At 36.6% G+C, this 60,916-nt stretch overlaps 3 protein-coding genes and 2 long non-coding RNA genes across 5 annotated transcripts; 1 reads left to right on the plus strand and 4 right to left on the minus strand.

Moving 5' to 3' along the window:
* Positions 1 to 658: 658 nt before the first annotated feature.
* On the minus strand, positions 659 to 18,557 carry LOC125058339 (hemolin-like). The gene is made up of 7 exons (XM_047662415.1): positions 18,500 to 18,557; positions 16,937 to 16,996; positions 15,791 to 15,914; positions 9,183 to 9,541; positions 7,784 to 8,015; positions 3,527 to 3,729; positions 659 to 1,002 (listed from the first exon to the last, which is right to left on the minus strand). Exons 1-7 carry the CDS (start codon positions 18,540 to 18,542, stop codon positions 692 to 694), a joined length of 1,332 nt encoding a protein of 443 aa, XP_047518371.1. The 5' UTR covers positions 18,543 to 18,557; the 3' UTR covers positions 659 to 691.
* Positions 18,558 to 31,085: 12,528 nt separating this feature from the next.
* On the plus strand, positions 31,086 to 33,018 carry LOC125058345 (protein ANTAGONIST OF LIKE HETEROCHROMATIN PROTEIN 1-like). The gene is made up of 2 exons (XM_047662420.1): positions 31,086 to 31,553; positions 32,147 to 33,018. The coding sequence occupies exons 1-2, from the start codon at positions 31,086 to 31,088 to the stop codon at positions 32,966 to 32,968; spliced, it is 1,290 nt and encodes a 429-aa protein (XP_047518376.1). The 3' UTR covers positions 32,969 to 33,018.
* Positions 31,549 to 33,570, minus strand: LOC125058393. The gene is made up of 2 exons (XM_047662474.1): positions 33,024 to 33,570; positions 31,549 to 32,105 (listed from the first exon to the last, which is right to left on the minus strand). The coding sequence occupies exons 1-2, from the start codon at positions 33,363 to 33,365 to the stop codon at positions 31,623 to 31,625; spliced, it is 825 nt and encodes a 274-aa protein (XP_047518430.1). The 5' UTR covers positions 33,366 to 33,570; the 3' UTR covers positions 31,549 to 31,622.
* Positions 33,571 to 50,548: 16,978 nt separating this feature from the next.
* On the minus strand, positions 50,549 to 56,277 carry LOC125058408. The gene is made up of 7 exons (XR_007118385.1): positions 53,126 to 56,277; positions 52,824 to 53,042; positions 52,584 to 52,721; positions 51,345 to 52,508; positions 51,127 to 51,204; positions 50,965 to 51,039; positions 50,549 to 50,918 (listed from the first exon to the last, which is right to left on the minus strand). It is a non-coding gene; the product is annotated as an uncharacterized LOC125058408 (long non-coding RNA).
* A 2,920-nt stretch (positions 56,278 to 59,197) lies between these two features.
* Positions 59,198 to 59,789, minus strand: LOC125058420. The gene is made up of 2 exons (XR_007118397.1): positions 59,466 to 59,789; positions 59,198 to 59,391 (listed from the first exon to the last, which is right to left on the minus strand). It is a non-coding gene; the product is annotated as an uncharacterized LOC125058420 (long non-coding RNA).
* Positions 59,790 to 60,916: the final 1,127 nt, after the last annotated feature.

A 60,916-nucleotide genomic window follows, 5' to 3' on the forward strand; every position in this document is an offset into this window, starting at 1 on the left:
AGCAATTTTTGAACTACATTTTAACATTCTACACGACTAGTGACATTCTGACGCTCACCCTAACTCACGTCTTTTCGTCCACCCCTCTCCCGTCCCGCAACAGGAGGCAGCAGAGGTCGGCGAGCCGTTAGTGCGGTGTTGCCTAGCCGTAGCGTAGTTGACGTACTGGAGGTTGGAGCTGCTGATACGCTTTGGTTACGTGCATACGTTAGGTGCTGTGACCTTTATTTTTATTAATAATATTTCAAACATTTAATCTTTAACCGTTCAGAGCGAGTGCACATTATGTGCTCGCCGTGAAAGAAAGCCGTATCAAAATCATCGTTCTCCATTTTCATGAACGTGCGTCCTTGTAAAAGCGCGCGTTCGAATGTACAACGAAATGGCTGCTCATATATCTCGAAGCAACGCGCGTGCAAATTTGATTGAAATCCGTTCGGTAGTTTAGGAGTCCATAGCGGACAAACAACGTGACACGTAATTTATATATATTAAGATGTGTCGATAAAAAGATTGGAGGAACTCGTTTCACCAGTAATCGCTATTTACATTAGTGTCTAATCTTTCAGGTTTGTATTAGATAATAAAAACAATTTCAGCTCGATATATTTATTTCTTACAATATTAGATTACGTGATTATTTATTAACACAGAATAATAAACTATATATTATGTATATTGAATGACATAATTATTGTTTTGGTGACTGACCATCAAACACATATAGGACCTCTCCGTATAGACCTCCATGCTCATTTTCAACTATACATCCGTAGTAGCCTGTGTCACTCTGCTTCAACCCGACAATTGACAGTTCAGAAGTGGTACTATTCCCGGCTGTTGAAGTTACAATCTTTATATGCTCAGATGAAGAGATGGGCTTAGAGTTGAATGTCCAAGATATTTTCGGAGCTGGAACACCCGTTGCGTTGCATGGGATGGTAACTTTTTCCCCAGTGGCTTTTACTTCCCCGGATGGAATGAGTTCAGGGTGAGGGGCAGCTGGAAACAAACATTATTAGAATCAACGTCAACGTCAAACCAAAATTCATTGATTATTACTACGGAATGTTGGTTGGATAGTTGTCTATGTATAGATCTTGGCCGAGCAGAGTTATTAAATACCAAAGATAATACATCTAAACGCATAAATACTTTTTTTAAATATATTAATGTGGAATTGTATTTCCAAAAAAGTATAAAATTATTTTTTTCAACTTAAGACTTTAATATTTTAATACTAGCTGACCTGGCTAACTTCGTTCCGCCCTACAATCTTATAATATCGTTGTTACTTTAATTTAACTTATTTTAGGATTTCATTAATGTTAAGTATTACATTAATACAACTTTTTTTGCAAATACAGAAATGTTTTATTGCTTGCCATTGCGAAAGAAGAATGGCAGTTTTACACATTAGGCATCTTCTCTCAAGCGTCAATATGGCGATACTGCATGTTAAGCACTTTCTGATATCCAACATCTTTTGATCAGGATCAAAGCATGGTTATGCATCTCCTCATTCACCTCAAGATCGGAATTTCTTGAACTGACACGAATTCGACGTAAAATGATGCGTAGTTTTGTCAACAGATGGCACCATATGGTTTTTGCATTCGTAAAATTAATTAATTAATTTATTGTTATTCGATAACTTATCCGATATTTTATTGCTTATTCTGCTATTCGGGACGGAAACAAATCCAACAAATCAAAAACCATGGCAATCGGTCCAGCCGTTCTCGAGTTATAAGTGTTGTAACAAACACGACTTTCTTTTATATATATAGATGGATAAGTAAGTGTAGTTTTAATCTTTACAAAAATATATTTAGATAGTGTGTGTAGAATTAATAACATTCGCCCGCAGCGGGCCGGGGATTTCCTGGCAAGATTTTGCGATATCGCTAACAATACTTGTACTTCAGTATATTGACATAATTTATTTATTTATTTACACTTATTTGCAGATAATAAGAGAGAGATGCAACGGGCGGCCTTATCGCTAATAAGCGATCTCTTCCAGGCAACCCTAACATTGACATAATACATTTAAACCTTCCTTGAAAATACCACTATATATTAAAACCCTTTGGTAGTTTGTAAGTATATCGCGATTATAAGACCGGGGTATTCTACGACACAAAAGGATTACAAGGTTATAAAAGAAGAAAGCTCTTTCTCCAACCTAAAGCCCCATCAGTCTAACCAGTAACTGATCCGAGATCCGTGGCTAAGGTCGAGAGGTTGTATATTCATTAGTCGGAAAAACTTTGTTAGCAAGTTTCAGGGTATGAGTTATGACGTCATAATTGAAATAATTGAAACGTACGAACTACGGAAAAAAAAAATCGGTTGTCTGTAAAGTCGGTTTACTGACGATAGCTGAACGTGACAACGTCATAAGAAAATACTGATGGAATGGTTGCATTCTTCAAAAGAAAATTTTAATTTTATTTGTTATGTATGGATAACAATATAGATATTTTGTATGGATATAGAGAAGGAAGTAAATGGAAATCACAATTGAATTGATCAAGTTACATTTATTTGTATGCATAAATACAATTATGTCAATTTTTGTGTGCAAGCGAGAACGCGGAACGAGTGCTCTCGCTTGCACTTCAAGCCTTAAATGGAACGCCTCAGAGGTAACGCCGCATGAGTCATGTTTTTTCGTGCGTGCAGCCGGCTCCATCGAATTATAAGACGTTGTCACGTCAAAAAATGTTTACCTACGAAGGCGCACAGCTGTATAATAAACTACCCACAGATATAAAAAATATTACTTCTATCAATTCATTCAAATCGAAGCTAAGTGAATATGTTAGACAGAATTACTGTTAAATTCATTTCTTATAATTACTTTTAATTCATATTTCTTTGGTTACTTTTATTTTTAAGATTATTGCATATACGGCTATACTTTATTGTGATTATTTATTAACGACTACGATGTTATATTAATCTAGAGTATTATGCAGTTAAGCTATGGAACTCACTTCCAGTCCCTATTCGCTTAGCTCCTTCTCTATCTTCCTTTAAATTTCTTCTGTACAAACATTACCTGTCCACATCGTATCCCTAACTTTAATAATACCTACTAACCGATGTGAGACTGATCTTAAATTAAATTGATTCATGTGCACTTTTTATAATTATTAGTATAATTTTTTTTTAATGTATCCTTTATTAGTTTAGTTTGCTTTTTTTTTGTTCTTGTTTAGTTTCTTTTTCTTTACAAGTATATATACATGGATTTTTGCCTACATTATATATATATATATATATATATATATATATTTAATACATTTTTTTTTCTTTTCTCACAGTGGTTGCCTGGAAGAGATCGCTCGAATGCGATAAGGCCGCCAGTTGCCTTTCCTTTACTTGTAATTTTGTTAAATTTTTATATAATAAAGCAACAAAGTGAAATAAATAAATATTATTCTCTTGTAAGTGAAATTTTTGTCTTTTTGAGAAAATAAAGTCTTTAAACCTAAATGTGATATGTCTTTTGACTTACCCACGACATTCAGTTTCATACTGTGTTCTTTCGATGCGCTAACATTGTTGTGTGATACGCAAAGATAAGTTCCGGCATCTGTTAACCATGTGTCGCGAATGAGGAGGCGTTTCCCCTTGCTTCGGTTGTATGGGGTCACGCGAGATTTAGGCATTCCATTACTATCTTCGCCGTCTTTGTAATAGTCCTGCATTGGTAGAGGGCTGAAAAATGTAAAATACTAGCAAACTCGGCGAACTCCGTTTCGCCACCAGGTGGCTTCGTTTTATGTAACATTTCGTTTGGTGAAACCGCTTTTCTGTTGAAATTTTTCCTGAATTTTCTTTGCTATAAACCTCACGGAGCCCGAGACCTTTCCAACGAATGCAAAACGAATGTTCGTGCGTTCTGGAGTTATAGCGTCAGGAAGGAAAACCCGACTTATTTTTATATAGTAGATATGAGCAGTGTTCGCTGTTAAGATTTCTCAAACTTAAACTAAATACACACACCGTACACACTACTGCATATAGACTGTATATATATATATATATATATATAGTTATATCAATCCGTCAATTGTTGATCATGCGTGCTATATCGCGAGCACTTTGTTGATCCGAAAACCTATGTTGATCCGGGTGGTTTTTGTTGATCCAATATAATATTTTTCATACAAATGTGGTTCCGACCGGATCAACGATTTACTCCGTTGAAGTTTAGGAAACGCAACCGAAATGTTGATCCAATATACAAATCCACTCCGATAGTTGTTGATCCGATTCAAATGGGCCAATCAGAAGTCAGCAAGTCCTCCTACTGGACTTACCTAAGGTATTTGGATGGTTTAATTCCTATAATTTATTGCAAGACCACCTAATCAGTAACTTTTCTTTATTTATTCAGTTTTTATGTTTATAGGTATGATATATATTTATGGTAAGGAAATTTATGACGACACGCGCTTGTCGCTTACCCGATGTTAAGCTTCGTGGCTAGCTTCATGCATGCCAGCAGCTTTATGTCATACAGAGTATGTGATATTGTATTGCACTCAGTAACCCTGAGATATAAGATCTAGAGTCTCGAAGCCCTGTTATTACTTCGCAAATAATGCCCTTCATCCCGGGACACCGTAGCGTTGTTTAGCTACCGCTTGGCCGTTGATTAACTGACAAAGGTCTGGCCTTTCCTCAGACTGGCCTTCGCAACAGTCCTACCAATACTCGATATAGTCTTATATAACTTGACGTATCACACAGAATCTTCATTAAAATATATTTACTTTTTTTATAAATATTGTTAACATACGTGTTAAGTCGCATCCATGTCCTATTTTGAAGAATAGGTTCTTTATTTAAAACTTCCATACATTTGTTTTTGCCTGGATTTATCTTTTTATTTATGTATGATTGGAAATATTTTTTGACTAATTGTATCTCTTCATCCGACCACTTTCTATGACTGTTTTTTTTTCGTTTCTGAATTGGATTATCACTATCACTATCGCTTAAACTTGGGCATTTTATTTTTGTCTTTCTGTTATTTGGTTTAATATTGATATTTTTATTTTTAGAATCTTTATGATATATATTATTTTCTTTGGCTCGTCTAGTTTTATTTCGTTTCTGAATCTGTTTATCATCATCAACATCGCTTTCACTTGTACTACTTGACCATTTTCTTTTCGTGTTGCTTCTGTTTGGCTTAATTTTGGGGTCTTTATTTTTAGGATCTTGGTTGTAATGATTGTCTTGTTTTTTATCGTTTACTTCATTATAGTCTCCAATTTCTATATCGTCCATGTTCTTATTGACTGTAGTTTCTGGTGTTTCGATAGATATTTTGGGGTTTGTAAGTAAGATGTTAGATTGGTCGCTTTCTATTGCCGAATTTTTTGAAGATGGCGTCTCTTCCTCAAAGTTTCTTGGTTTGATTGAGACCTAATCGTTTCTATTATGTTACTCTTCTTCTCCATTAATGTATTTTCATATTCTAAGAGTTGAGATCCTACAACAGCTTTTTGGAGTACCTGCATAGGCAATCTATAATTTTGTGCATGAACTGATATATTATGCCCTAGAAATCCTGCCAATTGCTCAGTATAATGATCATTTTGTTTAGAATGAATTTGGGACATTGTAGCAATATGATGTCTCATTCCGGTTGATGTAATCATCTCGGGGCGTTTCAAATTACACTGTTTTTTTATCATATCTAAATACTTACCGCCCTGAAAAGGTTCTTGTGTACCAGGTTTTGGAAATAAATATTGGTTGGAGCTTGGCATTTTTAAATCTTCACGGCAAGCTATTTTTAAATCTATGTTTTCTCGCATTATTTTTGTTAGTTTAGTTAGTTTGACCATGCCTGTTTGTTCATTAAAGCCACACATTTCTTTTATGGCACTTGCAAATGTTTCATTGTTTTCAGGATCAATTGCGTCAGTGAGATTTTCAATAGTTGTGTCTTTTTTCCGCAATAAAATTAAAAGAGTAGCTAAATCTCTCATTTTGGAGAAAATCGCTTTACGACTTCGTCGTTCTTTTTTCTTCTTCAAGAGACGAGCACCGTATGCTATGATTAATGGATCATTTTTAACTACTAATGAAATTTCATCAGAACGAAGATGCGACAGTATTTTTTTTCTTTTAGCTCAATCGAAGCGTTCGCCGTATTGGGAACGATTGTTAAGCTGTTATTAAACAATGCTTTTCTTTTAAGTGACGGAAGAACATGTTCAGAAGCTTTACAATTTCTTAAATGTCTGAAAAATGAAGATCTTTTAAATGTACCCAAGCATGTTTTACAAGTAGCGTAAGTTGACGGACTAGAGGTACCCTGGTTGCTTCGTTTTGATGGTAATAAGGTTAAATGAGCGTCCCGATCAAAGCTATTAGAATTGTGTAAAAAAATTCCCTTGTTTCTCAATTTATCTGTAATTTTTTGTCGTTTTAGCTTTTGTATTTTAGGGTCTGTATCATTAATAGCTTTATACTGAAGAACTTCGATTTCATCTGCGTGATTACGTAAAAGATGTCTAGAATAATTACGTATAGTTACAATTGCTTGACAGTAGAAACATGCATTTCTTCGGTACCACTTACGTTTTCTCGCCGTATTATTAACGCTTTTTTCAACTTTACCTCCTCCAAAATCCGGAATTCCTTCTATGAGTACACTTACGCCCTCATTAGTCGATAAGTTCTGGCTACTTTCCCCACTATTGACTTGTGTGTTTCTTTCTTGTAACTGTTTTACTTTTCTATTGCAATTTTTTTCAACTGAACGACTGGGTCGTCATTATATTCATCGTTAAAAGACTAAAAGGTCAAGGTCAAAAGCCCTCGGATCAACGTTAGTTAGTAAGATTTCGCATATAAAACGGATGCACATTTGACTCGTCGGTATAATATTTGCGACCGTTACGGATCTACAAAAACATTATGTCAATGTATTTTTTGATGGCAAGTATGTTGCAAAGCGACCGATGCAGATCCCCAAACAAGCCTTCCATTTCTAATTCGGATTAAAGTATATCAGTTATATTTGTAAAGAGCCAATTATACACTGCAAGAAGGTGGATCAACATTTCTTTTAATATCTTACTAGATCAACGTTTACATAGAACGGATATATATATATATATATATTTATATATATATACACCATCAAATAATGTGGCGACGGCGCCACGGCATGCGTCGACACGCCATAAATCGGTTTTACGTGCGGCTATTTTCACATCAAAAAACCACTTGCCCCTTCCAAAAGGTCTTTTAATATGGAAAAGAATGGGTGAGAACTTCTTACTCCTTGTATTACGAATATCCATAGCATTAAATCCTACATCATGAGCCCACCCCACACACACACTCTCACGTACATACCCTCACTTTCACACCATCGCATTACACAGCCGAATTAGGTATTACGTATTTAAATACATGTTTGCTGGGGTACCAGGTTCGATTCCCGGTTCGAGGGCAGGTTTTAATTTAAATTTGTTCTCGGCCTTTAGGAGGGTTGTGCGGTACCGGGCGAGTGCCTAAACCGTACATGGAGGACACGGTCGAATTTCTAAAGACAAGCACGAATTATAAGAAATCCTATACTTGACGCTGGCTAATGCACAAATCGAGCCAGAGCCATAAAAAAAAGAAAATATATTTATTGAGTTTTTCCTTTTGTAAATGTTTGAACCCATATATGTATAATTGTTCTATAAAATATATGTTAGCTGAAGGAATACGTAAATAAATGTGTGATTCTACTCACTTGCCGCCAAAGATGCAGTGAATAAATACACGGTCCCCGACTTTCACGGTCATATCCTTGCTAGTGTAAAGTTCAACAATTTCACTCTCGCCCTTGTTGGGTGTTACTTCCTGTATAACATATTCTGCGATAGGGACATCGTTATTCGGAGAGGCCGGCGTTCTCGCCAGACATACATACTTGAAGTTCTTGTTTGCGTCTTCCTTTTCGACACTCGTTATATATAATGTGCCTAAAATTTAAAGAATTGTATTTATTTAGTCTGGCTAATGAAAGAAGATACAGTCGACTCTCGATAATTTGACACTCGTTAATTTGAATCTCTCGATAACTTGAAATTTTTTTCCCCTTGAAAAATACTCGATAAATTGAATAAAATCAATGATAATTGGTCCCTTCGGTAATTTGAAGTTGAAAAAGTATTATCTTGCTCGCCAACATGCGATAATTTGAAATCCGGTCTTCCCTACTCTCTATATTTTGAAGCGTTTATCATGCACAGACTTGTCAATTGTTTACATAAATGAGGTTTGTGTCAAAAATTTGTGAATAATTGTTATAATAATTGTTAATACATAATAAGAATATAGAAATAATAACTAACAAATTTTGATCAAATTCTTATTTCCTTCAGTCGCCCCTCCCCCTCGTGGTTATTCAAACTCTTGTTGTTTGAACTCTTGATAATTTGAAATTTTACTCTGGTCCCTTGAGTTTTAAATTATCGAGAGTCGACTGTAATTGAATTATTTGAAAACTTTCGGATGGCAACACAGTCATTGAATTTCTTAGGTTAGTATGATTTATTGTGTTGATACTTGCAATTGCTCATTTTTATTTCTATTATATATTTTTCCCGAATAGTTAACAGGTATAATAGCCTAAACTTTGTTTTATTTGATGGAATATTTCGTTTCTTTCGCAGGATTTGATTATTCCGAATAAAGTTGTGTTTTATAATAAATATAGTTTTAGTTTTCCATGCAATGCTAGTCATTTTAAGTGTCAATAGTAAAATACTAAATACTTATAGTATTTAATTTCAAAGAAATACAGTTGTCACTATCATTGTAAAACTTTTTTTCGCTTTTTCGTTATCTTCTTTCATTAGCCAGACTAGTGAGATTAAAAAGCGCGAATGATGTCATGTCAAAATCAGGGTATCGGTTTTTTGTGACGGTGTGCGCGCGAATCGTAATTTTTTTTTCTCTCATCATTTTTCCCTAACGCGCCAAAAGAAGTATAACTTCAGAAACATTCCATAGTTTCAAAAAGCTTCTCTTTTTACTAAACTTTTCATCTCTCTATTCATCACAGCAATATCACAATTGGACAGAAAGAGACAGCACTTTAGGGTTTTTATAAGGGGGGGTATGAATCTTGGCCTTTATATACATACCTTCGGGTGCGAACGTCATCCTCACATCGGAAACCTCAGTCGAAATCAACGGATCGAAGATAGATGTAAGTCTCCAAGAGATCTCGGGCTTCGGGTAGGAGTTCGACGCGTCGCAATTCAATTTCAACGGCTTGCCCTCAACTGCTTTGACGTATTGGATAACCGGAGTTTTATTCTTAATGTATGCTTGATTCACATTTATAACTCTTGTACTGGCGGTCCCGTAAACTGTTGAAGCAAAGCATTGGTAGCGACCGGCGGTCTCTGGTGTGGGCTTCAGGAAGACTAAGCTGCCTTCGTTAGGACGCTGGACTGTGTTGACATCTTTTAATGGCTGGTCATTTTTGTGCCATTTAAATCTGATACAAATAAGCTTTATAAGTCACTAGTTGACTCGGCCAAGCGTTGCTGTGGCTAAGATTTTTGTTACATTACATAGTAGTAAACTATTCAAGAGAGGAGAACACCAATCCACCATGCTTTTTTGGTGGTTATGCCATTAAATTGTAGCTTATGTGAAACGTTGGTACTTATTTTGATAAGGATCAATACCTAGGTACGAATAAAGAGCCTTTTCTAGCGGTGGTATTTTAATATAAAAAAATAAAAGGAAAAAAATAAAAATTATATTGTGAAGTAACTATAAAAGATAGAGACATGCTGTCGCGACATTTTTTATAGATAGTGATGTGTCCTGAAAAATTGTAATACATCATTTTGTTCTATCATTAATAGGTTTCGCAGCGCACACGATTGAAGGAAGTTTTTTGTTTATTTTTTTAAACCTTGAGTTAGATTAATCAAGTTTTAGTAAGCATCCCTAATTTTTTTTTAAATGAAGCATAGCCTATGTCACTCGGGAATAGTGTAGCTTGCCAACGGTGAAAGAATGTTTGAAATCGGTCGAGTAGTTTCGGAGCCTATTCATTTCAAACAAACAAAAAATCAAACCTTTCCTCTTTATAATATTATAGTATATATAGACAAGTCAAAAGTCAAGTCGAAAATCATTTATTATGTGTTCCGTTTGACGTCCGAGGTCCATTATGAGAGTACATCGTTTCCTTTTCCGCCCAAATCGCTAGTATCCGACCTTTTCCCACCACGTGACACCGCCGCCAGCGCCCAGCGTTTGAAACTGGAACTAACTTTTTATCGCGCTAAAGCAAGCCGCCAGAATTCTTGTTCATTGTTGCGTCGTTTTTCGTCTTGCACAGTCGCTAGTGCACACTTAAAAACGAATCAGTATATTCAAAGTTATATCGACCTAAAATTTATTTTCAAAGTGGAAATAATTATTTCGTAAAATGGTTAACTCGGTTTTCACGTTAAAAATATAAAATGGCTAATGAAAGTGCTAAAATCGGTGTAAATGTGTTGGCTACGCGGTCAAACGTGCCTCACCCGCGCTTTACAAGGCCGTCTCATATCACGGGAGATATTGTCTCTGCAAGTTCTGACAAGCCGAGTTCTTCGCAAAGTTCGAGTACGAGTGAAGAGGATGAAGAACCGCCGCCACAGCAGTAATTCACGTGATTATTCTCAGGTTTGAGCAATTGTCGCAGTAATTGGTGAGTCACCTTAATAATACTTTTTTACAATTATGCTGCGTCGTCTAGCATGTTACATAAAGTGACCGAATCTAATAATGCAAACCTACACGACCCTTTTTTGAACCATGCGGCTGTAGTTAATGATATTGCTCATTTAGACGTGTCGGTTCAAGAACCTCCGAGTTATAAATTATAATATTAATTTCAATGCAGAGGTTTTTACATTTCTGATTTGAACTGTGTACGTTATATTGATATACAAAAGAAATACGTTGCTTTTCCTGCTTTTACCGATTTAAAAATGAGTTTATCAATAAAGCGTTACGTAGCGTTTTAGTGGTCTTTAGTCGAACGCGGTTCTTAATTTAAATTCTATACATAATAAATTGCAAGAATGTTTTGGTCAAACTTTAAAAACATGTTATAGAAGATTTAGATAAAATTCCCACCCCTCTTCGGAGTACATGTTTAATCCTGAAAAATTATCTAAATATTTACAAAATGTTGGTAGTATTGTCAAAATTGACAGAATTCGCGGGTACCAATCTAAAACAATACGCGTTAAATCACGCATACGTTTTTAATCGCCTGTAGCTTCAACGTCTCAGGTTAGTCAAAAGCCCTTTCTTGGTAACCGATACAACTCAAAACAAGGACAACAGAGTCACAACTTCGATGATCACGAAAATAAAAAATGTGAGCCGTCACGGGACGCCTGGCAGATGTGAAACATCGACATTATTTTGTTAAAATAACGATGACTATTTATTGAATAAACATTTATTTTCATTTAAATACAAAAATTTACGAATTTATTTCAAAACGTGACTACTTAATTCGTTTAATCAGTGACTTCGAAATACACCGTACACACTACTGCATATAGAGTGTATATATACCATCATATAGCGTGGCATCGCCACGGCATTTGTCGCCACACCAGAAATCGGTTTTACGTGCGGTTATAGATGTTTCACATCAAAAGGGGGGACGCAAATATAACAATCCAAATAAATACCAACATAAGTGACTCGATGGGCTTTTCGGGCGGATGTTTAAGGAACTATCACAAAAATTGGGTGAAATTAAAACCTCCTTTTTCCATTCTAAAATTAATAACCTCCGCTCGAATTACTTTCAATCGAAAACCGCTATTAGTACTGTCCTAAATCCTAAAAAAGTTGCAAACACCTGTTTCAACTTCGATTTCCTTGGAAATACATACCATGATTCGAGACCATATACTGGAGCCAGCACCGCTGACTCCGTCGTTCATATATATCATATCATATCGTTCATATTTCATAATAACGAAGAACGGAAAAATCGAGTCATTTTCAGCCTAAAATCTTTAAATCGGTTCATGAAACCAGAACCTTTTCATCTGTTTCATCACCACCAAATGCCAAATTTCCTACAAAAAGGCGATTGGATGGTGAAGCTGGATCACAGGCAATCCTACTATCATGTACCGATTTCCCTCGAACATCGATGCTTTCTGCGTATCAGTTACGAGGGAAGGCTCCTTCAAATGACTTGTCTACCTATTGGGTTGGCCATAGCTCCGAAAATGTTTGCTTCGGTGACAAATTGGACAGCCGAGCTATAACGCCGTCAGGGCTTAAGAGTGATCGTTTTCTTGAACGATTACTTACTGGTCCACCAGGACAGAACAATTCTTAACTCCCAGGTTCTCGTAGCCATGACCTTTTTGAAGAACCTGGGCTGGACCATAAATCGAGAGAAGTCGATATGCACTCCAACGAGGTCGATCGATTTTCTGGGTATCACGTGGGACACACTTTCAAATGCAAAGTCCTTACCCGTAAAAAGTTATCAAAATTCGTCAGTGCCTGATAACACGCTTGTCAGCCGGCAAATTGGACCCTCAAGCAGGCCCAACGCCTCTTAGGGTATCTCAATTTTGCGACCTTCATCACCCACCGGGGAAGGTTGCGTTGCCGAACGCTGCAGCGACACAGCAATGCATTTAGGAGAGCTCCTCTTTGCCCGAGTTCTCTTGCAGAGGTGAATCAGGACGTGGTATGGTGTTTGCACAACCTCAGTCACAAAACACCGATTCACTTCAAAACAAGGTATGTGAATTACATTGTCACCGATGCCTCAGATCTACAATGGGGAGCGCTAATCAACAACAAACCCCTGAATGGTTCTTGGACTCAAAGTCAGATTGAGTGGCATTGCAATTTAAAGGAGATGCACGCTGTGGTAGCAGCAATCTCTTTGACATCCGAAGTCCTAAAGAACTCGATGGTAATCTTGCAAAGCGACAGCAAAACTGTTGTATCGTACATAAAAAACGAAGGAGGAACAAGGTCCCAAATGCTGTTAAAATTGACAAAAGATCTTCTGGCACTGACGGACAGTTTGAATATTGTACTTATCCCTCACTTCCTTGCCGGGAATGTACAACGTGGAAGCCGATTACCTCTCGCGCAATCGCAGGGGCACCGAATGGCATCTCTTGAAAGAGGCAACCACGGACATATTCAGACGATGGGGAACCCCCGAAATAGATCTTTTCGTGTCACGAGAGGCTCTTGTCGTGGCAAGTTATGTGTCGCTAGACTTATTAGACTCCAACACTTGCTTCACCACGCCTTCAGTAAATGCTGGCGATACGATCTAGCGTGGATATTTCCACCGCCAGTTCCTCTACCTCGAGTGCTGCACCATCTCAACTTATCCCAAGGGAAGTTCATAATAATAGCACCCAGGTGGAGGAAGCCTTTTTGGCGCCCGGATTTGAAAGGCCGAGCACTTGCACCCTCGCTACCAATACGGAATCTAAACAAAACCCTGATAAATACCGTAACGGGTCAACCTCCTCCTCAAGGGCAGAAATTACAGTTGGAAGCGTGGCTGATTTTGGCTGCAAAACACGAGACGAAAAACAACTTATTTCGTCGTGTTTGAGAGCTTCAACAAGGAAAACATATGCCCCTATTTGGTATAAATGGGTAAATTGGTGTCAACATAGTAATATAAACTGTCGATTCCCGGCTCCTCCTGATGTAGCTAGATTCTTAGCAAACCTATTTATAAAGGATCATCTGGCATAGATATCTATATATCTAAATCTATTATCTAAATAGATCTATATCTATTTTAGTTCACAAATCTGACATAGCATCAATTTGTGAGGCTCTAAGCGATGTTAAAATTTTATCTAATAAATTAGTAAAACATATCCTTAAAGCGCTAGCTCAATCCTATCTATAGCTAGACCAATCGCGCAGTAATTGCCAGTATGGGAAGCGGGGAAAGTTATAAATTATTTGAAAAGCCTAAAACTAGATGAGCAAAATTTATTTCATAGCTCGAAACACACACCCACAATAATTTTATTGGCTTCTGGGCATAGAGTTCATGATTTGACTCTCTTGCTTTTTCGAGCCTCAGCATTTTATTGATAACAGTGATACCATCACTTTGCATCCGGGTTTCGGTTTTAAAACAGTTACAGGAACGTATAGACAGTCAAGTTGGATGTTTTTATCGTGCCCGGAGAAGCATCTAAATCCCTTATTTTGGCTTAGGACACTCATAACTGTCTCTAATAATAGATGAGGCTCCTTGACAAATTTGTTTATTACAACCAGATATCCTGTAAGACCAGCTACGCCCACAATTTTTGGGGGCTGGGTCAAGAAACCCCTTTTGGAATCAGGTATCGAAGCATCTCGTGGTACTTGATCAGCTGTTGCTTCGCTAAATTGTTTTAGAAACATAAATGATATTCTTGGTTAGGCAAATTGGCGTCATGAAAGTACATTAAAGATATATTATTGTCGAAATCTAGATAATAATAGTCAGAATGCTGAGACTCAATCAGAAGTCTCTTTCTCAGTACTTTCGGCCGCTTAATGATTAGCCAAGTATTCTACTTCATTATAAACAATAAAAATTTTGTTATTATGTTTATTAAATGATGCTAAAGCTTAGGCTTTAATTAGCTTGTATGTTTATTTCATCATGATTCTATCGGATATAAATAATTCAAATCACATTGTTGCGTTTTTTAGTTATTAATATATAACTTTACAAGCCACCAGGAGATAACAAACACGTCTCTCATAATGGACCTCGGACGTCAAACGGAACACATAATATAGAAATTTTACCTAAAAATAAAATTTGTATTATGTTTCCTAAGACGTCCGAGGTCCAAACAAGCTCTTCCTGGTTCTCTTATTATGAGACAAACAATGAACAAGAATTCTGGCGGCTTGCTTTAGCGCGATAAAAAGTTAGTTCCAGTTTCAAACGCTGGGCGCTGGCGGCGGTGTCACGTGGTGGGAAAAGGTCGGATACTAGCGATTTGGGCGGAAAAGGAAACGATGTACTCTCATAATGGACCTTGGACGTCTTAGGAAACATAATACAAATTTTATTTTTAGGTAAAATTTCTATATTCATGTAGGTAACACAATCTACACTTATGAACATCAAAAAAGAAATTTACATTAAATGCTTCTAATTTTACAATCACTGCCAGTTCTCACGTCACTTTAATCGTCACAAATCTTACTCACTTTACCTCTTTATTAGGCGAAGATATTATTTACATTTTAAGTAAATTCGACTAATCTGTGACCGTTTTGTGTCATACTCATATTATATGTATGAATGTATTTAATATCAATGTATTTAATTCGGTCGTAGCACTATGTTCTATAGACTAAAGCTTTTCTGGGTAAGTGGATAAATGTAAAACTAATATTATAATAATCTGTCTGTAATCTGTATTAAGTACATCACTTTAGTCTTTGTCAATAGTTTCCACAGCTTACGCGATTTTTTATTGGTATTTTTACACCTTGGGTACGCTATTCTATTTAATGCAAACAATCAAATCCTTCCTCTTTATAACAATACTCTAGACTTCTATATTCTATATAGATAATACAATATTATTTACGCCTTATTTTACGCTTTTAAATATTTATACAGATAACTAATGACACTTTATTTTTCTGTCAAATAGCCTATTAAGTTCTATATTTAAATTAGATTTATATCAAAGTCACTCACGTGGTTTGTCCATCTGGGTACTGCGTAACACATTCCAATAAAAATGGTTCAGACACACGGAACAACACTTCCTCCGGTGCTGGCTTTAAGATGGGATACGCTTGATCTTCCGCTGAACCGGAACCTATGTAAAAATAATTTGAAAATGAAGCAGTAATCGGTTTTCTCGCTAAATCGAGAATGACTGGGTCTCGAAATTGTGGAAGTTTAGGAAAGGTTTGAACGGAAAACATTAATACAGTGTAATCTCACTAATCCGGCACTATTAAAAACCGGAGAGTGCCGGGTTATTGGTATGTTCGGATTACTGGATTATAGTGAAAAAAGTCATAGGTAATTAATAAAATAAATAAAATAAACAAATCTAGTGTCTTGTGTATGCGTTTCTTCGACATTTTTAACTATAACATATGCACACTTGAAAAAAACAAATACGTAAGTACGTGCACGTGATAAGTTTCGAGGTTAGACTGCTAGTCGACGATGCAGCGACCGAAGCGCACAGGTATAGAGGGGTGAGGGAGGCGTGGGCGGAAGGTGCCGGATTATAGGACGTGCCGATCTATCGAAGTGCCGGATTAGTGAGATTATACTGTAATAAGTATACTGTTCTTGGGAAATATTAGATATGCGATACTTTAAGTTTTCCATTTTGTAAAATGAGTGACGCAAACAGAAAAAAACAAATGAATGACTGTCATCGAAGCACAAATACATGAGTAAATAGCTGTACAAATTTGAATTTGGAATTCCTTACCAAAGAGGAGAACATCGTGATTAAAGTGGAAAGTACGAAATACGCCAATTTCATATGTAAGGACCTAATATTTGATAAATTTTTGGAATTAGAAAATAGTCATTTGGTTTCATAGCTGTAATAAGAAGTCCGATATTTTCGGTCTGTTTTAAAAGTTGTATCAAATATATGTAGGTAAAACAATTCTGATGACTCCTACCAAAGTGGGAATATGATTAAATCAAATGTGAGTGATTTTATTTTCGACTAATATGTGAACAAACAATTTCGCAATTTACACTCATTGAAAGACATTATAAATATACATACACGTATCCGATCTTTTACTTTATTGCGTTATAATAAATGCGTCTATTTATATACGTCACTTTAAAATAATGTTGACTTACCAAAAATGCTGCCGACAAAGCAAATTCCCAACACTGCCTTTAAACTTATCATCTTTGTATCTGAAATTATTTAAAGTTGTTTATTTCGGTAAAGCAAAAATATAAAATGATTTTTTTTTATTTCCATAAAAGATTTAAAAATAGTAGTTTATGCAACTGTCATATAATAGAGGGTATTAAAAAACAGTAGTTTTAATAAGATTACACGAGTGTTTTAATACCTAATTATATGCAGTTGCATACCTACACTACTTTATTTAATCTCTTCATTTAAAATTTAAGTGTTCATCTAAAAATGTCTTGGCTTTTTTCCCTTTATATCCTTGTGAACTTTTAATCATAGAATATTTAGACCATAAGGACGAACACTTAAAGTTATCGGATAACTCTTGAAAGTAGGCCAAAAAAACATTTTCAGAAAATGAGTTAGCCTTTTTGTTAATTTTCCGAGTCAAAAAGTCTTGGTTACATTTGTCGTACGCTTTTCTTAAATTTTTTTTGGCAAAAAACTATACGTCAGTTTCGTAGCTGTTTCTAGAATGCCAGGTGGAGTTAAATTTTCATCAGTATCGTCGGTGTTGCTTGACATTTTTGCTACTGAAGTTTTATCCAACAAAATATTACTCAAATACTCATATGTACGAAATAGCGCCAAAAAGTCTGTTATTGGTCTATTGGCTCGGAACCAGCGCGGTCACCACAGATTATGTGTACTTAAATTGAATTGAAACCTCCTTGGTTGGGACACATTGTACTTTAATAATTAAAAAATTGTTTTATAGCATTGTTTTGTTAGGAGAATAATGCTTTAATTTAATTTTTAAATTTTCTTAAAGAAGGAGTAAATAAAATATGCAAATAAAAGTCTGTACCGAATATTACCGAATGAGATTATATAAATGATTTTTTTAAATGCGAATGAGAAACGATCTTTAATATACGGACAAAATGTACACGTAACGAGGCAATCGAATAAAATAGGAGGGCATAGGTAATTTAAATTTATTTAAAAAAAATTTTCATAACTCTTGAATGCTTTAAAGTAGTAGTAATCAGCGATATTTAGATAATAATTTGCGTTTATTTTTATTAAAATAGCTGTATATAACCTAGTACTCACGTAAACAAAGACAATAAAGCAATATATTTAAAATAAGTACCCTGGTTAATGATAAACAATATTAAATTATAGTATTGTCTTTTATTGACATAACTTTCACACATTTAAAGGAAACAATTTTTTTTACCGGATTGAAGTTATAATATATTGTGATTACCGTGACCACGCACGCTGTAAAGCGAAACGTCGGTTAAATTCAAAATTACGTAAAATAATTGTAAATTTACAATAATACATAACTTCAATCCGGTACAAAAATTGTTTCCTTTAAATATTAAATTAGATTAATTATTATTACTATTTATCGAAACTTTTAAAATACAACGATCAAATTGGGAGTAATTTTAATTTAATAAATAATTTAATGAATTGAATAACTAATTCAAATATACTCTATGGACAATTTAAGAAAAAATCGAAAATAATTATAATCTGTGACTTACCGTCTCCGTATTGGCGCGAAATGTAATGAACAATTGCAAACATTAGCTGTATTTATATTTCCCGATGCATCATCTTGTGAATTACCGCGACAGGTGACACATATGTATATAAAATAAGGCTTTTATACATATTTAGTTAATATATTTTCCTGTATTGTATTTTTTAAGGTTTTTAAAATCTCACTATACTTTGATTTAAAATATTTGTTAAGTCTTTAACAATAATAATAATTTATGCTATTATACAATTTATTTGTTACCGCATCAACCCGAGTCACGCTACTCAAAAAGAGTTTCATAGAGTAGAGAGAGTCATTTCTGTAGCGCTTTTTTTTGTTTTTTTTTTTTATCTTCAAATTCCTTTGAGATATAGCGACTTAGTCAGGGCATGTAGCAAGTCTGAGACGTGCGATGGACCATAAGAAACGATACAGAGATGATGTTTGCAGGTGCATGGCAAAGATACCTGGAGATCCTTGATGCCTCCGCAAACTAATTAGAAATTAGATATCTCATTGTAATTTTTTTTCATAGGATAATCTGTATAATATTAATAATTCGGTTAGTTTAATCATGCTTCATACATATAATTTGTATTTACAATTCTTAATCGACAAAGTAATAATAAAAAAAGTTTTAATAGAATTAAGTTTAGGTACTTAACTTTGATTTAACTTCTTATGTGAGGGTAAACCGCTTCGTTACGTAACGCGTTTCGGCGCCAGTCTTCCCTTTCTCTCACACATACGGCAGCGGTAGCAGGCTCTTTCTCTCTTACACAAACCCGCAGCGCTAGCTAGCTGTTTAGTGTGCGTTAGACATTTACTTAACAGTGAGCATAATATAACCTTTTTTACCGTTTTTTACAAAACGAAAGTGATGATAAAAAATATGATGAATGAAGCAGATGAAAACATCTATACACATTTAAAGTGTAATTAAAGAACACTAATATATAGTTTTTTTATTAATTACACTCATCATTGCTTATTTTATCATATTAATATATAAAATTGAAGTATTAACCTAAGACAAGTTATCATTTCTGTCGGGGTAGCCGAGACGCACACATTTTTTAAAATTTAAAACTGCTGGCTGGCAACATTATCAGCAATGCATATGTAAATTTATTTTTTTTTTTACTTTGGTTACTATTATTTGTATATTTTTAATTTTCTTATGTTACGTAATTTTCTTTAAAGATTATTTTTATATCATTATACTTGTATTTTGTGAATTTTGTTTTTTAATTTTCTACGCTAGGTTCATACAAATGTATTTTATTCGATATGTTTACCTTACTTATAGAAAAATAGTGTATACCTACCCTTAGAGTAATCTAGTTATTGCTTATTCACATTTCTAATGATTAGGAAAATTCAATTTTGTATTTTTATTTTCCTTTGTAGTCATTTTTCCGTAAGGATGGACGTTCAACTACCAATAGTTTCCACAGCATTCGCGATTAATGCGAATAATTTTAGGTCTTTTTCATACACTGTCGTAATTTCATAAAGAACTCACTTTTTGGAAAATATTCCTATTTGCCTATTGCCTATGGTTATCAGAAAGATAACGAAGGATTCTAATAGTGAAAGAATTGTTCAAATCATCAGTAGTTATTATTATTATTTATTTATTTGTTCAGATAAAATAATCCATCATTATGTTAGTATAAACTTACGGACTAGTGTTAGTATATTATTATTAAAAAGCTAAACATTATAAAGAACTCACTTTTTGGAAAATATTCTATAGCCTATGGTTATCAGAAGGATAACGAAGGACTCTAATAGTGAAAGAATTGTTCAAATCATCAGTAGTTATTATTATTTATTTATTTGTTTAGATAAAATAATCCATCATTATGTTAGTATAAACTTACGGACTAGTGTTAGTATATTATTATTAAAAAGCTAAACATTCTATGCATACACTCGTCGATCTGAACAACAAACTCCCAAGCGAAATTAGAGTATTATCACTAAATAAATTCAAAGCCCTCGTTAAACGGAAATTAATCAATAAAGCGTTTTATAAATTTGACGAATACTTAAATGATCCTAATCCTTGGGATTGATTTGCTCCAGTTCAAACAATTTGTATGACTCAATACTTGGCGATTAAAAAGAGTGGCGGAAAGTTTCTTGCCAGTTCTTCTTACCCGCTCTACGCCCTTGACTTGCGAACTGATAGTAAATGTAAATTTACAATTAATTTGTCAATTCAAAAGTGTACTTGGTTACCCACTTGAATAAAGATATTTTGAGTTTGAGTTTGAACCGACAAGTATACGCACAAATTGCTTCATGATAGGCGTTATGAAGCCTATTCAATGCAAATAAACAATCAAATCTTACCTCTTTATAAGTGTACGCTACTGTTTCATTATTAAAAATAAAAATAATACAGTGGCGCAACAACCTTTTTAAATCTAATAGGCAAGTAGGTGATCAGGCTCCAGTGCCTGACACACGCCGTCGACTTTTTAGGTCTAAGACATGTCGGTCTTCTTCACGATGTTTTCCTTCACCGTTCGAGCAAATGTTAAATGCGCACATAGAAAGAAATTTCATTGGTGTCATTCATTTCATCAAGAAAGTGCACAGCCGGGGATCGAACCTACGACCTCAGGTATGAGAGTCGCACGCTGAAGCCACTAGGCCAACACTGCTCTATTTTTCATTATTAAAAACCAAGGAAATAATTAATAGGGTTGGATTCGCTACCGACTGTTATTCTGATGTAACTATATTACTGTAGAGTATTAATTAAATCCGAGGTTTTTTATAGAACAGGGGCAAACGTGCAGGAGGTTCCCCTGATGTGATTTCGCTGCCCATGGACACTTTCAATACCTTGCTTGCGAGTGCGTTGCCGGCCTATAATAGAAAGTAGATTATTGTTCTTATGAAGTGTGTTTATCGTAGTGTCTTGGATAGCCAAGACACTTCGAGAGTCATGATATCGGTGACTTGTTTTCCATTGAAGTACATGATAATATAAGGAAAGCGATAGTTTTCCTTAAAGTAGTCACTGCTAAGCAACAGTGATAGCATTAACCTATGACATTAATTTACAATTTATTAGATTATACCCATTCGTGTAAACATTACGAAATCAGGGTAATTAAAATTAATGACTCCCTTTTTCAATTGTTTTTTATTTATTTTTTTATGGCTCTGGCGCGGTTTGTGCATTAGCCAGCGTCAAGTATAAGATTTTTATAATTCGTGCTTGCCTCCATGCCGACCGTGTCCTCCATGTATGGTTTAAGCACTCGCCCGGTACCGCACAACCCTCCCAAAGGCCGAGAACAAATTTAAATTAAATTAAAAACTTGCACTCGAACCGGGAATCGAACCCGGTACCCCTCACCTAGCTGCCACTTAATAAGACCGCTAGGCTATGAGGCCCTTAAAAAGAAGCGCCCAACGTGGGGCACTATTTCATCTTATAAGTTGACAGTATAAGATGACAGTGACATTCGTATGTCAAAATCTAAGACATTTTTGAAAAGTGACAGAAGTCTCGTAATTAATAATTGTACTTTTGCTACACAAACTTAACCCTTGTTTAAACTTTGTTTAGATTTTAAAATTATAAATGTAAAAATAATAATTAAAAAGAAAATTAAAACCAATTCAAAAGGTATGTTCCCTGTGTACCTTTAATGCTGGCAGCATTGCCTTCCTTCCGCCGGTACAAACGCTATGACCATAATTTTTCTATTTTTCATTGCGTAATAAGACCCCTGAAGAACAGCCATACTGGTACAAATGACCCACAATACAGCTATGCTAGCATTAAAGGTAGACTGCCACAGGGACCAAATTTTAAAGGATATTGCAAATACTGTATGCTTGTGTGTTGGAAATAAATACTTCAATAATTGTTGCAAATATTTTGAATAATAAACACAATTAAATTCAAGAAGTTTGTATGTACTTCAATGGAGAAGGGAGGTCCGTTATTATAGTCATGGTAAGTCTTTGTAACGTCATAAGTGCCTATTTTAAATTCGTCTAATTTCTATTTTTCTATTTCCATTTTCTACATATACACAAAGTCAAATCATTTATTTCAATTAGACCACCTAAAATGGCACTTTTGACCGTCAAACAAAATACAAAGAAGATTCTAGTTGCTTGATTTTATTTTATTATTTTTTACATTGATACTAACTTTATTTCTATGAAATTAAATACTATAGGTACGTATTTAGTCTTTTACTATTGATACTTAAAATGACTAGCATTGCATGGAAAACTAGAACTATATTTATTATAAAACACAACTTTATTCGGAATAATCAAAATCAGAATCCAAAAAATCAATAAAACAAAGTTTAGGCTATAATACCTGTTTACTTTTCGGAAAAATATATAAAATAAATAAAAATGAGTAATTGCATGAAGTATCAAGACAATCATACTAACCGAAGAAATTCAATGACATTCAATACGTTGTGTTGCCATCCGAAAGTTTTCAAATAATTCAATTATATTCTTATATAATATAAATAGACGTTAATTTATAGATCTAGCACCATTGGTAACACAAACAACTAACGGTTTCAAACAATTTAACTAAAAACTAATTTGACTTTGATGATATAAAATAAAAATGACAATGGAAGCTTTTGCTCCAAAATTATAAATTACTTTTTATTGTAATGACTATGGAAATCAATATTATTATGGACTACTAGTAGTTGATTTGTTGAAATATATTGGCTAATCGAATAAACCACAAGTTTTATCTGTTATAAACTGATTAGGCTTTGACGTTGTTAAATTACGAGCTCTGTGACATTATAATGACAGTGGCAGCTAATAGCTGATACCAGCGTCCCGCGGCAATCGCCATTAATTAATCGATACATTTTACAAAACTCTAACCTATTCCAAAAAACGAATCAAAGAATAGTTAATACGTTCTAAGTATTGTTTTTGTAAAAGTGATAAATGTTGTTATAATAGTTTTTAGTAAGAAATATTGAGGTTTTAGCTTTGGTTTCATTATAATATTGTTTTGTACAAAGGTTTGTGTTGGAAAGAAATTGTATTCATAGGTTAATAGTTTTTCAGTCCCTATATAATGAAGGGTTTTCAATGCCACATTATATTAACTGGCATTTAAGAGTTTTTGTCCTTATTAAAGCTTCAGAATAGCCTTAATACAAAGAGAACAATAAAACATTCCTAGATGTATTCAAAGGATTTTAAGACTAAACACAGCCCAAATTCTCTATGCCATTTATTAGCCATGCTTAGAGTTACTGCTCTATATGTTATAAGAATTTGTGACTTTTTCTTCTGATCTGTCTTGATCAATTGAATCTCTAGAGAATTGTATTTGTCAAGTCTTTCCAGAATGGTAATTAAAGGCAACTGTGGTTTCAGGCTACTTTTTGAAACCTCAGAGTCCAATTTCGGCTAGGGTAATTATTATGTGATTGAGTTTGTATGATGTGAGTTTGTATCTGGATATTTTGACTATCTCAAAATACATAAATTGGGAAATTTTGTAATAAGTGAAAGGGCCCTAAGCAAAGAAGCGTTGGCCATGTTGGCTTCGTTTTGGCGTCGGGAATACAAAATGTCTGTTCTTAGATGTCCCCGCATCTGTTAGTCCATGGAGTTTGTGATATCTTAAACAGATTGCTTAGATGTATAGCTTTCTTATTGAATAGGTTTTTGTTTGTAGGTGTTTGTTTCGGGTAGATACAGAAGCCTGACAGACTTCTAAATCCATCCTTTAAAGAAATCAAATACAAATATTTATTTTTTTGTATCTTTTTAGGGTTCACAATCCTAATATAATAATAAATTTCACATTTCTCTGGTGAACTAATAATAATAGTGAAAAACTTTATTCATGACAAATAGGTTGTGACAAAATTCATCTGTCGTTAGTCTTACGCTAGGGAGCCCCCGACTGAGAAACTAGATAACTATTTTTCCGTGGTACATGGTACATGTTGAAAACAGTTTTTTGAGAAAAAGTCGTTTTCCTGTTACAACCTAATCATACAAAAGTATCCTAAGGGCCTAACGTCACCATAAGCAATTTTTGGGAAAACAGCAAAAACTTGTAACTTTAGCTGTATTAATTTTTTCCTCATTAAAATAGCTCAGCCCTAAGAATATAGTACAACTAATATTTAACAGTATTTACAATAATAAGGTATTTTTTAAATTAAATATAATTTTTTTTAAATCTGAAATAGTCCCCGTTGTTCAGGCCCTAAATTAATAGACTCTTGGTGAGACAGTTTTGAAAATAATCCCTTTTGATTCGGCTAAAGGAAAAAAGGCTCTATTGGTAATTAATAAAAATAAATAAACTATTAGTTCGCCTAAATCAGGCTCCAGGCATTCACAGTTTTCTTACCCACAATCACTGTTTGGTACCTCTGCTTTCATGTGGGCATAGAATGCATTGGCTCTGAGTTTGTGCACTCATTTTTCAGTAATAAATGTTTGTGTTGAATCTTTTTCAGATTTTATTTTATGATCCCACAAACATTGCAAGCATCAGATGCAGGTTGTTTACCCGATATTAAATTCCTTTGTGAAAATTTCATGGAACATTGTGCGAGACACTCTCAATTCCCGAGGAGATTCAATGTTATAAAAACTTCTCAGTTTCTTGCTATTAAGCTCTGAACTCAAATAAATCCTTTTTGACTTATTTCTTGAGTAGTGACATCAGATGCTGGAAATCCTTTTAGGAACTTTCTCAGATTATTCATTTTCTTCTGAGTTTTCAAAGACTTTCTGCCCACCTCTTTTTTCTTTTAGTATTTCTCCTGCTGCTATTGTTTTATTTAAGTTCTTAATTCTCTTTTGCCCTATGGAGAAGGCACTAAGAAAGAATCTCATGCATACTTGCACCATCTTTCCCCGCTTAAGGAAATATTTGCAGCTAATTTGAAGTTTTCTTCTTGTTGGTCTGGTGTTGATTGTCCCTGTTAAAGGCTCATGAGGGCTTGTACATCTCGTCAGAAATCTGTCCTGGTCAACTTTTTCATTGAATTTGTAAAGTTGTTTTCTGTTCTCAATTACATCGGCTATATTGATAGATTAGCACATAAATTTGCTCTTCTCCTGGTGAGAACAGGGCTTTCTAAAGTTGCAGCAGAGTGGATCTGTATCCTTGTAGGTCCTGAAACCAAAAAGAAAAGCGTTTCAAGTAAAAATTGTTATGAATTTGTTAACCTCAAAATAGAAAATCTAAGATCTTTTAGGACTTACTTTTTACGGTATACTGATCTGTTTTTCCTCCTTTTTTCTTGACACCTGAGTTCAAGTCTTCAACATCCATCTTTTCCAGGAAATTTGTATTTCGGTAATCTTCAAGAAGATCAGTGCACAAAATGAACGTTAGATTCTGATTCTGATGGACACAGACACAACATTAGATTCTAAAAACATTATGCGTGAATGTGTGAGTGTCTGGGTATGCGCATGTATTTGATAGTGTAGAGCTGAGAGTTGGTATAAGCGTGTGCTGTGCTAATTTTTGAAACCTCAGAGTCCCAATTTTTGCTAGGGTTATTATTAAGTCATATGCGAGTTTTTATCTGGATATTTTGACTATCTCAGAATCTATAGATTGGGAAATTTTATAATAAAGGAAAGGGCCCTAAGCCTTGGCCACGTTGGCTTTGTTTTAGCGTCGGGAATACATAATGTTCTTAAATGTGTCCGCATCTTTGAGTCCATGGAGTTTGTGATATTTTAAACAGATCGCTAAGATGTACAGCTTTCTTACTGAATAGGTTTTTGTATGTAGGTGGAGTTGAAAAATGTGGGGTATCTAAACAGGCGATAGGCAACTTAACGATTTTCTCTTTGTGCATGTTCAAACTTAATCAGTAAAGACTCAGCCGTTGACTCCCATGCAGGTAGACAGTTGGTTTCTTCTTACCTGAAACAAAAAGTAAAAAAAAATATTACTGTGATCCTTGGTGTCAACTTGTGGAAATTATAAAAAGAATATAGTTTACCTTAATTTGGTTCATCCTAAGTTTACTACTTCTTTATCAAGCATATTTATATTCTCCCTTTCATAAAATTTTATCTCGGGACATTGGCAATTTCCCGAAAGCCTATTTATGGTGTTCATCGAAAGAAAGATTCATATACGTGGGTATCACTGAAAATGTATAGCACTGGCCAGTTAGAAACATTGCTAATGAAAACTTTTTTTTGAATTTCAATTTTAGAACTCTTTGGTAACCTAATGTAGTACATGGTGGTCCAAAGAGAAATGCACTTTTGAAAATTCAAGGAAAAAAAAACTGTATACCTTAGTACAAATGTGTTTATTATAATTCAAAGATAATTAAATGAAATTTACTTTTTAAAAACTACGTTGTCCAAATGACGTCCATGACGGTTACAGCATTCTTCCAATCTTTCATAGACGACTCATTGGTCTAGTGGTTAGTACCCCTGACTGCGAATCCATGGGTCCCGGGTTCGATCCCCGGCTGAGGCGAACATCGATGTGATGAGCATTTGGTGTTGTTCTTAGGTCTTGGGTGTTTAAATATGTATTTATATGTATATCTATCTATAATATGTATGTATATCCGTTGCCTAGTACCCATAACACAAGCTTCACCAGCTTAGCATGGGACTAGGTCAATTGGTGTGAATTGTCTTTAAAAAAAAAAAAAAAACTGGCATCAAAATTTTGGAAAACTTTCGTTAGAGTTTCCCTCGAAATGGATTCCATTTCTTGCCGAATGTTCAGCTTCAATTGCTGCAGAGTTGTTGGATTATTAGAGTATTTAATTTGTTTTGAGTAATATAAGCACTTATTATTAGAACTTATTATAACTAACAGATTTTTTCCAAGTCGCGCCTGAAGTTTATTGTTATAACAGGAGATTTCTCGTTCCGGCGTAAAAAAATGCAACAGTTGCGAACCCACACGAATTTGAAGCCTTTTTTTGCAGCAAGAGCCTTCGCCTCTTTCTATTCTCTACTCTTAAGGTAGCCCCACAAAAAGAAGTCTGCTGGAGTGAGATCGGGGATTCTTGGGGGCCTTGGAATCAAAAAACTTCTCAACATAGCAGTATAGCGTTTGGAATTGACGGTTACCGCTTGGCCACGGTTGTTCTCAAAGAAAAATGGTCCGATGATTCCCCATTTGGCAATGGCGGCCCAAACTGTAACCTTTGGTGAGTGTAGTGGCTTCTGATGTTTCAACCGAGGATTTTCTGCTGCCCAATACCTACAGTTCTGTTTATTTACAAATCCATTCAGGTAAAAATGGGCTTCATCAGAGAACAGGATGTTGTTGAAATTGTTGAACTCATCCCGTATTTCATTTGCCTTTAGTTCCTGCACTAGCTGTATCTTAGCTTATCAAGCTGCAAAATTCACTGCAATGTCGATCTAGAGACTCCCAACGTCGACGAACGTTTGCGCTCCGACATTCGTGGATTAGCGCGTACAGACTCCCGAACTCGCTGAATGTTTTCATCGGTCCGTGAAACTCTTTGGCGACCGCGAGGCCGCATTTTTTGTGTCGATCCTGTTCTTTCAAATCTTTGGATCCATTGTTTAATTAAATTAGTGCTTGGACACTCACTGATGTGCCGCAATTCGAATTTAGCACGATAAAGCCGCCGAACAGTCACATAAAGCCGGGTCCAGACGAGTGTAACGTGTAATGTAAGATTACGTGTAATTTAGCATCAACAGTGTGGACGGCACACGAACTCAAAGCGAATTGTGAACGCGAAAATATTTCAAAAGCTGTTTCCACTCAGTTGCTACGAACATGCCTTTTTCTCTTCGATGTGAAGTAAGCAAACTAATCATTTTGTTTTTGCATTCTTCTACATCTCTTTCCAATGAATGAGCAATATCACTCCAAGCATCGTGTTTCAGATTTTTTTTATAGTATTGCGGGTTTTTTGGATCCCAAATAACAGGTTTTTCTTGATACAAACTAATAAGTTCAAGCGATTGTTCGTCACTCCACATCATGAACGTACATACGACACAACCGTCACGAACGCCGTCCAAACGAGCACTGCGAGCGTCTTTGTGTTCGCGAGAAAAACCGACAGCCGATGGATCAACCCGAGCGCCGCGCGAGCGTTACATGTAATGCTCGTAGTGCCGTCCACACGTAGAATTCGTGTTACATAAAGGTGGGAACTGACCAACGTTACGAGGTGTAATACATTACACGTTACACTCGTCTGGACCCGGCTTTAGATTGAGCATTCTCATAAAATGCACGGACACAAAACGCGCGCAAAATCCCTTGTAATGATTCATGGCGACTAAAATTACAAAGTCCGCGCTACGCATTGCTACCGCTCCAGCGCCCCTCTCTCATGTGGTTTAGAAATGCGCGCGAAATCAAAAGTGCATTTCTCTCTGGGCCACCCAGTAGGAGAGTGACGGTTTTGGTACATCATCGGGAGACGTACCAGACCGTTGTGCTTGTTCAATCTTTTTTTTTCTTTGTTGAAGTTGGTTCTTAAAGCATTAATTTTTTTCTTCAATAAATCTTCGGTGTAAGCAGGTTTATATACTCGAAGTGCTTTGACTATGCTTGTTAAAGCAAGCGACCTTTTGTTTTTATCCGCATACTCCTTACTTTTAATTTTCCACAATGCAGGATAATCTCTGTAGAGAGATATTAATAATAACACAAAATCACGCTCGGTAATTAGGTCGGCGCTTGCCGCCAATGCCACGTCTCGGTCCGGTTCGTCGTCCGCCATCTTCGATGTTCCGGAAATGAATAAAACTTGTCAAGTCGCATCAAGCGCATGGTGGTACAAGTGCCGTCAATCAAAATTTTTGTCAAGTATGGTCCAGCCCGTAGATACTTGACGGAACTTGTCAAGTCAACGCTGTAAACGATCAATATTCACTTCAAGCACGTAGACTTGTCAGGTGCACTTGATAGTAACTGTTTTCAAATTACATGATGGGAACACCTTTGTCTGTCAGGCATTCTTATTTGTTCATGTCCCACTCCATCGAGGATCACATCCAATGAGGGTAAAGCTTGACATGGTTTTCCTTTTCTTATTTTGGAAGGAGGCTTAGAACTTGAACTTGGACGACCCTTGGAACAGGTGTGGAGTATTTCCATAATGTGTCCGCTAGCTATGACCGGAAACTTCCTAGGTCCATAATTTCTTTTTTTGGGGTGTTTTTTCGACTGCGTACTTGTAGAGAATCCATGCGTTGATGATACTTAGATCCAAAAGATGGTTAAATATTCTCATGTACTACTCCTCCCATATGCGCATTATATTCCTTCACTAATCTATATTATTATGTTAATCATTCTTTATAATCAAACTATTCAGTATTATTCTTCTACTCAGACTCGCAATTATGGCACACATGGTTCTTATCATCGTCCACGCCATCCGCATGGGACCACATTTTACATTAGGTTTAAAGACATTTATTCTCATAACAGACTAGTCACTTACATGAGAACTTATATACTAAAGATACAATTTTTCACGTCGTGGGTCATTGAAGAGCTTCAAGGATCAATTAGCGAAGTAGAACTTGGGTGGACTTTCATTTACGCAGGTAACTGGGATCACTCAAGAGATGGTCTTTTAGTCTAAATTTAATATTGCCAGGCTGTCTGCACTTTTTATATTTTGTGGAAGTCTATTATACCGCAGCACTCCCCCACGCTCATGGTTCACATACATTCGATAATTGTATCCATTGTTCATTTGGTCGACTGTTGTTAAAAGTTTCTAAACATACTAGACAGAAGCATTCGTCGTAGTCAGATTTATTTTCCTTGTCTTTAAATGCTTTTTTGGTCTTTTTTCCTTTTCCCTTTCCTTTTGTAGATATCAATTTTCTCTTACCTTTACCAGTATCGGTTTGTAGTAGGGGGAGTCCGAGAGAGTTTACCCGCCTTCCGCGAAATGCTCATAAATGTTTATATACTTACAAATAGCAATTTTTTATAAATTATATCTTAAGCAACATTATTAAGCTACTGGCGGCGCGGATTGTTAATATATAAACTTTATACCCATTAAACTAAATAATGAATTGTTTATAATTGTGGACTGTATTTTCTTTATAATATGCTCAATATTTGGACAAATCTGAAAAAAGAATGAAAGGATGTCAGCACAGTGCCTTCAACCTCGTGGCTTCTACTCGTGGCTTCTTCATGTGGCCAGATTCCTTTCTTTTACACCAATGAACCAAACACTTTCACAAAAGTATAATCAAACAATATACAGAGAATTCTAATAAAGTTAAAAGTTTAAAAAAAGCAGTGCGAACGTGCGGCGTACAAAACGAACCATATCGCGGGTCATCAAATTGTAACTAATTAATTAATCCTTGTCTCCAAATGCAGACTTATCGTCGTGCGCGCCACCTATAGCCCGTTCCGGAACTAGTACCTTCATAGGATTGGGACATAAAATAGGTGGGTGATGAGATATGCGTCTAGGAACTATTAGGATAGGTATATTGAGCAACCATTAAGCCCCGTATTCATGGTAAACATTTGTTTAGCAACAGTTGCTAAACATTGTTGGTGAGCGGCGAGAATGTTGCTAGCAACTATGTTTAAATCAATACAGGTTGTCCACACGCCAGTCTGCGTTAAAATGTTGCCCGAGGAGGTAGTGTTGTTGTGTTCTCTGTATCAGATGTATAGAATCTCTAATAAAAAAAAGAGAAAAAGATGGTGGATTCGAAATTATCTTTTGCAAAGAGAAAATTTGATGAGTGACCTCAGAATGACAGATGGATCATTTTGTAACTTTACGAGAATGTCGAAAAGTGATTTCGAACATCTTCTAGAAATGATTGGTCCATCAATAGCCAAAAGGGAAACAAATATTCGTCAGCCAGTTTCACCTCAAACGAGGCTGGCTATTACATTACGGTATCTTGCAACTGGAGATTCATACAGTTCTCTTTCATACACATTCAGAGTATCAAAACAATTGATTAGCAAAATTATACCAGATGTATGTCAAGAACTAATTAACTCACTAGCAGGATATGTCAAGGTACAAGAACACTATTTGTGTAATCAAGTATTTTATTAATTAAAAAACACAAAAAAAAAACAGTGTATGCTATTGCGTTGATTCATCACTGAGATAGTTAACTAAGTTTAGTATAGCCGAATCTTCTGTTTCGTCTCGTAATGCATCTAGTCTATTTGTTTCGTGTCTCTCAATTTCCCTTATTTCAGTTTCCTGAACATTATTTGGTGTTGATGATGGATGAGAAGATGCCGTTTGATATCCATATGTATTATATCGTCCCATTTTTAATTCATACAGTATATTATTAATATGGTACTTTGCCTGTGTCACGGCTTGGTCATCTTTAACACTTCTTAATTCAGCAGCAATATATTCACCATATATATCAAATGGATCCTTCTTCTCCCTTTCATCCATCTTTTTTTTAGCACTTTTCAAAACCTCTAATATTTCATTTGATTCATCTGTCTTATTTCTTTTCCTCGAAGATGTAGATGTTGTAGCATTCGGCCTTGGTGATTGAGATGGCTCTGACTCCATACCACTTTCAAGTGCATTGTTTTCATCTACCTGTAAATTATTATCTTATTATATATTTATTTATTTTTTAGGTTCCAAGTTCGGAACAAGAATGGAAACAAATAAGTCGTGAATTCGAAATACGATGGAATTTTCCACATTGCATTGGGGCCATTGATGGGAAACACGTTATGATTGTGGCGCCAAATAATTCTGGAAGTGAATACTACAATTATAAAAATCAGTTCAGCATGGTACTTATGGCAATTGCAGATGGCAATTACAACTTTATTTACGCAAATTATGGAGCTAAGGGTCGGTCGTCCGACAGTGGAATATTTCAAGAAACACCGTTTTATAATGCATTGTTAGAAAACTCACTTAAACTGCCACGGCCTGAACCAATAACACAAGGCGGAACAGAAATGCCGTATGTAATTGTAGGTGACAGTGCTTTCGCGCTAACGGAGAACATCATGAAACCATATCCTGGCATTCATGAACGTGGGAACAAAAAGCGTATATTCAATTACAGACTATCAAGAGCTAGGAGGATTATAGAAAATGTTTTTGGCATTTTATGTGTGGTGTTCCGTGTATTCACTAAACCTATTCCGTTAAAACCAGCCAATTGTGAACTCGTGGTAATTGCTTGTGTATATTTACATAACTTCTTAAGACGTAACTCAGTTTCCAGATCCATATATACACCTCCACAAACTTTTGATTTTGAAGACTCTGAAGGTAACCTATTAGAAGGTTCTTGGCGAAGGGAACTAAGTTCGTTTCCTATGATTGATTTGCAAAGACGGGGCAGGCCTGCATCACAATCAGCTCTTTGTATTAGAGAACAGTTTGCCGATTACTTTATAACTCCAGAGGGAAGAGTTCCATGGCAAAATAATGTAGCGTAATTGTAATAATTTTACAGACAATAGTATAAAACAATTATATACAAAAACAACTTACTGTTTTATTCATAGTATCCGTTTCACCAGAAGTAGTTGCACCACATAACAAAAATTCCAATGGCTCGTAATAAATCCATTTACATTTTTCTATTGCGCCGCTGCCTGTAGTTTTTTTTGCCGACATCTTTTTTTTCTCTCTAGTAAATTGAGTACGCAGTACATGTATTTTAGTTTCTACGTCTTTTTTGGGTATATTTAGGACTTGAGAAATTTCTTCGAATGCATCGTTCTTTTTGTTTCTATCTTTGTATTGTTTTATAGAACAATCCCATAATAATGGTTTTGATTGAAATAATTCTATTAATTGCATTATTTTATCATTGCTCCACACTACTGCCATGTTTATAAACTGTTGCAAACTCGTCCACACACGTCAACAATTGTCGCTAAACTGATGTTTACGCTTGTCGGGCGAGAGCTTGTCAACATGATGCTGTCAACTCTGCAACACGCAGTGTTGCCAGCAACATGTTGACAGCAACTCCGCAACACGTTGATTCAACTTTGTTGCTCAACAAATGTTTCCCATGAATACGGGGCATTATTATAAAATATCCGGCGCAACCAGCTATATTTTTTTCTAAGAAAGTTTAATGCATCATTAATAGTTTACGAGTAATTTACAAATTTTACCAAAGTGACATTCGGCTAATATCTCCCGCCTGGGTGGGAGATTTGATCCCCCAAGTAGGGAGCCTTTACTCGGGTTTAAAAATAAGCAAAATAACCACTACAAATTGTGTCTATTATTTTCAAAAACCACAATGTCCATGTTGAAGTCAAGATATCCTTAATTATGTTATTGTGCGTTATATACGCCCATTATAGTCATGAATCTATGCGAAATTCATTTAGATTTGTGTAGGTGAACTAAATGCATAGTTAATATAGATATATTCGAACAAAAAATATAATAAAATCAAATAAATATAATGGACATTGCTGGCTTCGAAACACTCTGACTTTGCGATTTTTTGCGTATGGCACATGCCATTTTGTAGTTACCAAAAACCCATCTATTGCGGCCGTTTTCCAGTCCCATACTTGTACTCTTGAGGCAACATTTATGGCAGTACAATGTGCTTCTACAACATTCAAGTATTCTATCGGCTTGACTATATTTTCGACTTTCCGTAGCTCTTTTTCGAGCAAACACTATCTGGTGGAAGAAAAGAGTGACCCACTACTGGAAAGACCACTTCAACCAAACGTATGTGAGCTGGTGCATCTTTTGTGAGAGCATCATTTCAAAAGCATTGCCATCATCATAGAGTTTTTGTTCTGACCGGAACAACCGTCAGCCGTGAGTCGAACTTGATTACATTCCATTGGGAAATCCGTTTTGCAAAGCCCATGGTAAACTGCTGATACTATGAGATTAGAATCTTTTGCATATTCTTCTTCTGTCCAACAATAACTGAACACATTTTTTTCAGTTAATGAGGATTTAGAACTACCCTCCACCACAGTAAAGTTGTATAAGTAGAGTTGACGGGAGTAGTAGGTAATCTGATCTGGGATTTTCAGTAACGGCTTATTTTTCTGGCTGTCGAAACTTAAGATCTTTATTTTAGGGTTAATAACATAATTAAATCTACATTTAGAAAAATCATAATCTTTATCAGTCTTCCTTTTTTTAATTCGAGCAATTAGGACAAATTAACTTTTCCTTATCAGCTTTGGACAGTCCAACACAGATTTCATGGACATATTGGCCACAAATAGCACAAAGTCTCATGTCCATAGCTTTCTCTTCTCCACAGATGAAACAAAACCATTTATCAGTTACATCTGTCTCTTCATCCCATAAACTTTCAGAGCTATTATCATACTTGGGTTCTTCGTTAAGGTCTGTCTCACTGTCACGTAGACTTTTTCTAGGAGCAGCTTTTGGAAATGGACGAATCATTTGTGGTAAAACTATTTTTGGTTTTTTTCGTGATTCATAATCTACCGTTATCATTTCCAGATCTTGAAATGTAGAAGCTACCTCTGCCGATTTTCCTAAGATTGCAATGGCCTGCTCAGATTCTTCCTCAGTTAAAATTGCACAGCCTGAGACATGATTTTGCTAACAAATCCGGGTATATTGTAGATCGTTACAGTTCGTCCTGGGTGATCCAATTATTCGTGGTTGAGTTATATCTAGCATTCAGAGATGAATAAATGGCAACATTCAATGTCTGTAACTTATTGCTGCAGTGGGGTGGTAAAGTCAGCAAAGTTACTCCATTTAATTTTGCGTATTTGACGGCTTCAATATTGACATGGCTTTCGTGGTTGTCGAGGATTAGCAGGATTCGGTTTTGAACAGACGCTTTTGAATTCTTGACAAAATGCTCTATGAATTTTACAAAACTCTTGGTTGTCATCCATCCACTCGGATAGGAGTCACCTTGCGAGCCTGGTGGTCCACTAGCTACATAGGATTCGTTACATATTACATAGTATTCTTGTTCAATTAAGTTTTCTACGGGCGTGTCCGTTAGAATTGCAGTCTTACGTTTTTTACGACCTCTATTTGTTTTAGCCCTTGGACCCGCTTGTGGTAAAGGTCTAAGATCGTTAGGTGTGAAAAAATTAAACGGCTGAGTAGAATTTGCTCGTTGAAATAACCTTGCGTCGACACTTGCATATTTGTTTGATAATCATATTACCCAGAATCGACTTTCATTATGACATCAAATATTGCCTGGTGAACCATATTTTTTGTTGAACGTGAATAAGATTCATTGGCTCCAATAAAATTTATAAATGAATGTACTTCTTGTCACATCTTGGAATTATCGCTAAATTTTTCTGTAGTAGTCTTTAAAACTTGTAGGGCTTCAGTTACGATTTTATCATCCTTCGATTGTTTCTTTTTGGACGGCGGAGGTTCAATAAAAGACAGGTTGCTTTCAGTGTCAGTATTTATTCCATCACCTTGTACCTGTCGCTCATCCATTTTATCTTGTTCTATACCTGCTTGTTTCTGTAATAATATTTTTATATTTATATTTTTCAAAGAGACCAGATATATGGCTAGAAGTGAGTAAAGGATTCGAATATAAATGGCATTTTCCCCATTGAATTGGCGCAATAGACGGCATAAATAGTTATACAGTCACCTCCAAAAAGTGGAACTGAATATCATAATTACAAATCTACTTTTAGTATTGTTCTTGTAATGTCCAGCTTCTTGGAGTGTTTTACGGCTCACCAACACCACAACACCTGTACAGACTTTCTACACACAACCGCTCCGTTCGGGTGTCGGTTTACGACTGTTGACAGTTTGACAGTTCTGTTTGCACTTGTAGACTCATTATAAATTTATGTTTGCTGATGTTGGTTGCCAGGGGCGTATATCTGATGGAGGGATATTCAAAGATACAGAGTTTTACAAGATAATGCAAAGTGGCTACCTAAATTTACCACAAGAAAAAGCATTACCTTATAGGACTAAATTCTCCTTTTTTGTTGCTGATAGCGCTTTTGCTCTAGATAAACATGTGATGAAACCATACTCCGGTAACCACAGTAAAGGCACTCCGGAACGTGTTTTTAACTACACCTTTGTGCCGTTGATATTGCATCATCCATCTTTAGGGTACATAGAAAACCTATGATATTAAAACCAGAAGTTGTTGAAATGGTCGTTATGAGTATTATTCACTTGCATAATTATTTGAATCAGAACGCCACCGATACTTACAATACTAATTCTAATATGTGGGTCGTTCTTCTTTTAAACCTACAATTTGATAAAGCTTTAACTCAATTTTTAAAATAAAAATATAAAGCTTTCTTGTCAGTTTATATAATATATTCTGATAGCGGATTTTCTATTCTATTGGAAAAAGTGGTTTGCCGAGATGTTTACAAATTTTTGTACGATTTTCTAGGCCTGAAAGAAAAATTCGACAAAAAAATTTACTATTTCGGCACGAAATCTTTTATTTTATTCTATCGAATACTCTTTGTCAAATAACTTGTACGTTTGTAATACATTAATTAACTAAATGAGCTTTTAGAAAACATATTAATATAATACATTTGTATGTATAAAATATGTTTTATTCGTGACCTAATACGACTCCGTCACATTTTCTGCTAATATAAATGTATTTTTTGCTATAAATCAATTTTTACTATCATTTAAAAATAAATACCAATATCACAGATAGCAATATAATCAAATAATATAAATATAAATTTTAAATGTTGCACTAGTCATAACAAAATATATAAAAGGCAAAAATAATTTTCCTATCAGGAGACAACATCGTGACGGAGTTTGATATTCTAGGGGATACCAGGCTGCGTTTTGGTATAAAACAGGTTTATTGTTCTAAAATAATTTATTTTGTTATACATCTTTTCAGTCTTCATCATTGTCATATAAAATAACATGAGATCGAACTTAGATAATTATTGAAATCACATTTGAGAACCTTTAGAATAAGAGATTCATATTTTAGTAAATTAAATGACTACTCATTCGTTTTAAGTAATTAAAGTCTAGTATAGCTTAACATCAAATTAACGTTTCCAAAAACATAAAATAAAATAATCATTAAGCCATTGATAGAAAGTCTTATTTTTCGAATATTGATAGTGGCTCTTCGAACTAGAAATATTGTCTCTTCCCTTTTTATTAACATTCGGAGCCTGGAGTGTTTGGTAAGAAGTACCGCAGACAGCAGTTTGATCAGTTGGATCTTTCGTTTTAAGCGTGGCGAAAGGCTGATCTTCATTGGTTGATTCATCTGGGCTGGATTATGTATACATAATATCGTAAAATCTTTTTCGGGGCATTTTAATTGTGTTCATAATATCAGTGAGCATGAAATCTTCCACATCATGAATTATATCGTCTTCTTTTTCGTTAGATAAGAACACGCCCACAGTATACATATATATAGACAGAGGCTTATAAATTTAGAATAAGAAAACAACGTCGTAAGAACAGAATTGTTCACAGCAACAACTAAATACCCTATGGTTTAAGACGAGTTTCCGTGAACATTTGGTGGACTTGCTTTGTTCCTTTCAGGGGCACAATATTATTTGGAATCGTTGTTGCTACCTTTTCTAAGTCTTAGTCTGTCAAAATGAACCGTTTAAATTTGTTGGCATCTTGAAAGTGGATAAGAATTGGAACATCTAGTTTCCTCTACCTACTATGGCATCACCTTGGCGTTTCATTGTCCCTCCAACCATCAGAAGCTCCTTTTCCATGCCCTGATTCAAAGAAGTTCCAGGATATTTGGTGAAACCCATAATCTTCGAAAAAATTGTTTGCCATTAGGTAAAAGTGTGACAGAGTTGACATGTGACGTAGGGGTAAAAACTTGTTGCTAAGTCGATAACATTTAAAAGCTGACATATAATTTATAATTTACTCATTGACAACAAAATATTTCTTATAACGTAAGAGTAGACAACAAAAAGTAACAATAATAACTATATTTTGAATCCATTACTTACGTGACGAAGCGGTAGCCGAATAAAAACACACACCTTCTGTCACAGCTTTCGAGCGATTGACGCGCTGACTTTTGATCTCATAGGGGAAAGTGTACCAAGGGGGGGAAGGAGGTCTAAACCTTCAATCACAGGCCACAAAGACGAGCGGCACAAACGCGTATTTCGAAGGACAACCCACGTGACAGAATTTACAAAATAAAACACCAGGCATAGACCAGTGCCGATAATTTTTGAAACCAAAAAAAATTACAGTAGGATGAAACCCATTAGAAAAGCAGGGGAATATGATCAAAATGAAAGGAAAAATAAATTACGGTCGATCTGAGGTCGGGAAGGGGTAGGGGGGGGGGAGGTTTAAGGGTAAAAAACGGTTTATCTCGATTTCCGGCAAAACTAAAAGTCCTATCGAAGAAAGTTAAATGGCAAAGTTGTAGGTCATAAAAAGATATAAAACTTTTGTATTCACACATTTTTCACATAACCTCAAAATTGGTGTGATTAATTCAAAAAACCAAGTTTTTGGTTTTTTATTTTTATCTTTTACAAAAATTTATTTTTTTAAACGAAATTTGGTGAAAACTTACCTTATTATGTCCCAAATATACTGTAATTTATTTGATTAAAAATATTTATTTTTTCACCTTATTTTGAATTAATATCGAAAAAACACCCTAATTTTCAATCGAAAATTCTGACGTCAAAATTTCAGCTTTTTTCAAAAAGTTGGTATGCTTTCAGTTCGTTGAAATCTCTACTTTCCAATGGTAAAAAAATATATATATATTACCATAGTAAATCTTCTCATAAAATGCAAAACATCGTATGCAGTAACGCCCAGACCCGTCATACCCTTCCCTACTTCTCTATGAAATACGAAAATTTTAGCTCATCTAAAGGCTAAAAATTTTTTTTAGGTCACTCAGGTATATATAAGTTATCTTAAAATAGTAATAAATAGGCATCTAATTATAATTTAAAGAAGATTCATAGAGAAGTAGGGAAGGGTATGACGGGTCTGGGCGTTACTGCATACGATGTTTTGCATTTTCTGAGAAGATTTACTATGGTAATATTTATATATTTTTTTACCATAGGAAAGTAGAGATTTCAACGAACTGAAAGCATACCAACTTTTTGAAAAAAGCTGAAATTTTGACGTCAGAATTTTCGATTGAAAATTAGGGTGTTTTTTCGATATTAATTCAAAATAAGGTGAAAAAATAAATATTTTTAATCAAATAAATTACAGTATATTTGGGACATAATAAGGTAAGTTTTCACCAAATTTCGTTTAAAAAAATAAATTTTTGTAAAAGATAAAAATAAAAAACCAAAAACTTGGTTTTTTGAATTTATCACACCAATTTTGAGGTTATGTGAAAAATGTGTGAATACAAAAGTTTTAGATCTTTTTATTACCTACAACTTTGCGATTTAACTTTCTTCGATAGGACTTTTAGTTTTGCCGGAAATCGAGATAAACCGTTTTTTACCCTTAAACCTCCCCCCCCTACCCCTTCCCGACCTCAGATCGACCGTAATTTATTTTTCCTTTCATTTTGATCATATTCCCCTGCTTTTCTAATGGGTTTCATCCTACTGTAATTTTTTTCACTTTTTATTTATTTTGAAGGCTATCTGCACTGGTCTAGCAGTAGGAGACAAGTATTTGATATTTTTTAAATATTTTATTAAAAGTGATAAAAAATAATGGTTGCTATTGCATGATAGGCAATATATTTAGGAGCTGTTTAATTATAACTCTAAGATATTTTTATGTTTTGTGTCATCATATAATTTTTTCGTAATATTATGGATTAAACGCAAGCTGAGGTAGCGGGAGACATAGGGAATTTGTATGAGATACACTTCTGTCACGCGGATTTACTACTTTGTCACGTACTTTTACAATTAAATTATTCAATATATTTGTTATTTGATCGTGCATAGCCATTATGCATATAGTACAGTGCATGTTGAAATACAATTAAGAAAAAAATAATAGTAATTTCCTTGTTTATTTTCTCACTGATTGGTGGAGACAACTAATTGTAGGTTAAAAAGAAGAATGACCCATGTACATTGTACATAAATCAATCCGTACCTAATTTCACATCTCATTCAAATATTCAAACATCACAAATAAATTATTTCAAGGAAATAAACGAAATAAGTGATTATATTGCTCCTTATTGTGTTAATGAAGGCCGCATTGCATTGCAATACAAATATATATTGATTTAATTACTTGCCGTATTTAAACGTTTCCTTGGTTTATCCTTGATAGATGTTTGGAACAGCGCAACGATGATCGCAGTGACCTTGAAGAGCATAACTTACGGATATATATCGTGTAGCACTTCACTGCACTCGCTTAAAAGGCCAATAAAACTCTTTGTTTAATTATAACTCAAAACACACACGGGATAATATCACACGGATCTTCGGAGTCGTATTCGGGTACAGAGATTTTCGTATCTAAAGATAAATAATCTTTATTAAACAACAAAATGATTTATTTAGAAATTAGTAATAAGAATAAGAAACAGAGGTGTAACCTTAATGGACATTGACAATCGACTAACTCTGCTCCCGCTTGGTATACTTATATACCTTCCTTTTGATTACCTAGCATATTAGATAGTCAAGAGGTTAGACACATCTCTTACATGCTAAAGGGTATAATGGTGGGTCTACTAAAATTAGATATAAATAGTAATTTTTTAATTGTATTATTAAGGCGGGTCTTGCTTTCGTGGGGCGTCCACGCTTCCTATTTTGCCAAATAGGCACATTTCTGGCTTCTGCAGGTGGTGCCACGATCGCAAGGCCGATGATACGCTTGCACATATAGTTCTTAAAAATATTCATTTTTCGTTCATCCAGGTGGTTTGGTGGGTGGGCAAAGCAACTCTCCAATACGCGAAAGCTTTCTTTTTGTATCCATCATAAGTTTCCCAATCTTGATTAAATGGAATGTTACTTGCTTGTATTTAGTCCGGTATCAGATTCTAAGAATTTGACATTTTTGTCAAGTTTCGCCCATTGATACGCAAGAGTCCAGTCTTTCAGTTCTATCGCAGGTACAGTTATAAATGTCTCCGGTTTATGATTTCCCGACCATTCCTTGACCATGTTTGTTGCGACTGAAAGAAATCTAGACAAAGGAAGACGTTCTCGCAAAGTGTGGCTGTCTTTTATATCTCTATTGATTGTTTATCTCTAGTGCATTGTTTGTCAATGGAGAATTTTCGGCTGATCACAGATACCAATTTGGATTGAGTGAAACCCACTCATGTTTGAAATATGCTATGAATCGTTCTTCACTTGCATGATTACGTAAAAACGCAGTTGACGCTCGTTGAAATAACGTAGGAGAGGTAGCTGAATGGAATGAGTCGATATCGCATCGTGATTTAAACTTTTATCTTTGTAGTTCCGATTTTAGCATCTCACAAAATAAGCTCGGATTGAAAGTATTCGATAAATTTCAACTCAAGTTCGTTATTCCACATTTTGAAAAGAAAACAATTTTTTTTAAACAAATAATACGATATGGACTATGGAAGTCTACACTCCGCAGCTCACTAATCGGCACTGAGACAAAACCTGAGTGTGATAGTCTTCTCTTTTCTTGCCCGAGAAATCTTTTGAAGCGGTAAAAATACCGACAACCATCGGAGAACAGGCGAGTACGAGAACTAGACAGCGGGAAACTCCTCACACTCACGCTTCTCGGGTGTTCTCTAGGCTCCCTAGGACGAATAATTGGAGGTGGTGTATTAAATCTTACCTTCCATTCTCGTTTATGTACTTGTTTCAAATTCATCTTTAATGTAAGGAGGAGTTGAGCACAATTCCTGCAGATTCTAAAAAATCTATTTCCAACAATGTTCTAGTGTTCTTTTCTTCCGACATTGCAGAGAGTGTAATTGGGATTTCCTATGGTTATTTCAATCGTTATTACTTTGTGCTTCTGCAGGATTGTGGACCCATCAGCCATATTAATTATAGCTTCTTTGTCCGTAAAAGTGTTGCCTTCTTTTAATGATAATTCATATAATGTAGAACCAGCGATACTTGTACGAGCCGCGGAGTCTAAATAAGCGTACTCATTTGAATTTTTTAACGTTACCTCAATTATAGGTATTTTTACTCCATCTCCAATAGTTTTATTAATAATAGAATAAAATTGCACTGGCTTTGGTGGCGATTCTTTGCTTTTGCAGTTCAAGCAATTATTGCTGTACACTCCCGGAGTGCCACAACCAAAACACTTAACATCTGGCATCTCCATATTCTTTGCTTTTTCATTGTATTGCTTTTCCTGCACTCATCTTCTGTATGACCCCTCTTGTTACAATAGTTGCACCTTTTGGTTATTAATTTTTCTCCCTCTTCATTATTTTTTAAACTTTGGAAATGACGTCCTTTGTCAGTAGATCCCGAAACGTTTTAATTTCTGACCTTGGAATATTTTTTTCTAATAAATATTATAAATTAAATTAAATCAATTTGATCTTCTTGCTTATGCCGTTGTGTTGGTAATTGTGATAAAAGTGCACGTTCTGTATATAGAAATTGACACACAATTGATTCTTTGAAACATTGGTGTGTAGAAAATAATTCTAAATAAATTTCGTGAGGTTGCTTTTTCGGGGCGAAAGATTCTCTTATCAAATTTATTGCTTCCAAGTCCAAGTTTTTGCCTCCGTTTTTACTCCTTGCCACCAAGTTAATGCTTGACCAGTTAATAATAACCCCAAACATTCTATGGCATCATCATCCGAAATGGGAGTCCTTCTTTTGCGCGACGTGGACCTGCTCCTGTAGCTTTGGTGACCGCGACTCCTGGGACGTCCTCGATCTTGCTCCTCGCTGCGGAGTGCCGCAACTTCCAGCGTGAGCTTGTTTAATTGCTGCACAAGCCCCATGAGTGTGTCTGCAGCAGACATCCGTGGTGCAGCTGATGGTGCTCCAGCCATGGCTGCGATTTCGCCGTTGTTGGGCGCTTTCTTCGTATACTTGCACGACATATTTTTGTGAGTCGCCCCGCCCTATTTAGATTTTCCTTTTTGTTCACATTGAATCACTTCGGGGTCTCAAGTTTAGTGTTAGAGGTACACCAAATGAAAACCGAAATAGAATTCACTGTCTTTATTGTCCTCTGACTTACATGGCGGTTTTAGGGCGACTGATTGATCCACGTGCAAGTGGAATTACCAAATAATGATACGTAGACAATATTACAAATGGAATTACGAAATTTCTATATAGACAATAATTACACCTCTACAACTGCTAGGCCACGGTAGGCGCGACCGATGGCGTCGACGTGGTGTTAACGGTAAACTTCGTACCCCGGGATGCGCAACCTGGATGTTGAATGAAGTTCCGGCATGTTTGATCCAGATTGGGGTGGCCGTGGGGTAATTTTTTTTTAAAATTGTAAATTAGCATAAAATTGGTGTTTATGTACTGGTTTTGCACCTGATCCAGATTTCGATTCACGTATCTTTTTGTCGCGTTTCATCCACGCATCTTTTATATTCTTCCATTTCTGAGATATTATAGATTTCATACAAAATGGACAGTGGCGGATTTGCTTTTATACCCTTCATATAAGGGCCCAAAAGCGATCCTTGTGGAACTCCTGAAGGTATCTATCTAGTTCTTGATGAGTATCCATTCAACACCACAGTCTGACATCGATTCTTTACGTACGATGAGAACCATCTGAAGAGATTACCCCGTATACCAATGGAAGATAATCCACCTGGGATCTCTGAGCCATAGAGTCTGATAGGAAGTCGCTACAGAGGATCAAATTTGATGAAGTCGACCGACCTTTTATAAAACCGTGTTGGTATTCACTAAAGTCCAGTTATAGTGCTGAATATCAAGTATATCTGAAAACGATTTTTTCCATAATTTTAGCGAATACACACAACTTAGGTATTGGTCTGTAATTTTCAACGACGGCTTTTGATCCTTTTTCAGGACAGGTGTTATATACGCAGACTTCCACAAAGTGGGCACTACTCCGGCAGTAAGTGAGAATTGGAATAAAATTGAAAGTGGGAAAGTCAGGCTATCGGCACAATTTACTATAAATACTGGTGGAATATTGTCAGGTGACTTGTTTAGATCCACATGTTTCAAAAATCTATGTACCTCATCCCTTTCTATTTCTATTGACCCGATATCCGTGCCGAAACAAGCAGCCCCCGGTACGGTCTGTGTGTTAATTGGAGGCGAGTTGTTAATGACAGCGCTCGGTTCCAAAAAAATTGAATAAAAATGGCTTTGTAATGGCATTTCTAGGTGAAATTTCCTGTGTTTCTATTTTACATTTCATCACAAATCGTTCTTTCTTCGTTTTCAGATCTGTCATGGACTATTTCTTATTCACATGATTACACATGGAGTGGTTTTCAAAAATTTCTTATGAAGATTTTTCATAGTATCAAGTAAATATCTCTTCTGTTTTTTAACTTTACGAGACACAAATTCTTTCTTACTTAGAGCTTGACGACTCTTAGAATCATCTTCGCAAAATTACTGCATCTAATCGTTGCATTCCAATGCTTGTATTTATTTATACGTTCTAAAACAATGTGCCTAAAAAATACAAGAAAATATAACATCACAAACTTAACACACATTTACATACAGATCAATTACATTTGAACATGAGCAATCTATCAAGGGAAAAAATTAAACAAACAAACACAAAATACAAATAATAATAACCAAAACTAAATGCAAACTTCAACCTCATTAAGAGCATGATAAACAAAGTTGCGGTAAGTAGTCAAATCGCGACGAAAGAGGAAAAATAATAATTATAATAATAAATCGTTTATTTGCCAAGATAGTGGTACAATAAGATCGATTAATTGTAATTTGTTAATCTAATATGTTTTCTAAAACTAATTTTAATTTAATAATGAATAAAACTCAAGAACGGTCGATGTTTAACTGACTTTAATTCTCCTTACATTCTTAATGCTAAACAAACTGATGGAGCTGCCGGTGTCGAGAAGTGCTTCTGCTCTTATTCCTCGAATATAAGCGGGTACAGTAGCTTTACTTAATGAAGAAGGTGACGCTGCTGTGATACAAGCGGAAAGAACTTCAGTGCCTACTCTTCCTATTCGGTGCACTCTTGACAGAGCGGTCGTGATCGCTATGAAGTAGTGGTAATAGAAGGGGTAGATGTGATGCGCTTCACGACGTTTCGCCATCGTTGCCTATTAGAGGTCATCCTGCTGCACTGATTGAGTGAATCTCCTACGGCAGACTTGATTTGGTCAGTCCAACGCGTAGGTGACCTTCCGCGCGGTCTAGTGCGTTTCACCTACCCCTGTCGAGAAGTGCCTCTGCTCTTATTCCTCGAATATAAGCGGGTACAGTTGCTTTACGTAATGAAGAAGGTGACGCTGCTGTGATACAAGCGGAAAGAACTTTAGTACCTACTACCACTTATTTATAATTTATTAAATAAAATAATACAAACTAAGCATTCTGCGTAGCAGTTGCATTAATGCTAACTGTGCGATTTTGATACATGCGTGACAATGTAACTTTTAAAGAAAAAACTTTTTAACCGGATTAAAGTTATGTATTATTATAAATTTACAATTATTTAACATAATTTTAAATTTATCCGGCGTTACGCGTGCTTTACAGCGTGCGTGGTCACGCTGACTGAAGACAAAAGGTGTTGGATGTCAAAAAGTAATCACATCTGTAGAGAAAGTTGCATTATCTGTATTTATTTCCCCGGAGTTGGTATCGACTAAAAGATGGAGGGTTTTGGCAAAAATGGCTCACGGTGTCCTCTATTTTCGCGGATTGTTTGTCTTGAGATTTTAATTTGGATATTATTGGATCCCAGGTGTTTGACAATTTTAGGCCGTCTTCTCTATTGAAATTGGGGTGTTTTTTGATTTCAATGGCTTCGCGTACCAATCTTGGGAAGAATCTTTTCTCTTTCGCAAGTACTTTCGGTTGGTCAAAGCGTATGTAGTGATTAGGCCTATCTAGTATGTGTTCACAGACTGCTGATTTTGTGTGTCGTCTATGTCTTATGTCCGCAATGTGTTCTTTGAGTCATGTAACTTTTCCCTCCCTGATTTCGAAAATCATCTGGAGAACAATTTTTCGGTGGATGATTTCGGCCTTAAAATGTTTTACATGTTATTATTTTGTACGCAAGAAATAATATTAGGCTACAAACTAAAATTACACATAAGATCCCTAAAAAGTGTCCCTAAACTGACACTACTGATATTCTCAACACCATAACTTTGACTTTCATTATTTTGTAGCGCATATAATAACACTTTTAGATTTGTTAAATCAACCACATTGAGTTTAACAGGATGAACGTTTTTCTGGATACGTATCTTCTAGTTTTCAGGTAAAATTTCATTTGCGGCAGCTTTTGGTATATAAGCTTTTCACCGTTACTGCTATTTCCTCGTAAACAGTGATTTGCAATATTATATTGACATTTATTTTCTATGGTTAATAGTTAACTTACTTGAGTATAGTGAAGGATTTCGTTATCACACGTTCTATTCAGATCAAAAGGTGGTGTAGATTATATCATCCATCGGTTAACTTGTAAAGGTTTTGTTTTAATTTCTTCGAATTCTATTTCGTAAGGGAGTCAAACTTTTACGTAAGGGAGAAAGAAATGAAGCAAGTTGGTCAGAAACATCAATCCCTTTTTTGGCATCAATGCAATTTATTATTCTTCCTATCCGGTGCACTCTTGACAGAGCGGTCGTGATCGCTATGGAGTGGTAATAGAAGGGGCAGATGCGATGCGCTTCACGACGTTTCGCCATCGTTATCTATTAGAGGTCATCCTGCTGCACTGGTTGAGTGAGTCTCCTACGGCAGACTTGATTTGGTCAGTCCAACGCGTAGGTGACCTTCCGCGCGGTCTAGTGCCTTCCACCTTCCCATGGACGACAAGGCGTTCTATGGACTGATCACCACGCCGAGATATTATAATTTATTATTGCCTCGGGTTTTATGACGTTGCCTCGTCTGGTAGTCACGTTTGACATACCATCTCCATAGCAGGTTGAGATCATGAGTACATCTCGTTCATCACGCCATTTAGTACAGTGTAACTATTTATTTATTGGTTTTATATATTTTCATTCCGTAAAGATCTGTTCTGTCAGGGTTCTTCTAGGTCCTTGTTACCAATTTTCCATGAAATTTAACTATTTCATCAACGACAATAAAATCGGCTGGCATAAAATACGAAAATTGTCAACTATTATATGTATCAGTGGTCTATTTTATGAGTTCTTTGCCCTCCAATGGCACCTTTAGAATGGAGCTAAATCTGTTGTACGACATATTTATTATGTGCATAAGAGGATGATAGTACAACACATCCAATTTCCAGTAGTGTTCAATCGATGGATTAGGTAAGAGACAAATGTAAATTATAACTCCAAAAAATGTTTTCAATTCCTCTCTAGTGAAGTATTTTCATTTCGTCATTCGTTAACTATTTGGGTATCCATTCTTTGTAAAAAATTTCCTCTTGATACATATTGATTATCCTAAACATTAACGAGGGTAATATTTATGGGGTTTTGGGGCGGGGGGAGAGGGAGGGGTCTACTGCTACCCCCCTGTCCCCATCCTCAACAGAGGATAGCGCTATTTAATTATTTACAATGGTTAGCGGGAAGAGGTCTGGCTCTGTGACATCTCCGGCGCTGCGGGAAGACCACTCACTTCGCCCCAGCGTAAGAAAGTGCGGCACCTGCGCTCGCCTATGGCGGGCGGGGAGTGGTCTCGCTCCGCGCCTCCGGCTTGTTACAAACACTAGGGGTAGGACAGACATATGTACGTGTATAGTGGGGTGCTCTGATTCGGTTTTGGGCATTTTTCGAATATAAATAATTATATGAAGCTGTGAAAGTGATAATAAGCTTACAGGGGTACGTAAAACGAAATCGACTGCAAGGGCAACAAACGAACCTAAAAATTAACTAATATCTTTATATCGTCTTAACATTTTCTTGGTAATAATGGTATGAACTCAATCTCACTAACTAGTGTATTCTAGAAATAAGAATGATATTTGGTGATTTTCTTTTAAATCCATCTGCAATCAGCCTCTTGGCTTTTATCAGATTTTATGGGACATGATGGCAATTAGGGAACGCAAATCCAATAATTTTTATTCCCTCCGTAATTTGTAAACTGTCAGACTGCGGCAAGTTTCACCCTTTTTAGCCGATACACACTGTCCGTCGTTTCCAAGAGGCCCGAAGCTAGGGGGTTGACGTGTTGCTGAAGTCTCATTTTGTATCGCACGGTTGATCTTTTAATGTCTTCCTCGACAGTGGCAATTCCCAAATATTTATGGACTTCAGTATTTCGTGTTAACCACAGCCATGATATTATTAAGATACATAAATAAAACGAGAGGTTAAGGTTTGCATATATATTTTATTGCCTCAATTAATTTAATAAATGGATCTTTTTTATTTTTCGTAACGTCTCTTCGCCACAAATACTTCACAATACTCCTAAGTTTTGAGGATGATTGTAAAATCTTTGTAAAAAAATCTTTTTACTATACGCCATTGGGACTCAATACGCTGATACGTCCCATCTGATGCAACAAATGGGTTATCCGGGTCACTGTGGTTATGGTTATACCCGTGCTCTACCCGGTAATCATAAGCACGCCAGCAATCTGTATGGATCGGTGCCACGTGCTTTTTTATCAGAGGCACCAGGACCTCTGCAGACCGCACGTTGTCCGGGCACACCTCCAAGCGCTAGTCCTCGCTCCCATCTTCTATCATACCTAGGACCCAGTGCCCTTCAACTCGTCTTCCTAAGAATAGAAATAAGTAATTAATTATTTTAAAAATTATAATTTGATTAAAAAATTATAATCAATTATAACTTATTTATTACTTTTGTTATATTTGCGCCGGCCGAATTTACTTTCACCTATTTGTACTATTTTTCCAAGGCCACCAATTTTCCTTTTACCTCTTGGTTTTCTAAATAATAAATTACAAGCATTTATTTGTTTCGTCACGAAGAGGATCCTCGAATATGGCCTCTTCGTGGGACCTGCGATGTGCAAAGCAGTAATTCATTAAAATATTCGAGGCAATGGCAATGGCAACCCTCACGTCTCGAACCATGTTTCTGTGGCCAAACATACAAAGGCCCCAACTGTGTTGTTAGCCGTCAAATCCAGGCGCATGAGCTGGCGGTGTACACGGCACATTTTGTTGGCTAAAATGAGCCCATGCTCTTCAGCAAAAATAGTCCTGAAGAAGCTTTGGTTTTGAAAATTTAGCTAACAGTGTCTGTTTGACAACGCTCCAGGACATTTCATCTAAGTTTAGCTTAGTGATACAGGCAGCCGCTCGTCCTTTTAAAGATGTAGTAAGAGCCATGAGCAAGTCTATTCCTTCTAAGCGCTTATTACGAACGATCGCTTCGGTAATATTGCACCAACCATCTATGTCACAGTCTGGTTCGTCTGGATTAAATGGTAAGAATTGTGTTGCCAGAGACTCACAGTTGGAGTTGGCTGGACTGCGAGAACACGAGATAAAAGCATTCCCATGTTATTTAGCAATTTTTCTGTCCGATTTTGGTGTTTCTTGCTCAATTCTAGCCCCATTCGATCTGATGAAGGGTTAGGAGGCCTTCATCAGAACTCATCTTGTGTGATGTATGTGGGTAGGTGGGTAGGTAGGTAGGGCGGGAGCAGAAATATCACAAGTTTAATCAGCACAGGGTTTAATAATCGAAATACACAGTCAAATGAGCAATGTGCCAATGTTATAAATATTAACTAATTCATTTTGTATTTTATTGCTTATGATATTAACTAATAACTTATAATTTTAAGTAAATACTTGTAATGAACTTCGGTTACACATTAGTTAGGGACCTATGATATTCTTTAGGGCTTTTATTACATTTGTGAGTTAGCATCTACCTACTTTATAACAAGAATTTATAAATAAAACATGTGACTTGATTAATAAACTATTTAATTTTAACTTAAATGCAAACTATTTTTATTAAAAAAACATTACAAAATTTACATGAAACTATTTCATATTTTCTAAATGTTGCTTCTTGCATTCCACCTCAATTTGATGCAGCTCTTCTTGCTACTGCATCGCTTTTTGATGTACTTCCTCTTTATGCAGCATGGATTTTTTGTGAGCCTCTTCTTCGTGCAGCATATGTTTTTCATGCTCTTCTTTAGCATATTTTGATAAATCATGCTCTCTTATTTCTTTTTGTTTTAAAAAATTAATTTTTTTATCCGTGTATGTCATAATCCGCTTCCTTGTTTCCGACGGGTTAAAATAACTTTTCCTTTTGTCGTAGGACACAGCTAGAACAAGAACAAATATAAGTATGTGCCCATCATGTCTGCGTACAAAAGAGTTACTCTTTAGAGACTGGTTTTCGCAGCATAGCCTTTGGTGTTGAAGAGTCAAATACATTTGGATCTTCTGGAACAAATATTGTATATAACAAAATTGTGAAACCCAACATTTGCTAATAAATTTTTGCTACACGAGAATTAGTATTTTACAAACCTATATAGTTGGGAATGTTCTCCTTACAGTTTTTCTCCCAGTCTCTGTTTTTTATCAATGGCATACTTTGAGAAGTGCCTGAAATAATATAAAATTAATAGTATAAAAAAAATTTTTTCAAGTAATTGGCTATGTAGCATGACTTAATAACTATTAACTTACATGGATCTAAATTCTCTACTTGAATAAACTCTATATCTTTTTTTTTTTAATAATACCTTTTCTACTCCCCTTTCATTGTGTCCAGGTACTTTTTCTATATCTAAGCTTCACATCACACGTCTCGCGAAATACGCCCCGGCTACATCTGTAATATTTTTGTTTACAATATTCATGGGCGAGCCGGGACGCAATTCCTCGCGAGACCCGTTGATGTGTTTGAGCCGTCGCTCTGCCAAAATGCCCGATGTCGTTCGGTTCCGTTGATGTCATCCGATGCTTGACGCCAGTCACGTCTTCAAAGTCGCCAAGGCCTGCAAGATATCGGCGGCGCCAGAAGGGATGGCGGCGCCAGAAGGGACACTTACGTCGTGGGAGTTCACAACATTGATTAGTTGCTCCTGCTCACGCGATGACGTTCCATTAGCCACGGCTTGTATTGATAGTCTGTACCAGTACAGCACGTGGTGAATGTGGTTATAAACCGATTGGGGGATGGCCTTCACAAAGGCTTTGTCTGCATCTGAGATGGCCTTGTATTCTTCCTCAAGTAATGATTCGAAGCCTGATGCGTCTGGGCTGAACTCTTGGATCGGCCGGGAGTTGACCAAGCCTACCTCACCGTCAAGAACGAGACCCTCTTTCCATAAAATGTCGTTAATCAGTTCCGATGCTGTAGTAGAAAGTTTCTTTGGCTGTGGAAGACCTGACGAGATTTTTGGTGCGGGTCGCTCAATCACTTGTTTCAATAGTTCTGGTGCGGGAGCGGGCTGTGGTGCTGGGGCGCGGGTCGCTGCATCTGGCTTTTGATTTGGCCTTCTGCCGCGCTGGCGCATGCGCTTCGCTTCATCATTATTTGGTTCATTTTGATTCTGCATTGCTGCGGGTACACCTTCACTAGGAGATAGCTCTCAACTAAAAAGGGGAGACCCGTTCTTGGAGTTTTGTTTGCCGCCTTAATATATTTAACAATTTTATCGCAGAACTGTTCCAGCACGATCTGTGCTTTATTAACATGTCCTGTAGGCCGTCACGGTCTACAGTCATCTGCATTTGTTGCTCCAGGTCGTGCCTGGACGATGCGAATATAGGGCAATGTAGGAGCACATGTTCAACTGTTTGATCTTCATTACTACAGGCACATGTTGGGCGTGTCCTAATTTTAAATTCTATATTTACATCAGAGGAGTCTCTAATATTTTTTGCTTCTACATTACTAATATCTGTAAAATAAAAACCACAATTAGTTGTAGTTTCCCTCTTTAACCTAAACAATTTCAATCCAGAAGGGTCAATACCCAATGCATCGCTGTCATACACCGCAGGAAGACCCGATATTGACTCTCCCATTATACTTAACCACTCTGTGGTGTCTGATGGTTTAGGAGGAGCTGGTCCACCTCCTGTTAGGCGTCTTCCGTCTCTGCTGCCATTTCCTAAAAAATACATTATTTTAATAAAATATAAGTATTTTTATATTACACAATAACATACGAGATGTAGTTGTGAAATCGGGACCAAACACAACAGATACAAACCATTCTTGCAGTTTTTTTTAATATTGTTATATTTCTGCTGTAACTGCTTAACACTTCGGTGTTCCATCGGAATTGAAAACGTCACGAAGAGATTTCCAAACTGCATCTTTTTGTACATTGCTGGAGTGATCAGCTTTTTTGCAGGTTAGGACTGGGTAATCCTTCAGTAGCACCTTTAATTTGGGAGTTTCTTTTTTGGCGAAGTTAGCAGTACGGTCCCTTTAATAAAACATAAATGTATTACTTTCTATTACGAAACACAAGATAAACCGGAATAAATAACACGAAAATAATGTACTTACTTGTTTGACCGTTGGCTGTTTGCGGACATCGTTATTTATGTATTTTAGTATAGTATAATGTATATTAATTTGACACTTTACACTCTTCAAAGCGCAAATAACGAATGAAGATGGCAAAAATGGATTTCGTTCACTCAGTATGTCTAGTGTCATACAAAATAAATATTCCCCACAAAAACAAACTACATTTTTTGGGATGTCATTGTTCATTGCACTGGCAACAAATTAACCATTGGTTAAGTTTATAATTGTACATGGTTAAGTAAACAGTCGTTATACAAAACCAAACCTAATATTAACTATATCAATCTTACGTTATTAGGAACAACCACGGCCTTTTTTTATTTAATTTACTTATTATGAATAATTCTTACATGTTCTCAAAAACTTGATGTAGTGTCTTGTGTAGTTGATTCAGAAAGAGTATTTATATTATTATTGGTAATCGAATTTACTGCTGCATCAGTTTCTGATTCTTCCGAGTGATGAAGTGCAGACATTGAAACTTTTGACTCATTAATAAATGAATCCAATACAGTATTAGTACTAACAGCAGAAGTATTATCAAAGTTGATATTTTTGTTTACACCTTGTGTTATTTATCTTAAAATCTCATCTTCAACTCGCCCGGGTCTGTAGGAATGGAGTGTCGTGCATACGTAGGCGATCAATGTATTTCCTAATTAATTGCATCACATCTATCCTAAATTCCATTCTATCATCCTCTGGTAATCTTTATATAGAGGGTAATACAGAGACCAAGAGTGCTTCATCTTCTTCCGATTAAATTAGTGTTTTCACAGGCGAGTTGCTCATCTGCACTTTATTTGAACTCTGAAAAATCTTCAGAATCTCAACATCGACAGGATTCATTCGTTTCTTTATTTTTCCTGGGTGATCATGTGTTGTCAATGAATTATTTTCTACCGTTGACATCGAGTCTTGAGTATAATCAGATTCTGATGGTACCAATACTGGAACCAGTCTCCTCAGGTCGCGCATATTCGGCGTACTGTAATTGAATTTGAATATAGATTTAAAAAAAAATAATTGAATTTGGAGCAACCGTCTTGGATAAGGAGTAGGAAACAACTGGGTTTGAGCGTAATCTTTATTAAATAGGAAGCAGTGTTTATGTTGTCGAAAAGAGAGAATGAAGTCAGCTCTAAGGCTAACAGAATAAGGCTGTAACATCTCCTGGGGTAAGCCTAAACTTCGGGGTTAAAATTAGAAGTTTAGGAAAAGATATCCTTTATAGGTGTCTTCTGATGCTAGGGTGCTGGGATATCTTCTGTATGATTAATTTCAGAGATTTGATCGAGAGGATCTGGATAGGAGATGGCTACGTTTTTTATTGTAAGAAAAACATAAAATATGATTAAATAGTGAGTCTCGTATTTTAAAATTGAATGTTGGTTAATATTAACTAATTTGCAATTATTAAGAGTATCTAAATGACAGTATTCTGATTTGTCTTTGGCCACTGCGATATATTTAAAACTGGGAACAATAAAAGTAAAAGTGGTTGGATTAACATTGCTATAGGGATTTGGTAATGCTATTGTTTCATATAAATTAAAACTATTCGTAGATACTAATGGAACTCTTAAAATAAACATTAGTTTGTTATTAAAACTATAACATGTTTCACCGGGCACATAGCACGGGCTTGTTTCCGTAGGTCCTCGAAACTGACCACTTTCTCTCTGGAATTTTTATCCCGGATGGTTAAGTTATCAGACCGTAAACAATGTTGAGCTGTTGTTATTGTATATAGCAGCATATATGCTGCTTTCTTTGCAGCAAAAGTAGTGATAATATTCTTAGTACCTTGCCACATAACTGCCGCTTCTTCAAGCAGCACTAGCGGCAGGCCAGCTATTGCATCACGGTCACTAATATTTTCGATTTGCTTGAAGAACCGGAGTGCCGTTAGTTCCTTCCACGGTTTCTCTGTCCTTTTTCCCATTGTATGAGGTGCTGCAAGAAGACATTGTGCCTTTCTTCTTACTACCGATCCATATATATCCATATATCCATATTGGTTTTATTACAGTTTTGTAGATGAGGAGTTTATTGTCCAAACTGAGTGCCGCATTTCTACCTAATAGCCAGTTCATGCTACGAAACCTACCAATAGCATGCTCCTTCTTGGCTTTTATATGGTCTTGCCAAGTCAGGCGTTTGTCCAGGTGCATGCCCAAATATTTCGCTGTAGTCCGTTAAGGGAGGTGGGCCTAAAGAAGCATTAACAAACAACAAATCTTATGTAACGGTGATCTGAGAACGTCTCCAAATCCCTGATTACCTCCAAATCCACGCGAAGTTTGAAGTGACAAGCGTGACTCCCTGCGGTCGTACACATGTTCGCTCCGTCCCCCTATTATTAAACAGAAGCCCTAACTCTGCCGCCCACTCGTCTAGAAGCGGCCCCCTGAGATTTACAAAAGTGTCAACCCAGCCTTTAAGTCCCAGCCCGCTGGATCGCAAGACCCAAGTCACCAATAAAGCTTTCGCCTGCAAACCGCACTCACACCTATAACACGCCAGTCCTAGATCCTCTGATGTACACACTTCTCTTGTATGCCCCAGTCGCATACATTTAAAGCATCTTAGAGGTCATTTCTTACGTATTTCTTCCCTGGCCGAGCTCCACCCAAAAAGAAGCCTCCCTTCGGATACCTTCTTGGCAGCAGAGATCGGACACAGGATAAATATGTCCACCATACCATTCTCAGGCCTAAGGATTTTCCCAGGCTTAATTTGATGAAAAGAGCAACCACCCTTAGCTGCCACGGCTGTCGGCCTTTTCCCCCCTCTGGGAATCTGGGATCTCTAACGGCTGCGCCCCTGTTGCAGTTGTACGCATGCTCACCCTTTCAATGCCCAAACCTGATAGGCTGATCTTATTAGAGATATTATCTCTTTCGACACGCCGTCTCTTTATCACCCTCCAAACACCGCTCAACAAGATTCCCTACTATCTCACCCAACTCTTTTGCTGCGACATTGAGGTCTCGGACAAAAACCAAATTGGTGAGCTCCAAGGAGAAGAAGAGAGTTCAATAATATTTTGGTCCAGCATTTTATTGATATGCTTTTCTACTTCTTTCTTGTGACATTCTGGAAATCTAGAATTTAGTATGAATGTCACTATTAGTTTTGATATGATGTTTAATTGCAGAAGTTAAGTTGATCGTCGGGAAGATATAATATGTCAGAGAGTTTTGAACATAGTTCAATAAGGGCATTCTTCTCCTCTATATATTTCAATGCCTCAATCTCAATGAGTTAATAACTTCATCAGTATTATATCACGACTTATTAAATTAATCGGATCTAACGGTATGATATTAAGATTTAGGTTAGTTTTTATTATTCTTTTACTTTAACAATACAATTAGAAAATAGAAGATTTTCTGAAATGTGCTGATCCATAATTAACCCTTCCTTATGATTAGTCTTTAATGTACTGTTCACCGTATGACAGCTTCTGGCGAATGACGAAGAAAGGTTCGGAAAACATTGATTTAATCTCGTAAGGACGGGACTAAATAAGAACGATGTGTACAGTTCGAAGATACATTTAATACTCCCTGCTCTAATACAATGCATGTGAATTTATACTAATATAATCATTAATATAGATATAAGGCATAGGTACGCCACATGCCCCACCAAAAAAAAACTAAAATATAGTGTTGAGTGATCTCGGTTAATAATAATTTATAAAGGCTAGATTCCACTCTCAAGGAGTATTGGCTAACCGATTCGTTAGGGAGTTGTTGGCTCTCTTGTAGGTCTAACAATAAATGTGCATAATGCTTGCGCTCTCCAAATTGAGATTGTAAAAATTGGCTCAGCTGTTCCCAGCTTTCAGTCTTTAATGGTCGCAGCGGTTTCAGCTTTGTTTTCGAGTTGGCATAATATATAATTTAGCAAAAGGGGCTTTTGACTTTGTGAGGCTAATTTAAAAGCATTATCACAATTATTTATAAATGAACATAACTTATCACGGGATCCGTCCAAAAGGTTTTATGAACTTCAATAACACACTTGTCTCTAATTTTTCAGACATACTACTCTCAGACCTTAATTCGATATCTTTCTTTGTGGACATATTTACAAAATTTAGAACTTATATAAGAAACTAGCTGACCCGGCAAACGTTGTTTTGCCATATAAATAATTTCCTAGTAATTTCTAGTGTAGACAAAAAATAGCTTACTTATTGTAAGTATGTATGTATGTAAGAATGTGGTATATGCGTGAAATAAGCATGGAGCGCTGTGAACGATGAGGGAACATAAAAATAACAAAAGGCAAACATTATTTTTAAGTTATTATAATTTATTCCTTAAACCTATATATCATTAATTAAACAATTACGACAGTAACACTATTAAACAATATCAATCTCTTAATGCTATAGCGTGAACAATATTTTTTGTTAGTCCATCTTAAGCTAACACAAACAAACTGGATGGTTTACCCACTCGAGAGCATGCCACGTATAATTGTCCGTGTGAAAAACATGGTGTTCTCAAATCTAATCCACAAACAGACATCATTTGACCTTGGGATTTGTTGATAGTCATTGCAAATGCCAATCTAATCGGAAACTGAATACGTTTGAATTGAATTGGCACATCTGTAGGTATAATAGGAATCCGTGGTATGAGTATATTTTCACCTCTGAACTTGCCATTTAAAATCCTGGCTTCGATCACGTTTTTCATTAATTTTTGAATAACTAATCGCGTACCGTTGCACAGCCGGGGCGGGTTCAAATTGCGAAGCAAGATATTTGGAGATCCAATTTTAATTGTAAATTACGCGGTGGCATGCCTGGCAAATCCAGTGAGTTCAAAAACTCTGTGGGAAAATTTACTGCTTCGCTGTCGTCGCAAACTGTATCAATATGATTTATGTACTGTGTGTGTACATCGGGAAATATTTGTTCAATGAGAGTATCTTGCGAATCAGCGATTGTGCAGAAATCGGTCGGTAATTTTACGTATCCAGTTTCATCTATAGCAACTTTTCCATCACCGATATCTAAGGGTTGTTTTGAAAATGTTTCAGCGGATGGATCTTGAAGCATTTGAACGCGCATATTTATTTTTAGCTGTAGTTTTTCAACATTACGCCACCATGAAGATGATTTTAAGCAAGCTTTGATCTCATCAGCGTATGTTGAACGTGGAATGACTGGAAGTGTTTGTCTGAAATCACCTGAAAGGACCAACAGAGTTCCGCCAAATAGTTTGTCACTGTTTTTAATATCTTTCAATGTCCTGTTCAACGTCTCAAGTGAATGTTTGTGTGCCATAGTACATTCATCCCAAATAATAATTTTACACCGTTTCAGCACAGTGGCCATGGACGATTGTTTCTTAATGTTGCATACTGCGTCAGGGTTATTCTGAATATTTAGTGGCAGCTTAAATACTGAATGAGCTGTTCTACCTCCATCCAATAAAGTTGCTGCAATGCCCGATGATGCAACGGCCAATGCGATGCCATTATTTGATCGGATTTCAGCAAGAATTAGCGAAATAACGAATGTTTTGCCAGTTCCACCCGGTGCATCCAAAAAGAAGAACCCACCTTGTCCAGCTGAAACTGCGAGCATAATGCGATCATAAATGGTTCTTTGTTCCTCATTCATTAGTGGGACATTGCGGGCAACAATCGCTGCCATTTCTACAGTACTGTACTGCAGTTCACGATTCATTTCAGTATTCATTAAATCAGATGCAGTTCGATTTGGCGAAACTAGTAAGTGGTAAGTTGGCAATGACAATGCAAAGATTCTCAATAGCAATCAATGCTTCATTTTACATTTCGACACTGAATGTTATGGGTAGATCGTGGCACCGTATACGATGTTGATGCAATATATCAGTCAGTCATTGAATCTTTGTGATTTTCCCATGTGAATAGACAGACCAGCAGTTACCATTGTTAAATCAATAATAGTTTGCGAACGCGCGTTGATAAAAGTTGGTTTTGAGCCATTGTTTGCCAAGCTAAGTATAAAATTAAGCATATCCTCACCTCGAGTGTTGGTACTAGCGTTACCCCATAACGTGTGGTGCGCATTGGAGTCCGCCGCGATGATTAGCTCCAGTTTCTCCCTCTCACAGTAGTCAGCCAGAAGGCCGAGTTCTGGAGTGGGCACGTCCTCGTCACCTGGTAAGTAGGCGGACGCCAGGACGACGTCTGGTTGATTGTTTCTGGGTAACCTAATAGCTGTAAGGTTCCTTGAACAGAGTTCGTTTATTAGAAATGCTGGTACATGTTTAGGCAAGATTATGCAAGTTCTAGGGTTACTTACGGAGGTATCCAGTAAAAGTTTACCACCGGTGCCGCCCAGGCCACATATCTTGCCATTCCTGATCCACGGCTCCTGGATCGCGGCGATGGTCTTCGGATTAGTCTCCAGCAGTCTGCGTAGGGAAGCCGACGCTGTCTGACTGTGCTGGAGGTTAGCCTGGATAAGGTCAGTTCGGCGATGGGGAGGAGCGCAGACAGCTGTCGCTGAATTCACTCCCCCCGGTCTCCTGAAACAACTCATCATCCGAAGTTAGTTGCACCGGTGACGGTGGTTGTGTAGCTACCTCCATAGGGACGTGTGCCCCGGTGACCGAATCTGCCCCCGTCAGCTGGCAGCAGTTGGTGGGGCGTTGGCCACCTGCGAGGGTTCATCTCTATCCAGGATGCGGATATAGATGTTCCCCATCAGGTAGTATAAACGCCGATTATGTTCTTTGATTTTAGAGATCTCAAACTCTGGCACACGAAAGAAGAGGGACACGCCTGTAGGGTCCTGAGTTCTTCGTTCGTGTGTCAGGGTCCAGGATCTGATGTTGAGGTGGCGGTTTTGCCTCGTGATCAGTTTCTTCAGTGTTTCCGTGTTGCCACTGTAGTCTGGTACATGTAGCAGACACGGAATTTTGTTCGGAATCGTCGATTGAGGCCGAACCACCAACCTGGTGTCAGGTACTGGATTTGTGATGACATCACAAGTTCCGGTCAGCCAACTCAGAGTGTATGTGTCCTCGCACCAAGTTTTGAGGACACCATCCGAGAAATGGGCCTTACCCCGGAACCTGATGTCGTTGGGCTCGGTAGTTAGGGTAGCATCAAGATCCGCCAGGAGCTCATCTTGAATTTTGCCCTCGATTTGTAGGCGGATGTTATCCGCCTGTTCTTGTGTCATATCCACGAAAGGCTCAGTCATCACGGCTCGTTAGCTTTGTATGATGCTGCCGCTTCCGCGTAACTGGCCGAGGTCCCTGCCACTGTCTGGGGTTTGTTGGGTTTGACCCTTTTACTTTCCCCAGTCGGTGTTACGGTTTCCTCTGGCCGGTCGCGCTTCTGGCCCTTCGTGGCTTGGTTTGTTTTAGAACTCTTAAGTCCCTTGCCGCACCCAGAGCAGCTAGGCACGGGCGCAGCAGTGGATCTTTTAGGCTTCGGTGTCCTTTTCCCGCCTCTCTCTACTGTGGTTACAGCGGGGGCAGTTCCAGGTTTCACAGGTGGCCTCGGAGCGCCGGTGACCAGCTTCTGCTGTTCCGGCGCCCTTATGGCTCTCCTGTGCCGTCGCCTTTTAGAGTTGCTTACGACCATTTTGAAAGTCGGCTCCTGAATTGCGGTCTTCAGGGCCGACATATCCACGGTCGTGGTTATTCACTGGACGTGCCCTCCGTCGCAGCCTCGGTCTGCCGCATCGTTCTTGCCGCGGAAGCACCCCCTTCAGACGCAGACAATGCTGTATCATCGTCCGGA

Source organism: Pieris napi, chromosome 18, assembly GCF_905475465.1.
Source record: "Pieris napi chromosome 18, ilPieNapi1.2, whole genome shotgun sequence".
Classification (NCBI taxonomy): domain Eukaryota; kingdom Metazoa; phylum Arthropoda; class Insecta; order Lepidoptera; family Pieridae; genus Pieris; species Pieris napi.

Coding starts and splice junctions, on each gene's coding strand:
- LOC125058339 (XM_047662415.1), bottom strand. CDS start 18,542: ATGTTTGCAATTGTTCATTACATTTCGCGCCAATACGGAGACG. Junction 16,997..18,499: donor TTCGCGCCAATACGGAGACG/GTAAGTCACAGA, acceptor AAATAATTTCAG/ATACAAAGATGATAAGTTTA. Junction 8,016..9,182: donor GATGACGTTCGCACCCGAAG/GTATGTATATAA, acceptor TTTAAATTTTAG/GCACATTATATATAACGAGT.
- LOC125058345 (XM_047662420.1), top strand. CDS start 31,086: ATGTTGCTAGCAACTATGTTTAAATCAATACAGGTTGTCCACACGCCA. Junction 31,554..32,146: donor CACTAGCAGGATATGTCAAG/GTACAAGAACAC, acceptor TTTATTTTTTAG/GTTCCAAGTTCGGAACAAGA.
- LOC125058393 (XM_047662474.1), bottom strand. CDS start 33,365: ATGGCAGTAGTGTGGAGCAATGATAAAATAATGCAATTAATAGAATTA. Junction 32,106..33,023: donor CGGATACTATGAATAAAACA/GTAAGTTGTTTT, acceptor AATAATTTACAG/GTAGATGAAAACAATGCACT.